We start from the raw sequence: 72,089 nt of genomic DNA on the forward strand, positions 1-72,089 counted from the left end.
AAGTTTTTCATGATCCAATAGATGATGTTTTGGAAGAGGTTTGCAGTCAAAGTCTTTCTCCATTGACTACATGTGAGCTTGAAACATGTGCTGACATGAACTTGATCTAGCAGCCAATTTCTTGGTCATTTTTAGCAGAGGTCTCGTCACAAGGCTCAGATCAAAGTTTGCATTCATGGTATGAGGAAAAGAGAAGTAATCCATTGGATGAGCTAAGTTCCAGTGTGCTTGAATTTCATGATCCTTATGCACTGTTTTTGGAGGCGGATAGAGAATTCATAACATTCAACGGATATGTTTCTAAGTTATCATGGGAGTTGCCTTTCAGTAGTTCTCTCTTGTTGGTCATAAGCGAGAACTTGTGGAGAATTCAAATAGCAGATGGGATGCTTACTTGGTTGCATTGGTTGTTTCATTTCACTTGATCAGGTGATGAATGAAATTGTTAGAGTAGGTTGTGATGAATAAGCTCCCCTTTGAGCATCATTTTCAGTTGGTCGATTGTGTTTAAGTATTGAGTCAGTTCTTAGTTGAGTCATGAGTCCTTTGTTAGTCCATTTTCAGTCTTGTTGTTAAGTTAGTTTGAGTCGGTTTTCAGTCATGCATTTCAGCTTGAGTTTTTGACTCCATTGCCCAATGGCTGAAAGCACTGGTCTGCTCTCCCAGAGGTCTAAGGTTCTTGGCACCTCCAAGGAGCTACCATCCCCATTGGAGCCAATGTTAGTTTCAGTCTTTCCAGCATTCCTCCAGTGATCAAATATGCTCTTACAAAGTGGTTTCAGAGTGTTAAGGTCAAATTTTGTCATTTCAAAGAGTTTTCAAGCAAAATTTGGTCACTAGGCATTAGGTCTAGGGTTTGCTTTCACTCCTTCTAAAGTTGTCCAAATGTCAGTCTATGTCACTATTCAGCTGAGTCTATCATCATTCATAGGGTTTTCATTATCATGTCAGTGTCTAATGAGTCATTTTACATCTTGTTCATGCTTCAGTTGTGCCTTGGCAAGGTCATTTCCCTCTCCTAGGGTTTTGAAAGCTAATTTCTCTTGGATGGTCAAATCATTGGAAAAACTTGTTTCCTGATGTTCATACACCTTCCCCTATCCTTAAAGTACCTTATCAAGTGCTTCCCATCCCTGAGATCCCCCAAAATCCTCATTTTTGCACAAACCCTAGTTTCTAGCTACAACTTGGCAATTTTCTAGGTTTGGCCTGTGTTTTGCCCTTTTGGACCCCTTCCCCTCACTCAATCTCTGAGATTCCACTTTCCCCTGCTTCCTAACATCCCTCCCTACTTCCAAAAATTTCCCCAAGAATTTAGAAGCCCCCTATCGCCTTCATTTCGCTCCATTTCGACAAAGTCCTTGTTTCACACATTGGGACAAGTCGCACTCAAATGATGTTCCAAAGCAATAAAAGATGAATTTGGGAAAACTGAGAGAGGTTTTTGTCCACAACATGCCAAAGAAGAAAATTCTCCTTCACTTTTTGCACAGGTGTCATGGTTTGAGAGAAATGTCAAAGAATACCGTTGCCTCAGGAGAATCAAAGGCACCTCTGCAGTGACCTTGGGAAAATCACGTTTTCTCCTAGCTTGGTTGGCCAAATGATTTTCTTGATGGGTAAAATGATAACTAGACACAAAGATCTTTCCAATGAGCTATCATGAGCTCAATTTGGGGTTGAGGAAGGCATTCAAAAGTTGACTTCAACAGCACTCTTCCTTGAGGCAGCCTCATTTGGCACTTTTTGACCAGTCTTGGGAGAGTTGATTTTTGATAGGGAAAATGAACTCCAAATTGAAAAATTCTAGTTGGGTTGGAAAGTAGACTTCAACACCTTTCGAACGAGCTATCCTACACCCGATTCCGACACCGGGAAGGCCTCAAAAAGCCTCCTGCAAAAGGGCGCGACCCATTAGAGGCGCGCGACCCGTCAGGGCACCTCCAACAGTGCAAAAATTACACTGGCGCGACCCGTTGAGGGCGCGCGACCCGTTGGGGATTTATCCACAGAAATTTTCCAGTGAGCCACAAATAAACTTCTTTCTCCTAAATTTCTTCATGTAGGCCTCTAAATCATGACGATTTTGCTTGGTAAAGGAAAAATGAGCATGGAAGATGTGTCAAATGCCATCAAGATGAAATGGGAAATTCATGTGTATTGTGCTTAAAAAGGTCAAAGTGCAAGTAAAGCTAGGGTTTTGTTTTGTTGTGCTCAAGGTCATCCTTTTCATCTCCACTTTTTCCCCACATCCCATTACCACCTCCCTTATCATTTTTACCCAATCTCCCTACCAAAAATACTAAAAGCCCTAAAACCCTACCCCTACCCCTAAAAATCACCCTAAAAATCAATAACATAACCCTAAACCCTACTTCCCATAAAACCCTTGCATATTATGATTATGTGATGTTGTATATGTCATAATTTCTTTCCTAAATTCCCTCTTACATATATTTTCCCTAAGTCCCCCTCCCTAACTTCTCCCTTGTGTTATTTGTCCCCTTGAAACAACATTTCAAAACAGTTAAAACAACAGATTTCAAAGCAGAAGCAGCAGTACATTTCAGTCACTTTGCCCTTGAAACCATGTCAGAAACCGAAACCGACTATGAGCAAAGTGATGATCGTGAGTCAACACCAGAAGTTGAGCCTGCGCCGGAACATGAAAAACCACTATTGGGCCCGAATGCACGTGTGTAAGGCAAAAATGAAGATGTTCCAAAGGCGGTTGGCCAAGGCACAAAAAAGGAGAAAGAGGCCCGATCCCCTTCATATCTTGGCCGAGGCTTCACTCAAGGACCAAGGCACTAAATAGCCTAGCCACAGCACAAATCCGAAGAAATTTTGAGCATTTTGGGTCAATTTTGGTTTTTTTAGGCAATTTACAGGTTTTCTCCATTAACGGGTCTCACCCCCCGCGCGACCCTTCATTTTGGCAACTCCATTTTGCAAAAAATCAGCATTTCTAGATTTTTCATGCAAAGTTACACATGCTCATCAATGGAAAAGAGATTTTATGAAGTTTTGGGCCTCCAGAAAGTCAAAAAACAAGCAAAAAATGACTTTCTGCCACATTTTTGAGACACATAAAGCAGTCTTAGGAGATTGCAATTTGGGAGGGGCAAATGACCACAAAATTCAAAAATTCTAGTTGGGTTGGAAAGTAGACTCACAGACCTTTCCAACAAGCCTACTCTTGCTCAATTTGGACACCTGGAAGTGCCCCAAAAGGGGTCCCAAAGGCGCGCGACTCGTCAGGCAAATTTCTCCAAATTTCAGTGTACAGTTCAGAAAAACGCAGTTTGACCCTGTTTGACTTTTTGGGGTGGATTATTATCCTCTTTGATGTAATTAATGTACTTTTATGACACTTTTACACTTATTTACCTTCTTTAGAAGATTCATTCATGAAATAGCATGCATTTAATGAATGAGTTGGTTTCCTAGCTTATAGAGGCAAGTTGTTTTGACTGCCTAGATTTTAGTGCTCAGTTTAGAATTGGTTGAAACAGCTCCTAGAAGGATGAGCTCGACCCCTAGAGGAAAGGGAAGAGGTTGGCTTGCCTATATTATGTATTTTCTTAATCATTTTCAGGGGTTGGAAGGTTGGACTCTTGAGGGAGAAGCTATCATTGTATTATTCACTGTATCTCTGCAATTTTTGGCTAAGGAAGACCAGGGTTTTGCAGTCCTCTTTGGGATTCTTGTGGACCCATGTGTTGATGGTGTGTTTCTCAATGTACTTGTAAGTGTGTTATGTGAATAATTTCCTTTCTTTTACTTCTGCACATTAAACAAACGAAGTGTTAAAGTAAGAATTCATGCCTGCCATGCTCTGCTTTTAAGTTTGTTTAATTTCAATGTTTTCTACTGTCTAAGGGGAATTCAAAGTTATTGTTTGCTCTCCTTGGCTCCTCACCTATCATTCTTGATCATCCACCTCAATCAAAGGCATCAATACTGTCTCCTACCTCACCCTAAAGAACCCCCTGCAGAAACTGTGTCCAATCCCCGCACCCAAAATTGCCCTCTCCTCAATTTGCCACCAAAAACCCTAAAAACTCCAAATCAATCTTTCTGATCAGTTTACTAGCCTAAAATCAGTGTTACCTTATTGGTCATCTCATCTATTGAAGATTTTACCGAGATAGACCGGAGAGAGCCCTCTCCTGCCCCGTAGGGCTAGCTACAAGGCTAAGTGGTTTGATGTAGCCTTGAGGTTTACCTTTCTCAGCCTGAGGTGAAATTTCAAGCGCTAACAACATGTTTCAATATCTGCTCGATCGTATGGAATCTTATGATGGGACTAGAAAGGAAGAGCATGAAGTTGTCATCGCCATTCTCAAACAACTACATTAATTTCAATGCCATGTAAGAGAAAGAATTATAATGGTTTGGTGGGGGAAAAAATTGCTTGCAGAAAATGTTGAGAAGCTGGAAACATGGCTGGCTCACTTCGAGCAACATGTCAACTACCCATATCGCCCTCCTCCCCCTCTAGGGACTGGGCTAGACAATCTAACATCAATTACTTCTAATGATTGAGTATGGTCACTAGTTTCTTATTGGTTCTGTGTGTCTTTTGGTGCTTTTGGCCTATTAGACTTTGGACTACTGATCTGCCTCTCTTTCTGTTTCTTTGTAATATGGTCATAGCAATGGTCAATAAACCTAGTCAGGGTGAGACCATTTTCATTTTGATATCTATGTACTGCTTTTTTGCTGAATGAATAGAAACTTGACTTACAAAAAAAAAATCTAAAAAAAATCATAAAATCATAAATATAAATATAAATAAATATATAGGAAAAAATATAACTCAAAACCAATAAAAATAAAAATAATAATAATAAGTCTCAATTTGACTATGCCTTGCTCAAATTGAGAAAATTCGAATTTCCACATCAGCAAGCAACTTGGATGATGTTAACTTATGTGACATGGCTCTTGTCACTCAGTTAGCTTAGTAAATTTGAGTTAGAGGGCTTTGACTTCAGTTAAGCATGTGTGATTGCTAAATTTTAGCAATCCAATTCAATTATATCCAGTTGAGTTCAGTTAAACTAGTCCTAACAGTTGGACGAACTAGTGGAAGGTCAGTTGTGCAGTGGGACAATGGTCTAACTCAATGATCATCTAGTTCACTGATCAATCAACCTAAAATAACTAGTGCATGCAAAGAATTTGAGTTCCCAGCTGTGGTGGAGATTCCAAGGCAGTGTAACAAACAATTGTAAACTAGTTTGAGCATACATGTAGTTATATGTTCAAACCTTGGGAATTTCACAATCAATTGGTGGAAAATTCCAAAAGAAAATGGGCTAATTCTCTAGGATTTGCGCAAGGAAACAAGGGCTTAAATAGAGGCAAACATTTACTAAGTCTGCATCAGATCTTCTCATTGAGCAGAGAGATAGGTTATTCACTTGCAGGTTGTGCTCAGTGCACTCAAGCAATTGTAATACATCTCTATTCATCTGATTAATGCAAAGAGGCTTGAGGGTTTTTCCCAGTTGGGTTCCCATAGAAAAATATAGTGCATGTGTGTTATTTCTAATTGCATGTCTGAGATTATCATTCTAAATTGTGAATTGAATTCCGGATATCAGTAGAGTAGAATTGTGTCTCTTGATTTTAGATTAAACTTCTTGAGAAGTTGCAATTCTATCACCATATTTCTACATAGTATCAAAGTAGGATTCGCATTAGAAAAACAATTTCTAAGTTGTTCCTCAGGAGGTTCAAATTTTCAGCTCCAATGTAGCAGGATCTCTTCAGAGTTGGGAGAATGACCTTCAATGGAGAGTATGCCTTGGAAGGAATCTCAAATTTCATTTCATGGAAGGATCGCATGGAGATGGTGCTTGATGACAATGACTTGCTAGAATACATCAAGATATTTTTTGCAAAACCAACAGCATCAGATGCCTCTAACCTAGCCTAATGGAAGAAAGATTTGGCCAAGGAGATGAGAATAATCATGGAGGGAGTGCAAGATCACATTATCTCAAATCTCCATGGGAAAGAAAATATTTTCAGAATTTGGAAGGCACTGACAGAGTTGTTCAATAATAGCAGTGATCATAGAAAAATAGCCCTCATAGACAAACTTTGAAATATCAAGATGCAGAAGAATGATATTACTCGAAGTATGTCAACAAATTTAGATAAGTTCGTGATGAGCTTGGAGGGGTTGGTGTGAATGTTGTAGAAGATGACTTGGTGATCCTATCTCTTGTAGACCTTCCCAAAAGATGGCACAACAACTAGGACTCGGTGATCAGGAGGCAGGAATTACTGAATTGGGAACGCTTGTGGTCTGATTTGATACAAGAAGAGATCAAGTGGAATACGAGAGATGAAACCTCATACAAGGTAGAGGGTGAAGAAAATTTTGAATTGGTTGGAAAGGGAAATAAGGGCAAAGGGGAAATATCAAACCAAACTAGAATCCAACCAAGGGGGCAAGAAGAAATACATATCCAAAATAAAATGCTTCATTTGTCATGAATTCAGGTAATATGCTACAAAGTGTCCACACAAAAAGTTTGGCAAGAAGAGCTCAGGAGGAGCATCAAGTGAGGCATAGGTTTCACAGTTTGAGCTAGACTTCACCCTTATCGCATGCATAGACAACACAATGATGGGGAGTGTGTGGTACTTGGACTCTGGTGCCTCATTCCACATGACATGGTGTAAAGAGTTTTTCAGTGACCTGGAGGAGAAAGGTACAATGCTACCGAGATTGGTACAATAAACTTTAAGAGGAGAAGGGATCGCATATTTGACTCAAAGATGTCATGTTTGTTCCAGGCATAAAGAAGAATCTTATCTTTGTAGCAGTTTTAGAAGACCATGGTTATGATGTGATCTTCACTAAAGGGAAAGCCTTTTTGAGACACATATCCATTGGATAGGTGAAGAAAATCGGGGTTCGACTGAAGAAACTCTACAAGTTGGATGTGGAATATTACGATTCATTAAGCAATAAGGTAGAGAAAATGCAGAGCATCGATGTCGGTGAACTTTGGCACAGGAGATTGGGCCATTTGCATCATGGTGCCCTGAAAATTATGCATCAAATAACCACTGGCCTCCCGAAATGAGCACTTGAGAAGTAGGATGTATGCAAAGGTTGTGCCTTTGGAAAGTATGTGAAATACACATTACATGAATGAGACAACAAAGCAGATGCAGTCTTGGAAAGAGTCCACTCAGATGTTTGTGGACCCTTCTGAACAACCTCCACTGCTAGGCATAAATGGTTTGTTATTTTTATTGATGATTTCTCAAGGAAGTGATGGATCTTCTTCATGCGGAAGAAGGATGAGACATTCTCGAAATTTGTAGAATTGAAGGAACTAGTTGAGAAGGAGACCGATAAGAAGGTGAAGGCTCTCAGGAGTGACGATGGAGGTGAGTATGTTTCAAATGACTTCAAGGAGTTATGTGCAAAAGGAGGCATTCAAAGAGAGCTGACAACACCCCACAACCCACAACAAAATTGGGTAGATGAGAGAAGGAACCAGAGGATTGTTGGAGCTACGAGAGCTATGCTACATGACCAAGGCATACCAATGCATTTGTGGGCAGAGGCATGCAACACAAAATATACTTTCATAACCAGAGTCCTCATCGGATTCTTGGTATGCTTACACTGAAGGAGGCCTTCTGAGGGAGAAAGTCGGATGTGTCTCACTTTAGGATTTTTGGAGCCTCTGTTTACTACCATGTCTCCAAATAATCGAGGAAGAAGCTTGAGCCAACAATAGAGTTGGGAGTTTTTGTGGGTTACACCAAAAATCCACACAATAACTGTTTGTACTTACCTTCCCTCAGGATGAGAATTGTGTGAAGGGATGTAAAGTTTGAAGAGGAGAAATAAATAAGATGTTCTCTTGAGAGGGAGCTTCAAATTGCATCAGAAGAGGAGATTTTATCTCTAAATGAGGAGCCTCATGAAGTTGTGGAGCAACCATAATTGGAGGAGTAAAGATGAGGAAGAGTGGAGACATCCACTCAAGTAGAACTATCCAGAGAAGGTAGAAAAAGAACCAAGGAAGCTGAAATATTGGTGCATGATGCGAGGGAGAATGTGGGATCTCCTTCAAATTTACATGGGAAAAGGAGGTCACCTGAGAGGTACACTGGCTACATGGATCTAATGGTTGAGATTGTAGAGACTGAGCCATCCTCTTTCGAGGAAGAAGTTGAGAAACCAGTTTGGGTTGATGCAATGATGGAAGAATAAAAATCCATCATGAAGAAATGTGTTTGGGAAGTGGTCCCAAGACCATCAGATAAATAAATTGTGGGTTCAAGATGGATCTTCAAGGTTAAGAATGCAACTGGCAGAATCATAGAGAAGTATAAGGCCAATTTTTTGGCCAAAGTATTCTCTCAAGTTGATGGAATTAAGTATGAGGAAACCTTTCCCGTAACAAGGTATTCATTTATTAGATCAATTCTTGCATTGGCCTCATAGATGGGGTGGAATATCCACTAGATAGATGTAAAAACAACATTCCTCAATGGTATTATTAAGGAGGAGGTGTACATTGAGCACCCAAAATGTTTTGAGACATTTGATCAAGAGTCTCATGTGTGCAAACTCGAGTGAGAATTGTATGGTCTCAAACATACACCACGTGCTTGGTACACTAGGATCGACAATTATCTCACTAGTTTGGGCTTCACCAAAGGTGAAGTAGATGCAAACCTCTATCATATTTTGGTAGAAGGTAAATTGATTATCATTGTTTTATATGTTGATTATTTAATATTGATAGGTGATGAGAAAATGATCAATTCTTGTAAGGAGGATCTTACAATTGAATTTGAAATGAAGGACATGGTTCTCATGCACTACTTCCTCAGGTTGGAAGTATGGAAATGCGATGGGGGATTATTTATATCTCAAGGCAAGTATGCCACCGAGATACTACAAAGATTCCACATGGAGAGTTGTAAGGCCATGGAGACACCTCTAGTGACCAACTAGAGGAAGGAGACTGCCACTTCAAGTGAAGAGGTGGATGCTACCATTTACCAACAGTTAGTGGGTTCACTGATGTATCTTGTGAACACATGACTAAATATGTGCTATGCAGTCAACCAATTGAGCCAAGATATGGTTAGGCTAACCAAATTACATTGGAATACAACTAAGCATGTTTTACAGTACCTTAGAGGCACTACCTGGTATGGATTATGGTACAAACAAAAAAAGGGAGTGAAGATGTGTGGCATCACATATGCAGATTAGGTATGTTGTCTATCTGACCGACATAGTACACCAGGTGGAGTTTTCAGTGTTGGGTCCACAACTGTTTCCTGGTACAACAGGAAGAAAAAATTTGTGGCGCTTAGCTCGACCGAAGCAGAATACATGCCTGAAAGTCAAGCAACACGTGAGGCGATCTAGATGAGAAAGATACTTGTGGGACTGTTTGGTCAGATGATGGATCCAACTGTGATCTATTGTGATAATCAGAGTTGCATTAAGCTCTCTGAGAATCTGGTATTTCACAATTGATCCAAGCATATAGATATTCAATATCATCATTTACGATACTGTGTGCAGAGGCAGATAATGTTGCTACTATACATTTTGACAAAGGAACAAGATGCTGACATCTTGAAAAAAGCCCTGTCAAGAGGGAAGTTCGAATTCCACATGTGCAGGATAGGGGTGGTTGATAATCCCTTTCTTGCTAAGAGGAAGTTTTGAGAAGTGCAACAAGAAAGTATCAATTTGACTTTGCCTTGGCCAAATTGAGAAAATTCAAATTTCCACATCAGTAGACAACTTCGATGTAGTTAACTTGTGTGAAATGACTCTTGTCAGTCAGTTAGCTCAATAAATTCGAGTTAGAGGGCTTGGAGTTTAGTTAAGCATGCGTGATTGCTAAATTTTAGTAATCTAGTTTAGTTATATCCAATTGAGTTCAATTAACCCTGTTCTAAGATTTGGAGGAACTAGGGGAAGGTTAGTTGTGCATTGGGACAATAGTCTAACTCAGTGATCATCCAATTAAATGATCAACCAACCTTTAATAACTAGTGTATGTAGAGAATTTGAGTTCCCAGTTGTGGTGGAGATTCTAAGGCAGTATAACAGGTAGTTGTAAACTAGTTTGCATGTACATGTGTTGCGTGCAATCAGATGATCAAACCTTGGGAATTGTGCAATCAATTGGAGGAAAATTCCTAAAAAGTAGGGGGTAATTCTCTAGGATTTTCACTAGGAAACAAGGGCCCAAGCAGAGGCAGAAATTGACTAAGTCTGAGACAGAGCTTCTTAAGCTTCTCACTGAGTAAAGATATAGGTTATTCACTTATAGGTTGTGCTCAGTGCAATCAAGCACTTGTAATACATCTCTATTCATCTGATTAATACAAAGAGGTTTGAGTGATTTTTCCGAGTTGGGTTCGCCTAGAAAAATACTGTGCATGTGTTTTATTTCTAATTGCATGTCTAAGATTATTGTTCTAAATTATGAATTGAATTCCGCAGATCAATAGAGTAGAATTGTGTCTCTTGATTTTAAACTAAATTTCTTGAGCAGTTGCAATTCTATCACCATATTTCTACAAGTACCCTTGCATGATGTGTTTGTACTGACTATTTTTGGTAGGAAAAAGATAAATTTCAATTAATAAAAATCATAGACCTATAAGGTTGTTTATAAAATATTATTTTCAAGATGTTGTTCTTTGGGTGGCTCATTTTCCAGATCTGGTCTATATTCATTGCTTGCATTGAGAATTTAGCTCTAAAATTTTTAGAACATTGGAAAGTATAATTATGAGATCATGAATATCACCATTCATATTGTTCTAGTGAAAGAATTCATAAAGAGGAGCTTTAAGGACATCATAGTGGAAGAGTGATAATATTCATGTCATAGCAAGAGGATGAAAGTTGGGCACCTAATGATTTCAATTCTATCTTGGGAAGGTTGACCTACTTATCTAGAAGACAAAATAAAATGAAATTGTACATAAGTTGTTTAATCATTATAATATCTTGGAAAATGTTAAATCACAAAACTATATGTAAATAACTAAACCAAACACAAATCCTTTTTAAGTTGGGAATTTTAAGTATAAAATCATAGGTGTGTTGAGAGTTGTAATAATTATAAGTCTAGGTTTTTTGCTATCCTCTATTTTTCTTTTTACCAAGTTAACTCTTACTTTATGTAATCCTAGTGAGTAGCGACAACTAGTGATGAGGAAGAATGCATCAAGTATGTTATCCATTTGAGGCAACTTACCCACCTAAGTTCCTAAAAATAATATAGTATAGGTCTATCTATAAGTATAATGATAGGACAAACAACTGAGAGTGAGGATATTAGAGATGACCTCATTCTCTGAGATCTTCATACTGATATGAATATAATTCTAAGCAAACATATTTTTTTAGAGGTATTGAAAGGTGAATACACATTATACTTAAAATGATTATGATTGCAGATATTGTTCTGCACAGTTACTAATAACATTATTATTAGGCATATTATCTATAGCAAACGAGAATGCAGGTGGGCAATGTTTATGGAAAATGTCATGTATTATTCAAAGCTAGAAAGAAGCCAATACAAGTTGCTTATCTCTATATTGTTGCGATGAAAGGAATGCCTTGTATAATAAGAGTAAATATCATGCATCATCCACCCAACAACTACAACAATTTTCTTGTACCTTCAACATATAACAAGCATGCCTAAGGGACTAAACTATATGCAACATTAAATCATCAGTACATGTGCCATCCAAATAAATTTCTTAGTAAATAGTGCTAGATTTAATAATTGCAAAAAAAACCAATATAATTATGCATATTTATTACATTATATAATTATATTGCATAACCTTTAATATCTCAAAAAAAACTCAAAAACTATTAAAAAAAAATAAATTAAAAATTTAAAAATTATATATACTTTTTATTCTATTTTAAAATCTACTCATAAATAATAATTTCACAAAATATATTAAGATATTTTAATCATATTACTTATAAATATATAAGTTAAAATTTATAAAAATATAAGAATAATATGAATTCAACCTACTTTGACCCATTCCAAAAAAACATTAGGCTTTGTCGAAGCAAGAGGCAAAAACAACCACTAAAAGACTAGCTTAAACCAAAATTTGTTTCAAGTCATTCCACACTAACAAGGGAAATAATCTACTTTTTAGTCCCACCAAATTAAGTCCCACCAAATGTGTGAAACACTTTTTTGTCCCACCAAATTAAGTCCCACCAAATGTGAGAGACACTTTTTAGTCCCACCAAATTAAGTCTAAGCTACTTTTTAAGCCCACCAAATTAGGTTGAAGGTGCTTTTTTAAACCCACCAGACCGGGCATCGTGCTTTCCCATATCGGGGACCTATCAAAGGAAAAGGTGAAAGCCCAACAACATTAACAGGGAATGGTGAAAGCACAACATGGAGAATATAAAAGGGGAACTATCAAAGGAAAAGGTGAAAGCATAACACTAGGAAATGGTGAAGGCCATAACCATGGAGAATATAAAAGGGATTTAACTCTCAAGGGCTATATGCTTAAATCAAACCAAAAAAGTATATAGAGTGACAATCAAAGTATATATGTGATGAGTATGCATGAAGAAGGTAAGCATGCACTATGATAAATTTAGGGTTCCATCTTATTTATGCATTCTTTGTGTGTACATGAAAAGTAACATATGTGCATTAATATTTAAAATTAAATGGACATTGTCTTTTTCAAATTATGTGCAGGAGAATTAATATTTAAAATTAAAGTGACAATGTATTTGGCAAATTCCAAAGGATGGTAAATGGTATCTAATCCAAAGATTTAAGACAAAAGGGTCATCGTCCCTTTCAAACTCTAAGGCATCAAATGGCATCAATGAGTAGGAAAGTTTATGATCATATAATATCTATAGCAACGTCTTCATCTTAAGGTACGAATGGAGATAAAGTTAAAGGCACGGTCTTCATTTTGTATGGTTGAAAAAGTTCCTTCGGTAAGAAGTTTTTGGATTTTTGTTTTTATTTGGTAAAATTGGTAGTCGTTTTTTCGGCTTCTAATGTTAGTAAGTTTTGATATGATGGATAAAGTTTACACATTGTTTCAAAGAATATTAGTTGTAATATGGTTTTATATTGAATGTAAACATAAATTATATATATATATATATATATATATATATATATATATATTATTTATTTTTATTTATTTATTTATTTATGGAAAACATGATTTTATGTGCTAGCCTTGACTTAAAATAATGTCTTTTCTATAAATTTTATTAAATTGAAAAGAATTTAAAATTCAATTCATTTCGACCATTTGTAAATTTAAATATTTATTATGTATTATAAAAATAAAAATATGTATGCTATATATTATAAATTTTTTTTTAAGTTTATATTTTATTATTAATTCATAAAATATTTATATGGTATATATAAAGAAAATGCTTTAGAGCACCTTGGTTTGCCAATTTGGAAACTAGATCAAAGGTGGAATTTGAGGTTCCAACATATGTCTATAAAAATTTATTGGTCATGTAAAATATGTTTGGTGATTACAAAAATTGGGCATTCTAGCCATAAACATAGATACTACATAGAGTAGAAAACACTTTAAACTAAAGTGAAAAGTAGATTGCTACCAATAGTGTAACAAGTAAGAACAACTATGCTAATTTTTTGGCACTGAAGGATCTGTATTAACTAGAGGATGCGAGTTGTGAAGGAGAATAACTTCCATGTGTTGCATGCGCTCGTACATAATTTGGTAGAGCAAGTGTAATTCCTCCATGTGAAGGAGGAGTTCATTCCGACTCTCATTACACTCAAATAATACATTTTCTAGTAATTCCTTGAGGTGCCAATAGAGATCAATTATAAGGACTTATTGATTGTGGTGACCTATATTCATGCTTATGTTAGGAACCCAATTCGAGATTGATGCAATGACTTCTTCATCAGAGACATATGCTCATTCCTCAGCCACTTCTTGCTCGATATCCTCCATTTCATGTTGCACCACTAAAGAAGTGTGTGCTTGGTTTTTGTCGGTTGAAGCATGCACTCTGGTTCGAGCTTGAGCATTGCCGAGGGTATTCAACCCCCATGCCCCTCTTGAAGAAGCTCTATGGTGGGGCATGAGGACCAAATAGGGAAAGCTATCAACTAAAAAAAAACATGGATAAGTTAGCTAAGAGAGGGGGGAAGGGAAAAACCATAGGGAAGGAGACAGGTGGCAAGAGACTTCAGATGCAAACCGCAAAAAAAAGCTCAAGAACCAAAGGAGCATAGGGAAGGTGGGGGGAAATCCAGGATGGAACAAGCTTAAACAATTTTTGGCCCAAGAAAGGAATAAATCAAAAGGAGGGTATAAAAGATACATGCAACTTTGAGTGGCGAGCTGCGAGGAAGGAAAGAAAATACTATGACATGTCTGTTCAAAGTGAGAAATCAACCAGGTCACCTTGCAGTGTGAGTGCCTGCAGGAGTATAGTGAGGGAGAACCACGAAATCATCTAACCCATCCAACACCAAGATTCCACGAATACTGGTTGCAACATGAGCACATTCAGGAGTAGAGGGGCTAACCGATGAGTATGTAGAAAAAAGAAAGAAGGAACTAGGCTAGGAGGGCCTGGTCCTTCCAATTGCTTTGTTTTAGTAGGATGGAGGGAAAAAGCTTGAAAATAATAAAAGTTATCAAAGGTCTACCTCTTTCCATAATGAACAATGCAAAACTTCACTAAAGGGAGAACCATTCCCATTTGATCTTTATAACAGTCAAATCCATCCTTGAAGTGTGCAATTCCTTCAATGGAAACCTCCAAATCAATAGGTGTACTCATGGAAAATTGAATGAGAGGTGGTGGGCAATAAATCAAGGCGTCTATCACTCAAACCAACAATGTTAATCAATGGTTATATAAATTTGATTTTACCTGATCTTTTTGGCACTTTGGTGCTTGGGATATTTAAGGCCTCAAGAACTCCCCTTATTTTTCGAGAAAAAGAAAGCCCCCCCCATATAAATTTTAAAAATATCACCTAGGTTTGCATTTTATTTCCTATTTTGAGTGATTCTTCAGTACATTCCCATCATGTTTTACTCTTGGAGAGCTTTCTAGTGATATAAAATTTTCCTCATTTTGAGTTCCAAATGAAAAGTTATGGTCCTATGAAGTTCAACATTTTTATCATGTTTTGATGATGTGTCATGTTGACATGGCTGGATGACTTGGCATGCTAAATAAGTAGATCTGTGTTCCCCTAGTCCACATGGTAGATAATCATGCTAAGTATGCTGACATGGAAGCTGATGTGGATTTATTTATTTATTATTATTATTATTATATGTATATTCATGTTTCATTGTTTGTTTTTATTATTTTATTTCGATTTATTATCTTTTTCCCAGAATCTGATGGCCTGAATTTGGTGGTTAAAATTACGGGGTTGTTGGAATCTTGGTCTACTGGAATGTTGGTCCTTGGGACCTCAAGACTTTTTTAGTATCTATTTTATTTACGAAATTTCGATCCCAAATTTATTAGATTACTTAACTTTTTTGAGTAGGAAAAACATTCCAATGTAGGTTCCTCCACCATCACTTCTTCATTATTTTCATACAAACTATGATAATCACAAAAGAAATATAAACTCTCCAAGCCTTTACTCCACCATGCATGTAGACAATATTTTTTGTGTCTAAATAAGAGCCACAATTGACCCAAGAATTTGATCAACAATGGCTAAGTGTTGACTTACCAAGGCAATATCTTGAGCTCTAGAGCACCAAATTAGGCATAAGATAGCTCTTTGGAAAGATGGAAAGGAGGAGAAAAATTTGGGAATGCTAATGTTTTCAAGTTTGTAAGTTAAATGCTTGAAAAATGAAAAGGAAAAAAATCCAAGAATTTAGCATGAATTGGTTTGCCGATTAAATACAATCATGAAAGATATTTTTAGGGGATTAATGTTGGTTAAATTTAGGAGGAAATATTTTGAAAAAAAATTTAAAAGACATGTGTGTGATTTCTGTTGATATTTCTTGGTTGTCAATCGGTTAATTCTTTTTGCTAACTAGAACCTTCTTGTTGGATGCAGATACAATTGGTCGCTTATGAATCGAGGATTGAAGTAGCAGGCTTGAGGATTTGATTCTCTACCTCACTGAAGAGTAACAACCCTGGTTAAAATTCCATGTAACAAAAGTAAATAAAGGCAAAAATAAGACCATAGGTAAGGGACACGTATTCCAAGCTGAATGTTGGGTAGAACATCTTGGTGTGGGTGTTTATTCAATTTATTATGGTTAAGGAAATTGGCAAAGGAAATGGATAAGGCTTTGGAAAGGCAAAATGGCGTTTTTGGCACATTTATTTATGAAAATCAAGGAAATTAGGATAAAAGTAAGGTGAAAGGTCAAAGGTTGCATGTGAGGAGGAAATTGAAGGAAAATAATGGAAAATGAAGAAAATAGAGGCATCATTAATAAAAAGGCTTCTGAGGATTAGTTGGAAGCTTCTTGCAACCTCTTGGATCAAGTTTTTGCTTAGTTTTTGGAGCAAGGAAGGGAAAAGCAAGCAAAGGGAAAGGAAGGAAAGAAAGGATCAAGGAAGGAAAAGCAGGATCAGGTAGATTCAACAATAATATTTGTAGGTAACATATTGCATGTGTGATTTCCTCGCTGGTTTGGATATGCATGGCTTTGTATGTTGGTGAATGGTTCTCTTGTTGTCGGTGGCATGGCTTTTCTGAGTTATGATAGTGGTTTTTTGATGTAGGAGCATGAGGCTTGAAGACAAAAGACTTTGATTTTATTCCAAAAATACAAAAAAAATTTACAAGCAAAGGAGTGGGATCCTTTAGCTGTCACTTTACAAGCTTTCTAGATAGGATTTAGGCTAGAATTTAGGGGTTTGGATTACCTTGTAGTAAATTTAAGTAGTTAGATTTAGTTGAGATTCTTGAGGAGAATATCATGCAGATTAGATAGGATTAGATAGTTTCGATCCTTTGATTTAGGATCTGGTTGTTGTATGTAAAGGTATTTATGTAAGCTTTGAAGTAATGAAAAAGGATTTGGCTGTGGAAGATTAAACTGCAAAATTTGTAATCTCTCTATGTTTCGGTGTATTTTGTGCACGAATGGTCAATCCGAGAGGTTTGAATTTCCTTCGAAATCTCTTTGAATGTCGTTGTTTTCCAGTTTGGCTTGTAGAATTAGAGTTCTATATGATCTTGTGTTATCGTGTTTAAATCCTCATTCACTGTGTATTAAGATAAATCAAATGTATTTCGAACCCACATAGCTTTAGTTAGCAAAATTCTGAGTTCAATAGAAAAGGGCTAAACCTGGCGAAAGCGCTAAAATCCTAGCAGAATGAGAAAAGTCTGATAAATTCGCGAGAAAACCCGAAGAAGCCTAGGACTGTCCGATCGACAGAACTGTTAGATCTACGGTCATCACGTGCAAATAAGCGTCGAGGATTAACCCAGACACGAACACAATATTTTATTAAACTGGGTTAATAGTGCAGTTGATCTGGGCCGTCCGATTAAAGGATTGAGATCTGATGGATATCGTGCGAAAAAGTGAACATATTTTAATATAATTTTCGGAACCGATGAATTATCATCTGTGGTTTAATTCCGTTGAAGTCTGGTTGATCGTAATCGTTCATTGTGGAGGACGCGATCCAATGGTGATCGCGTGGTAAAGGTGCGTGTGGGTTATTTCAAAGTTCGGACCCGAGAAGTTTATATAGTGCATTTTTATTTCTTTAGATTCCGCATTGTTTTAGGTTTTGGCCATATTTTAGTTAATTTAACAGTTCAACTATTTTTAGCAGAATAGATATATTTAGTGGCAGATGACTGAAACTCTAGGGGAGATCCGAGAAGAACTTCCACCTGAATTAGAAATGATAGTCACTCGTTTGAACGGTTATCCCTTACACCTGTAACCACCCCACCATTAGTGGTATTAGAGTAACTTATTGACACTGATCAGGATCTCCAAGATCAAAGAAAGAAATCCAACATGGCTTTCAGATTTGGAGGAAGACATGGTGGTGGTCGAAGAAGAGGAAGACCAGTTGCAAATGCTGAAGTGTTGGAAGCTATGCAATAGATGCAAGCTAGATTAGAAGCAGTAGAAATGGGAAGAGATGCAGATGCTGGAGATGTCAGTGAGCCTGAAGTTGAAGTTGCAGAAGAAGAGGAACCTGCAGATGTTACTCCTGAAATGAGATTCTTTAGGTCAGTGTTGAGATCCACATCTAAACCCAGACTTGAGGTTTCAATTTACACAGGAGGTTTAAATCCTGAGGAGTTGATAGACTGGATTAATGACATGGAGAAATTCTTTGATTATGAAGAAACAGAAGAAGGAAAGAGAGTGAAATTTGCTGTCACAAAATTGAAAGGACATGCAACACTTTGGTGGGATGGAGTGCAGGCAGAAAGAAGGAGACTTGGTAAACAACCAATTAAAAATTGGAACAAGATGGTGGCAAAGTTGAGAGGTAAGTTTTTTCCAAGTGATTATCAACAGACATTATTTAGATAGATGCAGAACCTTAGACAAAGGTCTATGACAGTGAAGGAATACACAGAGGAATTTTACAAAGTGAGCATAAGAGCTGGACAAATTCAAGATACAGATGAGAAGGTTGCAAGATATGTAAATGGTCTCAGAATGGAGATTCAAGATGAGATAAGTGTGTTGTCTCCTAAAGCAGTAGAAGAAGCTTACCAGATGGTATTGAAGGCAGAGGAAAAACTCCTAAGGAAGAAATCTACAAGAAATAGAGGTACTTTCCGAGGTAGGGGAAGTCAATGTGGTAGAGGAAGGTCTACAACACCTAGAGATGGAGCTATCAGCAACTCAAGTCAGCATACACCCACAGGAGGTGATGCAAGTGGCATAAGGAGTTTTTCTAGGGGAGGAGGCAGAGGCAGAGGAAGAGAAATAATATGTTACATATGTAACAAGCTGGGAAATAGAGCCTATGAGTGCCCAAAAAATGCAGGAAAAAATAAGAGGAATGCAATTGTTGCTCAGACTGAAGAAGAAGTAGAAAAGGTGCCAGAAGAAGAAAATGTACCAGAGAGAGGGGAAACTTTGGTAGTTAACAAAGTTTTGGTAAAGCCAACAAAGGAAGTTGTTGAACCAGCACAGAGGAAGACTTTGTTTAGGACTATGTGCAAGGTTCAAGGAAAATGCTGCCAAATGATAATTGATAGTGGTAGCACTGATAATTTGGTCTCTACAGAAGTGGTGGAGAAGTTGAAATTGAAGACCAAGAAACATCCAACACCTTACAAGGTGTCATGGCTTCAAAAAGGACATTGGTTGTTAGTGAATGAATATTGTGAAGTGGAGTTACAGTTGGGAAAATACAAAGACAAAATTCTGTGTGATATGATGCCTATGGATGTGTATCACATATTGCTGGGAAGACCTTGGCAATATGACAGAGGAGCTATGCATGATGGGAAAAAGAACACATATAAATTTGGTAAAGATGGTATTAATCATACATTGTTGCATATGGAAGAGGAGGATGCATCAAGAAAGTCTGATCCAAAGACCATGTTGCTAAGTGGAAAAGAATACCTGCAACAAATTGAAGAGGATGAGGTAAATTTTGCATTGATTTGCAAACCCAAGGTAATAATTACTTCCACTAAGATTTCTGAATTGCCAATTGAAATTCAAGAGATGTTGGACAATTATTGTGATATCATTGTAGATGATTTTCCTAATGAGTTACCACCCATTAGAAAAATCAGTCATCATATAGATTTGATCCCATGGGAAAACCTACCAAATAAAGCAACTTATAAGATGACTCCCACAAAAAATGAAGAAATCAGAAACTACGTACATGAACTGTTAGATAAAGGATTGATTAGAGAGATTTTGAGTCCTTGTGCAGTGCCAACAATGTTGAGTCCAAAGAAAGATGGAGGCTAGAGAATGTGCACTGATTCAAGAGAAATCAACAAGATAACAATCAGGTACATATTTCCTTTACCTAGAATTGAAGATTTGATGGATTGTTTGAGTGGAGAAAGATATTTTACAAAGCTGTATTTAATATGTGGGCATCATCAAATAAGAATTAGAGAAGGAGACGAGTGGAAAACTGATTTTAAAACAAATGGAGGATTGTATGAATGGATGGTAATGCCTTTTGGGTTATCAAATGTTCCTAGTACATTTATGAGGTTAATGAGTGAAGTGTTGAAAGAATTTATTGGTAAATTTGTAATAGTATATTTGGATGATATATTAGTTTACAATAGATCTAAAGAGGAACATGTGAGACATCTGAATTATGTCTTATAGAGGCTACAACAATAAAAGTTACTGTTAAATCTAAAGAAATGTTCATTCATGAAGGAAGAGTTGGTATATTTGGGTTTTGTTGTTTTTGCTGATGGATTGAAGATGGATCCAGAGAAGATCAAGGTAATCATAGAGTGGCCTTCACCAAAAAGTGTTTTTGAGGTAAGAAGTTTTCATGGTCTTGCTAGTTTTTATAGGAAATTCATAAATAATTTTAGTAAGATCAATGCTTCTATTATTGACACTATAAAGAAGGATAAACAACCATTTAAATGGACTGCTGAAGTAGAAAGGAACTTCCAGCTGTTGAAAAGAAAGATCACTGAGAAACCTATTTTGATTTTGCCTAATTTTAATAAACCTTTCCAAGTGAAGTGTGATGCCAGTGGAGAAGCTATTGGAGTGGTTTTAAGTCAAGAGGATAGACCTGTAGCTTATTTCAGTGAAACAATGAATGAATCGAAGAAGAAATTTTCTTCTTATGATAAGGAGTTTTATGCAGTTGTGCAGTCGTGGAGACATTACTTGATGTCTAAAGAGTTTATACTTTATTCAGACAATCATGCATTGCAGTACATTATGCAACAACCAAAGCTTAGTCAGAAACATGCAAAATGGGTAGAATATCTTCAAAGATCTAATTATCAAACAAGGTAGCAGATGCCTTAAGTAGAAAAATCATTTTAGTTCAGGAATGTCAAATTCAAGTGTTGGGTTTTGATTTTCTTAAGGAATTATATGAAAAATATTTAAACTTTAAAGAGGCATTTGAAGCTTGTAAAAATCATGTTTTGTTAGACAGAAGTAAGTGGCTAGATTTTTTCTTGCAAGAAGAGTTGTTGTTTAAAAGAAATCAGTTGTGCATACCAAATTGTTTTATGACATAGAATTTGATCAAGGAGAAACATAGTGGTGGACTTGGAGGACATTTTGGTGTAGACAAGACTTATGAGCAGTTGAATAGGTTTTATTTCTGGCTGAAGATGAGATATGAAGTGGAGAAGTATGTGAAGAATTGTAAAGTCTTCCCGTATGCAAAGGGAAGGAGCCAAAACACAGGTTTGTATGTACCATTACCTATTCCAGATAGACCTTGGGATATGGTAAGTATGGACTTTGTTTTGGGTTTACCAAAAACACAAAGGGGAAATGATTCAATTTATGTTGTAGTTGACAAATTTTATAAAATGACACATTTTATTCCATGTTATAAAACTAGTGATGCTACTCACATTACTAATTTGTTTTCAAAGAGATTGTAAGGTTGCATGGGTTACCTAAGAGTATTTTTTCAGACAGGGACACTAAATTTGTTGGTCATTTCTGGAGGACCTTGTGGAAGAAACATGGTACTAAACTGAGTTTCAATTCAACTTATCATCCTTAGACTGATGGACAGATTGAGGTTGTAAATAGAAGCTTGGGTAATATTTTGAGGAGTCTTACAGGTGAACATCCAAAATAGTGGGATCAAGTTTTGGCACAAGTTTATATTCTTATAATGATTCTCCTAACAGGAATATAGGGCAGAGTCCATTCCATATAGTTTATGGAATGCACCCAAGAGGAGTGTTTGAATTAAGAGACTTGGGTAAAGATGAAATGAGAAGTGCGAAAGGAGAAGATTTTTCTTTTGAGATTCAAGCAATACATGAACAGGTAAAACAACAATTACAGGACAACAACATAAAATACAAGAGTAGAGCATATTTGAAGAAGAGGGAAGTTAATTTTGAGGTTGGAGATTTGGTTTTGGCACACCTGAGGAAAGAAAGATTTCCAAAAAGGGAGTATAACAAGTTAAAACTTAAGAAAATTGGACCATGCAGAGTCTTGAGGAAATTTTCTGCAAATGCATATGAAATTGAATTACCCCCTAATATTGGAATATCTCCAATTTTCAATGTTGCTGACTTGTACAGGTATGAAAGTGGAAATGCAGAAGATACAACAGAAGACAAGGAAGAACAAGAAATTGACTGGGTAAAATAGTTACCTACAACAAAGGCATTGCAACTAGAGAAGGTATTGGATAAGAGAGTGTTTAAAAGGACAAGGGGACAGGAGTAATTTTAGTATTTGGTTAAATGGAAGGATCAACCAATTGTTGATGCTACCTGGGTGACAGAAGACATGCTACAGAAGTTGGGCAGTTCTGTAGAAGAACTCATGGACAAGAGTCCATGAATAATTTTGTCTTCAGGAGTCTGATGTAGGAGCATGAGGCTTGAAGACAAAAGACTTTGATTTTATTTAAAAAATACAAAAAAAGTTTACAAGCAAAGGAGTGGGATCCTTTAGCTGTCACTTTACAAGCTTTCTAGATAGGATTTAGGCTAGAATTTAGGGGTTTGGATTACCTTGTAATACATTTAAGTAGTTAGATTTAGTTGAGATTCTCGAGGATAATATCATTTAGATTAGATAAGATTAGACAGTTTCGATCCTTTGATTTAGGATCTAGTTGTTGTATGTAAAGGTATTTATCTAAGCTTTGAAGTAATGAAAAAGGATTTGTCTGTGGAAGATTAAACTGCAAAATTCATAATCTCTCTGTGTTTCAGTGTATTTTGTGCACGAATGGTCAATCCCGGAGGTTTGAATTTCCTTCGAAATCTCTTTGAATGTCGTTGTTTTCCAGTTTGGCCTGTAGAATTAGAGTTTTATGATCTTGTGTTATCACGTTTAAATCCTCATTCACTATGTATTAAGATAAATCGAATGTATTTCTATCTCACAAAGCTTTAGTTATCGAAATTCTGAGTTCAATAGAAAAGAGCAAAACCTGGCGGAAGTGCTAAAATCCAAGCAGAATGAGAAAAGTCTGATAAATTCATGAGAAAACCCGAAGAATCCTAGGACCATCTGATCGATAGAATAGCTAGATCTACGGTCATCGCGTGCAAATAAGCATCAAGGATTAACCCAAAAATGAACGCAATATTTTATTAAACTGGGTTAATAATGTAGTTGATCTGGGCCATTCGATTAAAGGATCGAGATCCGACGGATATCGTGCGGAAAAGTGAACAGAGTTTAATATAATTTTCGGACTCGATGAATTATCGATTGTGTTTTAATTCTGTTGAAGTCTGGTTGATCATAACCATTCATTGTGGAGGGCGCGATCTAACGGTGATATCGTGGTAAAGGTGTGTGTGGGTTATTTCAAAGTTCGGACTCGAGAAGTTTATAAAATGTATTTTTGTTTCTTTTGGTTCCACGTTGTTTTGGGTTTTGACCATATTTCGGTTAATTTAACAGTTCAACTATTTTTATCATAATAGATATATTTAGTGGCGGATGACTGAAACTACATGGGAGATCTGAGAAGAACTTCCACCTAAATTAGAAACGATAGTCACTCGTTTTGAATGGTTATCCCTTAAACCTATAGCCACCCCACCATTTTTATCCTAGCCTTTCCTTTTATTGGATGCCATGGTGTGTTGGGATGTTTATTTCGGTTTTGAGCTTTCGTTTGCCGAATGGATTTTAGAATACGGGTCAGAGGTGGTTTCAAGGTTCATTCCCAAAGGCATAGGAATCCCTTGACCAATTTTGGTAGGATACACAGTAAACACTGAGGGAGGAGTCTCGGTTTAGGGCCTAGTGATCTGGGTTTGGATTGCGGTAAATCCTAAGAGACTGGTCTTGGTTTAGGGCCTAGTGATCCGAGATTGGATTGCGGTAAATCCTGAGAGACAAGGAGATAGAAAATTCTTCGGTTTTTTTTGGATTCCCTTGGTTGTTTTTGGATTTTTTTTTTTTCCATGAGATCCCAGATTCATGCTTGGAATATGGAACAGGAGTGACTGGCTGAAAGAAATATTTGGTTTAGCCATGTCTATGGTCGGGTGGTACGTGGAAGTCCTGAACCTGGTTAGATTTTCCTATGATTAATGAAATCTAAGTTCTCTTACTTTTTCAATTGTTTATATATGGATTTGATGGCTGTCATATCTATGATATTTATGGTTTTTTGCTGGTTATAAGCATAGTTAATTGACTGGTTCATGTCATGGTTATTTCATGTATTTACTTTTGAATGTTAAGGTCATGGATGCGAGACCTGATTAATGTTATAACAGTTCAATGGAGGAGGTGGTGATCCTTCTTGTTATGTTTCATAAGTGATTTCAGTCATTCATGCTCTGTCTTGTATCCTAGGCTTGTAGGTTGCATTGATGCCAAGTGTTTGACAGAATGTCAATCCCGGTTGGGGATGCTCAGGCCTAGTCCCAAGGTTGATTTTGATTTGTTAGTCTTGTCATCACGTCTTCGATGGATTTTGGAAGTTTTAACAAGTTTTGGGAAGTGGCCGAATTCTGGATTAAAAAAGTGCCTTGAATTTCATGGACACTGGAACATGTCTGTTGGGAAAAGTCCTTGGATGCTAGCACACAGGCCTGTGAGAGTGAATGGGGGTTAAGTTGTCAAAAAGCTCAGTGGGACTCAGGGTCAAGTTTCCTGAGGTGTTGGCATGGTTCCCATGGGTTGTGAAGCTAATGTTGAATGTTTGTATGGTGTGTTTCCATCAGTTCCACTTCCTTAACGTGACTTAGGAGGTCAAATCATATCATAGTGGCCTCTCGTCGCATGTTTACCCAACTGGCCGGTTGCTTGGGTAGGTGTGGGAGGAGGGTGTTGTAGAGTTGTTTCAGAGTGTGGTTGCACTCTTCTTGGGTTGTGTGTCGGTCATGCATTCATGTCAGTTGCATGTGTGTCTCTTGTGTTGTAATCCATGTGCTTGTTGCATTTGCATGGTGTCAGTCATGGTTGTGGTGATGTCGCCATGTGAACGTTGAAGGTGTTTTCGCAGAGTATGTCTTCATGTGTGTATGGTTGATTATGCATTGTTATGGATGTCAATGTTCACATGTGATGAAATGCACATGATGTGGTTGTTGTCGTCATGCATTAATGATTGGGATCTAGCTATAATGATGTGTATATGGTTTTGTACTCATATGTTATATGTCTATATGTAGTTGTTATGCATGTATGGTCTTGGTTATAGTTATGCATGAATAGTAGGTCAACATGCCTTGTGAGTTCATTGTATGCAATTAGGTCATCATGATGCTAATGTGTTGGCTGAGGTAGAGTAGGAGATGCAGATCATCAAAGTGAAGTTGCATCATTGGACCTCAAGGTAAGAGCATGCCATCATACAAGGTTGGATGTTGATCATGCAAGTATGTAGGTTAATGGATTGTTATATGCATTAGTTTTATATACATTAGGTTTATGTACATGTCTTTATGTTATGGTTACATACATGATAGATGATAGTTGATTAGTATAGTCATATGCACATGTGTCAGATAGTAAAGGATGATAGTAACCCATGGTTGTATGAATTTCTATTGTTGTTTTAGGTTAGATAACTTGATGATTATGTTGTTGATGTGTATGTTATAGGTTAGCTTGTTTTTTTTGTATGATAATTAGCTTGATGATTAAGTCATATGTCTTTGACGAGCATGATATATAACTTGTTGTTATTATATGTTAGTTAACTCGATGATTAGGGTTATATCATTAATATCTTGATGTTATATGTATCATACTAATTTGGATTGGACTATGCAGATGGTTAGGGTTATGGCATTCAAATATGAGTTAGCATGTTGTGATATTATGTCATAGTAATCTAGGTTGATCATACTTAAGCGATTGTTATGCATGAACAAAAAAATGTTTATGAGTTTATGATGTGAACATGTTAGCTAGTGACTATTATGGATATCATGATCTTATTTACGTTTAGTTGATATGTTGTGAAGTTATATCATACTAACCTAGCTTGATTGTACAGACAAGATAACCTCGCTTGAGATACATTAAGGTATGATTTTGCTTATGTCGTATACTTTGTGCTTCATTATGGATTATGTCGTCTATTTGGTGTTTGAATGTTTGGTGTCTATTATGTCGTCTAGTTGATTTATCTAACATGGTGTGTTTATAGCTTCCTTTAATGTTTGATTAATTACATGATATGAGTATGTGTCTGTAATATTTCCAGAATGAACGATCTTGTTTTAAGATGATTGTACTAATAAATATGTGTTGAGATAGTTGATATGTACATTAGTGCAGTAGGTGACAATTGTAGCATTATGTCTAATGAATATGAGTTGATTATGGATTATGACATGATTGTTAGTCTTGGTAAAGGTTGATTTCAAATTGATAGATATGATTGTCAAGATATTTGCGATATGTGTTTGACATGTGTAAAGAGTTGCAGGAAACATGCTTCATATTAGCATGAAAAGGTAATAATTGATGTATTTATATAACTAATAGTTGGTGATGTGACATTACATAGTAAGACTCTATTGTAGCAAGGTAAATGGTAAAAGAAAAGGGATTGGGAAAGAATTCATTTGGATATGTTTGGAAACCCTAATTCCAAACGAATGAGTGCTTTGCATACATGAAGTCTTCTTGACCGTAATTTGTTTGAAATTATGTGGATATGTGCTAGATTCATGAACAGGTACTTGACATGTATATTCTCTAGTCTCTAGTTATAGGTGGATCTATCAAGGGAATTGGAGTCCCTTGAGAGATGGCGTGGATGTGTTCGAATACAAGGCAGTGTGCTTGGCACATCAAGATAAGGTAACTCGTGTATTGTTATGTTTATTTATGCATTGATAGTTATGTGCTGATGGAAGTATGATGCAAGGGATTGCATGGCAAAGAGAATGCATGAAATTCTGAAGAAGGCTCAAGTTGAGATTTCCTTTGGAAGCACTGGGAACCATGGGGATTGAGTTATGGTGTTTGTTTCTAGTCTTATGCTTTTGGTGTTTTTTGATTTTCTTGCACTTGATTCAAAGTTTTGTTATGTCTAGTGCATGATAATGCCACTTTTTTGTGGTGTCATATTGTTATTGGTTTTTATGGTTTGTTACTTTTGCTTGCCTTTTAAGTTTTGAGAGTCTTGGGAATTGGTTGGTGAAGGAGGAAAATTGATGGAGCTTGGCAGGGAAAATTTTAAGGATGGAAAAGTTCTTGAAGTTTTAAAACATTGGTGAATCTCACTACTCTCTAATATGCAAACTATAAAATGTTTTTTGATGTATTTTTAAAATTATTCAATTTTATCATGATTTTATATATACTCTATAGATTTTTGGTGATTTTTAAGGTAAAATAGTTTTATATTGTAAAATTTGGGTGAATTAGTTTTATAAAAAATGGAAATTGGCTAATATTTTTTTTGAAAAAATCATGGAAACTTAGCCCACTTGCAAATATTAGCTCCTAAAAATTTCCATGGAGCTCGGGGAGAGCTGTGTGGTACCCAACAAGTAATGTAATGCACAGATGAATATCAGTGCATGAGTAAGTGCAACAGAAAGCACGTGTATGAAAACCAATTGAACTGGTTGGGTCCATTGTGGTAAATGGATGGTGGTAGTACAAACATGAGAAAGGTAGCCATAAAAGGTAAAGTAAATGGATATGAGCTATCAGATGCCTTGGCTAAGTTTGGAATTGTCGTTCTCAATTTTGTGCATGTTGTGCACAAATAAGGAAGTTATTTTAACCTAGACCTTATGTTATTTGGTAATTATGTTATGATCATGATGATGTTGATGTTTATATATGTATACATGAACGTATGTATGTATGTATGTATGTTGTGCTTGACAAGGTCATATGGAATCATGATTGCTTTATGTTGATGTTTATATGTATATATGTCTGTATGTATGTTGTTGTCTGACATGCTTGTCAGGGATCATTCTTGTGGAGGAATGATTGCTTATACAAGTGAATGTCATGAAGAAGTTACTGGTTTATGAGGAGTCAAGTGGGAGGAGTAGACATGATAGATATATGAGGTTAGTATCATGTGGATATGAATTGAGATTGTATGCTTGTATTATGCCTATGTTTATGATATGACAGGTAACGCTGAAGGATACATTAGTGGAATGAAAAAAAATGCTTGCGGCATGCTAGGTGGGGAAACACTAGAAGCAAGGTTGCTTGGTAAAGACAATGTGGTTTTGGATGTGTGGTACTATTGTTGTGCATAGGTTGTATATGTTGTACATGTTGCATCTGTGATGTTTTGTGCATGTAGTGTTGTGTGTATACGTGTACATGCTGTTTATGCAATGTTATGCACAGGGTGGTACCAATAGTGTTGTTGCATATGCAGTGATGGTTATAGATGGTTCTATGTACATGTTAGATATGCAATATTGTGTACATAGGTGTTGAAAAGTGTGCAACAAGAAATGTTAAATTTAGAATGTGCTAAAAATAAACCTGCTAAAAATAACATGTCTAAAAATAATAGTTTTGCCAATGAGGTCATTGGCCACATTGGGTGAGAGGTGAAACTGCTAAAAATAGAAAGTTCTAAAAATAGCATTTCTGGGTTCCTTCCTATTTATAACAGTCCCTAGTCTATCTATAGGAAGTAAAATTAATTTTGGTCTTAACAACAGTTGGAAATATTAATTAATTAATTCAGTTAAGTTAATTAGTTAAGGAAATTCGAATTTGAAGTCTTTGTGAGCATGCACATGAGTTGTCTCACTGATTGAGGAACTTATCCTTAATTTCCTCCACTGATTGAGGGAATATGTATGAGTTCTATAATGAGAGAATCAATTGACTTAGTTCTAACTAGTCAAGTCTAGTTAGATTATTTTAACAAGTTGTTAAAATAATAAAATATAGTTTGTTAATGCTTGCATGCATGTGACAACTATTATTTTAGATAACTGAGGATTCACTCATGGATAACTGTTGCATGTCAGTTTTGTCAGAGACCCAGTTGAGATCAGATGTGGGACAATGTACTATCAGATGCTTGGATATTTCTAGTAAGTATTCCTTGCATGGAGAAGGATCTATTATAGGAGATTGGAGGACTTGTGGCCTATATATTGAGGCCTAGGTAGTCCATGATTTTCATCTTCTGATTGAAGATCATCAGAGTACAGAGAGAGCAGGATAGCTATTGAGCTAATTCTTTTTGTATTGTGAAGAGGATTTCCACTTGATTGATAATACATGGTTGGGGTTTTATGTTGGTGCTTTCCCCTGGATATATCTTGTGTTATGTGTGATTATTTCTCTTGATCAGTTATGCATGTTTCTACTTGATGTTGCTCATGAATTCGATTATGCTTCTGCTTAATGTTTTTTAGAAGTAGAACAAGTATTATGCTTTAGGACATTGCACATATCGGTTTGTTCTACAAGTGAAATTTCTACATGGTATCAGAGCACAAGTGATCAAGTAAGAACAACATACTGAGAGGATATTTCAAAGTTTTGAGTTTTGGGCCGAGAGTTTGCAGAGAAGATATGAAAATTTCTATACAAATTTTTTAGAAATAAATAGCAGATTTGGATTCCTTGCAGAAAATACCCAAAAAAAAAAAAATAAAAAAAAAATTAAAAATCGGCTGAATCGAAGTTCGGATGAGGGAGATATCGCTGATTTAAAATTAGCTCCTTTTCTAGAAAATTTCGTGATGGTGGGAAAGTGGAAATAGATTGGTGTGCTAGCCAAGAACATGTATGCACTTAAGGTACAAGATGCATGCAAAACCTTGAGGAGCAAGGCAAAGGTTAGAGACTTGGTGGTTGAGAGGGAGGGTATATTACCTCTCAACATGCAGAGCCAAAACAAGTCTCAGACGATTGGGGAGGAGCCACAATTGGTGCGACAGCTTCAGGAGGTCGTGGAGTAGCCACAACAGGGGATGCTGAGTGGAGATTGAGTAGAGACATCCACTCATGTAGAGACCTCTAGTAGGGGGCCATACCTTCAGGTAGGAGGTGGGGCAATATAGAGTGATCGTCCCAAGGAGGAAGGGTAGGATCCTTGAGGTACCCAACCTCTTGGATGAGACCTTGCCAAGGGAGCCCCGATGTGGAGTAGCAGGAACTGATTGATTGGGTAGAGACAGATGTGGATGGAGCGGCAGAGAGAGCGACAGTGCAGGGAATCCCAGGACAGCGCATAGTTAGCAGGCTATAGCAATGCGAGAGGCACAATTGTTTTGCACAGTGCTAGGTGGCACAACGAGGTGTGCAATGGTGCGAGATGCATGGAGATGTTGCAGTAGCGTAGATGTCAGAGAGGGAGCACTTGTCAGCAGCAGGTAGAGATTCAGCATTAGAGTATGTTCCTAGCCCAACGGAGTGGTCAGTTGGGAGTGTTTTTGTTCCAAGTGTTGTTGGAGCAAGTGGACCAGATAGATGTGTTGCATGCAGTACATTCCAGAGTTACAAGATCGAGTTCAAGATGAAGCCATTCTTGTTGAGAGGGAGTGTTGAAAAGTATGCAACAAAAATGTTAAATTTAGAATGTGCTAAAAATAGACCTGCTAAAAATATCATGTCTAAAAATAGCAGTTTGGCTAGTGAGGTCATTGGCCACATTGGGTGAGAGGTGAAACTGCTAAAAATAGAAAGTTCTAAAAATAACATTTTTGGGTCCCTTCCTATTTATAGCAGTCCCTAGTCTATCTATAGGAAGTAAAATTAATTTTGGTCTTAATAGCAGTTGGAAATATTAATTAATTAATTCAGCTACATTAATTAGTTAAGGAAATTTGAATTTGAAGTCTTTGTGAGCATGCACATGAGTTGTCCCACTGATTGAGGAATTTATCCTTAATTTTCTCCACTGATTGAGGGAATAAGTATGAGCTATATAATGAGAGAATCAGTTGACTTAGTTCTAACTAGTCAAGTCTAGTTAGATTATTTTAACAAGTTGTTAAAATAATAAAATATAGTTTGTTAATGCTTGCATGCATGTGACAACTATTATTTTAGATAATTGAGGATTCACTCATGGATAACTGTTGCATGTCACTTCTATCAGAGACCCAGTTGAGATCAGATGTGGGACAATGTACTATCAGATGCTTGGATATTTCTAGTAAGTATTCCTTGCATGGAGAAGGATCTATTATAGGAGATCGGAGGACTTGTGGCCTATATATTGAGGCCTAGGTAGTCCATTATTTTCATCTTCTGATTGAAGATCACCTAAGTACAGAGAGAGCAGGATAGCTATTGAGCTGATTCTTTTTGTATTATGAAGAGGATTTCCACTTGATAATACATGGTTGGGGTTTTATGTTGGTGCTTTCCCCTCGATATATCTTGTGTTATGTGTGATTATTTCTCTTGATCAGTTATGCATGTTTCTACTTGATGTTGCTCATGAATTCGATTATGCTTCCGCTTAATGTTTTGTAGAAGTAGAACAAGTATTATGCTTTAGGACATTGCATATATCGGTTTGTTCTACAGGTGAAATTTCTACACTATGCAGATGTTGTATATGAAGTGATATGTACATATGGTGTTGTGTGCATGTTGTACATATGATGCTATGTACATATGTTGTTGTGTTCATGATTGTACGAGTGGTGTTGTAAGCATGTGGTGCCGTGTACATGTTGTACATTTGGTTCTATGCACATGTCGTGAAAGTGATGTTGTGTACATGTGGTGTTGTGTACATGCCATGCATGTGGTATTATGTACACGTTGTACAGGTGGTGCAGTGTACATGTGGCGTTGTGTACATGTTGTGCAAGTGGTGCTATGTACATGTGATGTTGTGCACACGTTGTGTAGGTGGTGCTATATACATGTGATGTTGTGCACACATTGTGAAGGTGGTGCAGTGTAGATGTGGTAATGTGTACATGTTATACATATGGTACTAGTCTATGTGTGGTATTATGTGTATGTCATACATGCAGTGTTGCGGGTATGCAGCACTATGTACATGTACTGTGTATTTGTGGTATCGTAACATGTGTATTCATTGTGTTTTACTCTATGAACATATATGTATTGTGTTGCGTTGTACACTGGGTGTAGGTGTATGTGTTGCGTGTTAGGTGTAGGTGCATGTATTGCATGGTGTGTATGTCATGTGTGGTTGTATGTGTGTGATGCACACTATGTGTATGTGCACATGGTTGAGGAGAAGACATTGGATTTTTGTCGGGTGTGGCAACTGATCCAGTGTGTGTATGGAATAAAGAAAAATATAGAAGCTAAGGATTGATTAAAGGATAAGTATCAACATTATATTTCAATTTTATTATGCAGGTGATTTATGATTCTAGTATATGATGATTACATGTGATGTATGTTTATGGTTTATTATGGTTACATGTGATTTATGATTTTGATGGTTGTGTTTTGAGCTAACCTGATGTGATATATTTATACATGATGATTTGGTCAAAGATGCTAGTTTGAATTGTTGTGATAAGAAGTAAACACGATTGCAAGTGTACCTTATTGATGAGATACCAATGTGGTATGATTTGAAGTTATTTCAATTTATTTTGAATCTAATTAAAATTATGTACTTGGAAAAGGAATGCATGAACATGCCCCATTGAGTGGCCGAAATCAATAGCAAGAATTAGCAACAACAATGAAAGAAATTAAAACATGCAACAATATGTTGGTAAAGCACTTTAGGAGCAGGGCCATTATGGGGCACTGGTATCCAGTATTGTCCATTGATTTCCATGAGCATGCTATGACCAATATGATGGTGTTGAGGCAGGTACATGCCTTGGTTTTGTATCTTCTGATGCAAGGAAACCTTATCAAGGGATGGATCTCTCGGGATAGGGGATACCGGGGAACTTGGAAGGAGAGTGACTGCATGGAAGGGGGTGACCGGATTACCCGAGGGACTGTGTAGCAGAGAAGGGAAGGTCACAGATATATTTGTTTGTTCATTAGCATTGCTAGATGGAATCAGATGCACGTTGGGAGTACGCCCTAGAACAATGAGTTGGTAATTGTTCACTGAGTGGACAAGTTGCGCATAATTGTAGTGCTGGAAAATGGATGCAGTTTGATTGTGGTAGTGGATTCAGGACTTCCTAGGAAGGAGGTGAATCCTGGTGTTATTTTGAGGGTGGAGGTTTGAGCCTATGGATTCCCTTGTTGATTGATGCTAGCATTGTATCCTTTTATTTACTGGTTGAGAAAATGTCAATGTGTATATGTGGTTATTGTAAATACCATAATGAGCTATGTTATAAAGCTCTAGTAAGCGGTATGGTTGTTATCTGGTCATGTTATCATGATGTTTTTATTTTGAGCTGGTCATTCATTGTAAATACTGGAACCAACTAAGTTATAAAGCTCCATGGGCAGTATATTTTGTTTTCAGTGGTTTTGCTGAGGTCTTGGAGTGGTTTAACACCGAGTACGGTGTTACCCAAGGGGGATGGTTCTGTAATAGCCCTGGTTAAAATTCCACGTAACAAAAGTAAATAAAGGAAAAAATAAGACCATGGGTAAGGGACACGTATTCCAAGCTGAATGTTGGGCAGGTGTTAAAATTGGGAACTATGCCAAACTCCATGTGGGTCATCTTATTAATGGCATCTGAAATTTTTCTTGGATCCCTCTCATAGAGAGGTGTAGGATTGATCTAAAGATCATCCAATTATGATAAGTATTCATGGAGTTATGAATTTATTTGTGTTATTGGTGGGCTCTAGTATTGTAGCAATGATGTTGCAACTCCTGGGACTCCCTTCTTTACTTTTATCAACCTGGTAGTTTGTAACAAACTTGGAAGCGACGATGCTGTATGCACAAGTACTAGCTCTTACTGCAAGTTGTCACTTGATCAGCTGGCACAAGTTCACTAGGAGCTCAAGCCAACTTCTATGAGTTGTCAGAAGAAGCTTTTAATTGTGATGGAAGAAAGCTAACTCAAAAGAGGCTATTCTACTTGTAGAAAGAGCATAAAAGTTGAAAGGAAATGCAAACCTTAGCAAACCCTAGTTTTACCCACTAACCCTACTTTTGCAAGAAAAAGAGATGAAACTACGAAAATGGATGCCATGGACTACTATCAAGGTGAAATTAATGTACTTAAGCTACTTATAAAGGAAAATGTGGAAGACCCATATTTTTGTACTTTTGAGCAATTGTATGCAGAATTATTATGGTTGTGTTTTAACTACTTGACTGTGCAGAGGGTTGGTGGCAAAAGGAGATGGATTTGGCTGTTGCAGATGATGAGGAAGGTGTGGAGAGGACCTAAGGAATCCCTAGCACCATTTTGGAGAATTCCATTGCGATCATATTTCGAAAAATCACTCGCATGAACTTCTACAGGAAGTCTGCAGGGGATCTACAAGAAGTTCTACAGGAGCAGGCCGAAAGTGATTTTTGAAGGTTTGGAGGAGTAAAAATGGTGGTAAAATGAAAGTGAACGTTGAATGAGGGTGTTAGAGGGTCTAGGAATCTGTCAATGAAGTTCAAACATGAAGGTGATGGATGGATTGGTTCAAAGGATAAGAAAGTGATTTTGCACAAAAATGTAGAAATTAGGGTTGTTTAGGAAAGTGTGGCGAATGACTGGAGAAAATCTTGAGAAACGGACTGGAGCAGATTGGGTGATGAAAGGATGATAAGCAGGGATGGTATTCAAGTAATTTGCACACCTGCTTCTGAAAACTGATTCAAGAAGAATTAAAAAAACATAGTTTTACCTATTTTAACCTAATTCTGACCTAAAAACAGAAAAGTGCTGAACATAATTTTATGGACAGGAAATGATGCAAGAAAGCTATGAAAACTGAACAAGGAAACATCCAAGCATGTAAATACAACTGATATCAACTTCTCCAACTTGAATTCACACACTAGCAATTGCATTGGAAAGCAAAAACAATGTTTTGGTGGCAACAAGAGTGCTTTGGTCTCAATTCATGGTCCCAAAGAGGGAGAAAGGAGATCAAAGCCTACTTGGTAGCCTTTTTGTGGATATTTTCTATTATTGCAGCAAACTAACTAATCAACCTAAAGCAAGAACAACTATTCTAATCATCAAAAACAACCTAAGTAATAAAGCAAGATTTAATCTAAATAACAGAAATTATTTCATGAATGCAAGAAAAACACATATAAATACAAGAAGGAGGTACTGGGAACTTGGGTTGGGCCCAACCCCAAGAGCTACAACCCCTTTAGAAAGATTAGTGCTGGTTCAAGGCTGAATTCATCTTCATTGATAAAAAAATAATAGTCATGTCACAAAACTGTCTACAGAAAGAGCTCGAAAATGAGCTGAATGTAGAGCTGCACTAAAGTGAAAAAATAGACTGTTCAATAGCTAAAATATAACTCCAAACTGAGCACCTAAGCCCTGCTATTTATACAACTTGAGCCTCCAATAGCTCTCCTAAAATCAAGGGGCTCAACTTCCCAAAACTGCAGATAAACAATAGTCCTTCTTTACTTGCTCGGCTGCCCCTTAGATGCACTCATGTGGCTACTTGTGCTCCGAGTTTCTGATGGAGAATTCGAGGTAGGGGTTCATAAATTAAGGGGACACCTTCCTACAAATCCTCTCCCTTGTTCTTCCTCAAATTTGGCTGCCAAATGCTCATTAAACCTTTGATTTTGTCTCAAAATTGACCAAAAATCTGCATAAAGCACACATTAGACTTTTTGGCATAATGACTAACCCAATTCGCTCTATTAGCATAAATATAATAAAAAAAATGCAATAAAATAATGAGAATGGTGGATTCAGTTGAGTTAGGAGGCTAAATGAGCCCATATAATTACCCATTTCTGGGGCTCATCAGTTATAAGACAATTCGTCAAGGTCGGCCAGTAACCAAATAAACCCCTCATGTGCTCAATGTTTTAGTATAAATAGAGGTGCCTTGAAATTCATTTGGACACACTCACAACTCTCTTGTGATCTCTTCCTCTCCATTCATTTAGGTTTTAATGGAAGGAAGAATCCCTAAGAGAATACACTAATCTAGGAGGTTTTCCCTAGCCCTAGACGAAGAGATCTATACGTTTCCCTTATCTACATTCATGGAGAAGAATCTTCGTTTCACTATGGAGAAGCCCTAATGTTTCCCTATGGAGAAGCCCTAATGCAATCATGGTGAAGAGACCTATGATGTCCTTACAATCCCTAACGCTGCCCTATCTAATGCAGCCATGGTAGAAGCCTAAGTACCCTACGTGGAGGAGAAAGAGTCCACCTACAACAGCCCTAATTCCTAGCTGCAATAAGAAAGGGAGGCTTTAAGACAACGTGAAGGAGGCTGAGTTCATTAATGGAGGTCGAGATGACTGTTGGAGCAGTGGTGACACATTGGTGGAGGCCGAGAGACTGTAATGACCACATTGTGAAGGATGTCCTAAATGCAACCAACAATAGCATGATATGATATGATGTGGCGACATGTTGAAGTTGATGTGTGAAGGCTGGTTGGACTGTCATGACCACATTGTGAAGGTTGTCCTAAATGTAGCAAACGACAACATGATATGATATGACGTGGCAACATGTTGTAGCTGATGTGTGAAGGCTAGTTGGACTGTCATGACCACATTGTGAAGGCTGTCCTAAATGCAACAAACAACAATATGATATGATATGGCAACATTATGGCGAATGCTGTAGCATGATGATGGGTATAGTGATGAAGTGTATCACAACACAATGGTGAGGTACAACAGTATGATATATTGCAACAGTATGATATATTGCAGCAACATGATGTTGCAACCGCAAGGTCATGGTGCTGCAATAGTATAGCACATTGGTACAACAGTATGGTACTTGGTGCAGAAAGTACACAAAGTAGCTATGGTGCAGCAAGCACATGGGCAACAACATGATGCAGTAGTGGCACAAGGTACAACAGTGCCAAACACTGGGACAATAGTGCAACATAAAGTGCAGCAATATGATGTGTACAACATGGTCATAAGGTCCAACATTGTGATGATGGGTGCAACACGGTGAGGTGCAACATGTTGATGAGATGCATCACGATGATAGGTGAAGGAGTCACCTTGGAGAATCAATTGAAGCAGCATGTCTTCAAATGATCTCATATATGATCTTCTTAGAGATGATCTATTCTCTTATCTAGATAAGTCAAAGTGTTGACTTCTATTGTAAATGTACTATCTTTCTCACTCTCTCTCTCTCTTTGCTGAACTATTGAATAACATATAAGAAGAATTGATCAAGGGTTTCCCCACATTGGGCTTTGTACCTGGCTAGTGCCACATCTTGTGTCCTCCTATCTTGGCTTGTCTTTTGCGATTTATGTTAATGTTCTATCTACAGTTTACTTTAATGTTGATGTGATTGCTAATTTGGAAAAGATATTGAGCTAACTATGAAAATTGAAATAAATTGCTTAGCATAGAACATACCTAAAATTAACATGGTATCAGAGCTGAGGATGAAAACAATCTCCAAGCAAGAGTGAAAGAGCAATCACCGAAGATAGTTGGGTAATGATGTAAGGATCAATGGATTCCTCATCCCCCTTAAAATTCACCAAGGGTGAAGTCAAAGCAGAGAATATAATCAGAATGGCGCAGTGGAAGGTTCTGATCTAATACCTAAATATCACTTCAATGGGAAGTTCAGATTTAAGGGTGAAAGGAAAGGTAGATGCCTTGGTTGCAATAAGTTCAGCCATTATGCGAAGGAGTGTTTGAATGGCAGTGACACATCACTTGGTGGTGATAACAATCATTCCAGGGACATCTTCAATGATCAAAGGAATGACAGGTAATGTTGGTAATGACCGAATATTAAAAGAAAGCAAGGAATCCCAGGTATGAAGAATCAAATGTTGTTTCTAATAAGATAAAGAAGCGTTATCTTGTATTGATCCTCTCCTTCAGATTCTTTGGGAATCTAGCTTATTGATTGTAGTGCTCCAAAGCACTTCAACGGATAGAAGGGTGCTCTCTCTAATTTGGCAGAGATGGAAGCAATCGTGGGATTATACTTGGAGTCGATGCCACCTATCCTGGAAAGGGTGTAGGAAATGTTACCCCTCAATTGAACGACGGTAAACTGATTCATTTACAGAATCTCTTTTATGCACCTGATCGCAAGAAGAACTTGGTGTCCATTTCGGCAATGGAAGTCAAAGGCTACAGGGTGGAATTCATTGATGGAAAGGTATGTGTTTGAAAATAGAATTTTCAAAGCTGCTTTTTCTCATGGGTTTAGGGTTGGAAATTTGTATCAAGTTGCAGGATGGTCCATTGGGGATCATGTCAATTAACATATCTCATCTATAACATCAGAGGTTTATATGGGGCCCTATCCGATGTGAGTCAGATGGTGACAGGGATGCCTGAATTCAAGAAGAGCATGAGATGTACTGAATGAAAATCTTACAAGGGGACCATTCTCCTTATGTAGCAGGGCCACATGTTTGGAACAACCCAAGGAGTTTGAGATTCATGATTGGTAATCTCATGTATACAGGTGGAAGAAAGCCCTCTATGGCTTGAAGCAAAACACCCCAGGCATAGTATGAGAGGATTGATAGTTGTCCGATGAAGCTGAGATTCACTAAGAGTGAAACCAATCCAAACCATTGCTCGAGGGTTGTGGATGATAGACCTCTCATACCGACACCTTCTAAGGACGACCTATTTCTGACAGGTGTAGACCCTCTCATTTGCAGAAGTAAGAGGGACTTGGATTCCAGATGTGGGACAATAAAATGAAAGCCCATGACTACCTCGAGGATTTTAACTTTCAAGAAGTTATATGGTAGTAATGCCGGACCAGATTTGGTAAATGCCTCTGAGTTTCATAAACTCATTCACATTGATGTTCTTGGTGAACTTTTGTCCAGACATATGTTTTGCAGTTAGCATGATGAGCTCATATATGGTTGAGCCTCACTAGATTGGTGCCAAGAATCTTCTGAGATATCTTCAGGGCATAATCTCATGAATTGAGATACACTGCCGTAAATGTGAAGCTGCATGATTATTCGAATGCTGACTAGGCATGCATTGTAGAGGATTGCAAGAGCACTTATGAGTGTTGGTTCTCTTTGGATTCTGCTTTAATATCATGGATGAACAGGAAGCAAAAGTCAGTTGCTATAAGCACCGCCGAGACCGAATACATAGCTACGAGTATGATCTCGTATGAAGCTGCCTGGTTGTGGAAGCTCTTTAGTGATCCGTTTCTACACATGATGGATACCATCGTGATCTTTTGTGTCAACCAAGGGGGATTAGATTGTTGAGGAATCCCGTATTCTATGATTGCTCCAGTAGATAGACATCAGATACTACCTTATCAGGGATATGGTATGTCGATGAGTGAGGAGGCTCCATCGCATTGAGACTGATGTACAGGTCGCAAAAAGTCTATCAAAGCCCCAGGGAAAGGTCAAATTTGTGACTTTCCTAAATGAATTGGAGTCATTGAGAGATCCTCTTATGAGGGTCCTGCATGTTGCATGCATTGAGCTCTGGGAGCTTTGGGGGGCTTCGGTACTATTGGAGCAACATGCGCATAGGGCGACTCACCCTCCCCTAATGGTGCGTTGTGTAAAGGGTGAATGGCTCAGACTTCCCCTGTGATACCCTAAGGTGACTTAGGGACATGATGATTAATTCTCCTGTCGAGGCATCCTTCCCATGCAGCCTGGGACTCATGGGAAGTACCTCTCATTTGATCAATGAGCAGGGAAATGGGGTTAGGGACCATAATAGTACTATCGATGGACGCATCGTTGTATCTACCCTACTCCCTATGCTAGGATGGCCTCCATTGATCTGGGATCAATGAAACTGATCTGGGATCAATATGAGTGGTTTGAGACACTCTCTTGTGATATTGATCTGGGATTAATAAAACTGACTTCGGGTCAATAGAGCATGGTATGAGACATTCTCAATCAATTCTTCTTCTTCATGGTTCAATAGAGTAGAGCTTAGCAGAGCAGTGCAAGGTAATGATGGCAAAGATAGTATAGTTTGGCAGATGGATCAGCGGATGGAGTTCTCCCTAGTTGAGAGGGAGTGTTAAAATTGGAAACTAGGGCCAAAATCCATGTGGGTCATCTTATTAATGGAATTTGATATTTTTCTTGGATCCCTTTCATAGAGAGGTGTAGGATTCATCTAAAGATCATCTGATTCTGATAAGTATTCATGGAGTTATGAATTTATTTGTGTTATAAGACAATTCATCAAGGTTGTCTAGCAACCAAATAAACCCCTCATGTGCTCAATGTTTTAGTATAAATAGAGGTGCCTTGAAAGTCATTTGGACAAACTCACAAATCTCTTGTGATCTCTTCCTCTCCATTCATTTAGGTTTTAATGGAAGGAAGAATCCCTAAGAGAATATGCTGATCTAGGAGGTTTTCCCTAGCGCTAGACGAAGAGATCTATACGCTGCCCTTATCTACATTCATGGAGAAGAATCTTTGTTGCCCTATGAAGAAGCCTTAACGTTTCCCTATGGAGAAGCCCTAACGCAATCATGGTGAAGAGACCTATGCTGTCCTTACAATCCCTAACGCTGCCCTATGTAATGGAACCATGGTAGAAGCCTAAGTAACCTATGTGGAGGAGAAAGAGTCCACCTACAACAACCCTAATTCCTAGCCGCAAAAAGAAAGGGAGGCTTTAAGATAGCGTGAACGATGCTGAGTTCATTAATGGAGGTCGAGATGACTGTTGGAGTAGTGATGACACATTGGTGGAGGCCGAGAGACTGTAATGACCACATTGTGAAGGATGTCCTAAATGCAGCCAACAATAGCATGATATTGTAGAGTTGAGGCTTCTGTGATCCATAACAAGTTTAAGATAGATTTTTCGGCGAAAATCACATGAGAAATCATTTGTCGACGCGTTTCGAACCAACCATAGTGGTTCATCGTCAGGACAAGTTGAAAAACAGATCCAGCATAGCCTGTGTAAATAGCTAGAGCAGAGACACCAACGGTTACCTGTGAAAAAAAGCTGACTTAAGGAGCAAGGTCAAGTTTAGTTATATTAGGTATAAAAAATAATAATAATTAAATAAAAAATAAATAAATTTAGTTATATTAGGTGTAAGAATAATAATAAATTATTTATTTATTTATTAAATAAGTAAATAAATATATAAATAAATGAAATATAATTTAATAAATATAATAGTAAATATGTAAATAAATTATTTATTAAAATAAAAATAAAAATAAATGGTATCAATAGTGGGTTAAATATATATATATATATATATATATATATATATATATATATATATATATATATATATATATATATATATATAATATATATATATATATATATAGTTATAGTTATATTAAGTGAAATATAAATAAAGAATTATAAATTAATAATAAATTATTTATTAAATATATAAGTGAAGAATTTACAAATAAATTATTACTTATTTATTAGATAAATTAATGAATATATATGAAAAATATAATAGTAAATAAATAAATAAACTGTTTATTTAATTTATATAAATAAAAATGCAATGGTTAAAATGTAAACGAATTAATGTGTAATTTAGTTAGATTAATAAATAAGTAAACTAGAACAGAAGAATAAATAAATTAAAATCCAAAAAAGGAAATCAAAATAAAATAATTATAGTTAGTTATAGGTATTAAAAACTAAAAGGAAAGGGGATCAATAAATACAAAAAAATTAAAATTAAATAATAAAATAAAATAAAATAAAAATGTAAGAATAATTAAAATTGAAATTGAAATTATTAGTTTAAACATATAAATGTGTTAATTGATATGAAAGAAAATAAAAATAATAACCATAATAATAAAAGAATACGTAGTAATAATAATAATAATAATAATAATAATAATAATAATAATAATAATAATAATAATAATAATAATAATAGAATAAAGTTATAAAAATAAATAAATAATTAATAATTAAAAATAAATAACTAAATAAATAATAATTAAGTTATTAAATAAATAAATACTAACAACAACAACAACAACAATAATAATAATAATAATAATAATAGAATTACGTTATTAAAATAAATAAATAAATAAATAATAAAATATAAATAAATTAAGAGACAAGAAAAACGATTACCAGATAATAGAATTTAGTAATAATACTAACTGTATAATAAAAAGTAATTTGTTTAATAGTTTCTTAATCGTTTAATAAATAATAGTAAATAAAAATATAAATAATAACAAGAGACAAGAAAAACGACTAAGAGAGCGCTGGGACCCAGCACCTACTGATTTTCCAGCCATCATCTCTATTGAGATTGTTGGGTCTCTTCTCAATCTCAATAGCTTCCCTAAATTTCCGATGATGGAAATGCGAAACCTTAGCGATAACACTAGCTTCCTCAATGCAAACATGATGATTGGTTTTCTCCACATGTTCAGCTAAAGCGGAAGACTTAGCTCTCCTATGTTTAAGGTCAGCAGCGTGCTCACTGATCCTTTGATTAATGGAGCGACCGGTTTCACCAATATAAGGCATGATATGATATGATATGATGTGGCAACATGTTGTAGTTGATGTGTGAAGGCTGGTTGGACTGTCATGACCACATTGTGAAGGCTGTCCTAAATCAAACAAACAACAACATGATATGATATGATGTAGCAGTGTGCTGCAGCTGATGTGTGAAGGCTAGTTGGATAGTCATGACCACATTGTGAAGGCTGTCCTAAATGCAGCAAACAACAACATGATATGATATGATATGATATGGCAGCATTATGGCGAACGCTGTAGCATGATGATGGGTATAGTGATGAAGTGTATCACAACACAATGGTGAGGTACAACAGTATGATATATTGCAGCAACATGATGTTGCAACCACAAGGTCATGGTGCTGCAATAGTATAGCACATTGGTACAATAGTATGGTACTTGGTGCAACAAGTACACAAAGTAGCTATGGTGCAGCAAGAACATGGGCATCAACATGATGCAGCAGTGGCACAAGGTACAACAGTGCCAAATGCTGGGACAATAGTGCAACATAAGGTGCATCAGTATGATGTGTACAACATGGTCATAAGGTCCAACATTGTGATGATGGGTGCAACACGGTGAGGTGCAACATGTTGACGAGATGCAACATGATGATAGGTGAAGGAGTCACCTTGGAGAATCAATTGAAGCAACATGTCTTCAACTAATCTCATATATCATCTTCTTAGAGATGATCTATGCTCTTATCTAGATAGGTCAAAGTGTTGACTTCTGTTGTAAATGTACTCTCTCTCTCTCTCTCTCTCTCTTTCTTTCTCTCTCTCTCTCTTTGCTGAACTATTGAAGAACATATAAGAAGAATTGATCAAGGGTTTTCCCACATTGGGCTTTGTACCTGGCTAGCGCCACATATTGTGTCCTCTTGTCTTGGCTTGTCTTCTGCAATTTATGTTTATGTTCTATCTGCAGTTTACTTTAATGCTGATGTGATTTCTAATCTGGAAAAGATATTGAGCTAACTATGAAAATTGAAATAAATTTCTCAGCACAGAACAGACCTAATATTAATAGCAGGAAAACCTGGTGTGGGTGTTCATTCGGTGTATTATGGACAAGGAAATTTGCAAAGGCAATGGCTAAGGATTTGAAAAGGAAAAATGACATTTTTGGCACATTTATTTGTGAAAATAAAGGAAATTAGGAGAAAAGTAAGGTGTAAGGTCACAGGTTTCATGTGAGGAGGAAATTGAAGGAAAATAATGGAAAATGAAGAAAATAGAGGCCTATGGTACAGGTAATTTCTCGATGCAGACAAAGACAATTCCTCTAGCCCGAGAGAGTAGGTCTAGTCACAAACAAACAACCTAGTGAAAAGTTCCTTAAGCTAGAATCAAATAAGAGGGCCTAACTCTTAGAACGCTATTCCGCTTGGTGATGATCCTGCTTCCTTACTCCAGCTACCTTTCGTTTCTTTCTTTCGAATACCCGAAACAAGCAAACAAACAACAACAACAAACATGATAGCGTACAAATTTCATTCAGCCTACTTAACAGGTCAAGGAACATTAAACCATCAAATGTAAGATAACACTTTAATGTAGGACATCAATCAATAGTTGTATTCATATAAGTTCAGAAAGAGATTACAAGCAATGCTTTTACGTTGTTGGTCTCCTCCGACGTATCCAGATTCCCACACTTCTGCTAGCATCTCATGGATAGCCCCAACAACGGAAGTTTTATGGCTTCTTCCATTTAGTCTCAAACAAACCAAAAACACTATTCTCCCTCCACAAACATAAACTAGAGAGTTACAAGCTATATATGTCTTGCTGATTATTCAAGCTCCAAAAATACTAAGACTGAAAACTAGTTTAGCTTGTAAAAGGAGGGGTTTATATAGCTTGGATGGAGGGGAGATGGCTCCTCTTATCATGGGAGAATGCCTCATCTCTTGGATTTGTTCCATCGTAATAGGGGAAAGGAGCCCAAACTAACTTCCTCGGCTCCATCTAGCCCAACCATTTACCAGACTTCCGTTACGAAGCTTCTAGACCTGGAAGCTTCGATTCCATATTTAAAAAAATTGCCAAAAGAGGATCGGCATGACTGAGAAAAGTCTTAGTAGCACTGTACGATGTTAGTCCTGGTTTTAATCTTTGCAAAATAGTGCGAGGAGGAAATAGGTCATTAGCACCGATCTTGTAAACTGGGGTAAAAGGAAGATTCTTGGGAAATGATGCAAAAGGGATTTTCTCTGCTCATGAAGAGGGACATAATGGGAGTTTCTTCATGACGGGAAAGCATGTAGGGTTTGCTGTAGAGGTCGGACCTCCAGGATTGTGGAACAGGGAGTACAAGGACAATGACAAAATGATGTATAACAAGGCCTCATTAATAAAAAGGCTTATGAGGATCAGTTGGAAGCTTCTTGCAAGCTCTTGGTCAGTGTAAGCTCTTGGATCAAGTTTTTGCTCAGGTTTTGGAGCAAGGAAGGGAAAAGCAAGAAAATGGAAAGGAAGGAAAGCAAGGATTAAGGACATGCATGTGTGATTTCCTAGTTGTTTTGGACATGCATGGATTTTCATGTTGGTGTATGGTTCTCTTGTTGTCAGTGGCATGGTTTTTCCAAGTTATGAGAGTGGTTTTCAACCTAGCCTTGCCTTTTTCCAGATGCCATGATGTGTTGGGATGTTTATTTTGGTTTTGAGCTTTGGTTTACCGGATAGATTTCGGAATCCAGGGCGAAGGTGGTCTCAAGTTTCATTCCCAAAAGCCTAGGAATTCCTTAACTGGTTTTGGCGGGATACATGGTAAAGCATGAGAGACAAGGAGACGTAAAATTACTCAAGGATAATGATGGATTCTGGATGGCATTCCAAGTTTGGTTTGGTTATGATCGGAGCACCGATTTTGGTGTGATCATGGTTTGGTGAGGGTGGAGGTGGTTTAACCTTTGGATTCCTTTGGTTTTTGGATTGGTTTTTCCATGAGATCCCTAATTCAAGCTTGGAATATGGCACGGGGGTGACTGATTGAAAGAAAGATTTGGTTCAACCATGTCTACGGTTGGGTGGTACATGGAAGTTCCAAACCTAGTCGGATTTTCCTATGATTAATGAAAGATAGGTTCTATTTATTTTTCACTTGTTTATATATGGATTTAATGGTTTTTATATCTTTGATATTTATATGGTTTTATGCTGGTTATGTATGTGTTTTACGACAACAACTATGTAGGGATCTCATCATGTTTTCACTCGTAATTGATTGATCAATGTATCTATGACCTAATGGATGGAATGATAGTTAATGTGTTGAGGCATCAATGCTTCATGGAGAATCTTAGATAAGTATGAGATCGCTATGCTCAGATATGTTATTTCCACTTGTAGATTACATATTCGTGATATGTTTGGTGAAATGTCTGTCAGGGCTAGTAGGGATCTAGTGAAGGTCTTATTAAAATAATTGCATTAGTACTGCTATTTCCATGTTATATTATTGAATTGAAGGGGTCATTCAATTTTGGGTAGTGAACTGGGCTTTGGGCCTAAAAAAGTGGCTAAAATCCTGGGGGTGCTGCAAGGCCAACTGATATGAGAGAACCCCAACACGAACCTATGGTAGAAATTGGCAAGACCTAAAAAGATGCGGAGCTTTGTTATAGTGGTTGGGGATGTCCAATCCTGAATGACTTGTATCTTGGTAAGGTCCATATGCACACCCTACTCATCAATGATGAACCTTAGATATTGAACCTGGGTCATGCCAAAAGTGCATTTCTCCAAATTCTCACACAACTTGTGTTGTCGCAGGGTTTGAAGGACCTGTCAAATATGGTGGAGTTGCACTTCCCAAATCTAAAAAAAGATTAAGATGTCATCTAAATACACCACCACGAATGCATTGGTGAAGGGTTGTAATATGCCATCCATCAATGTCATGAACTTTGTGGGGGAATTTGTAAACTCGAAAGGCATAGACAACCATTCAAAAAGGCCCTCCTTGGATTTGAGGGTTCGATAGGCCCTTAGTGATAGCTAGACTTCAAGTCAATCTTGCTAAAATATTTGGCCCCCTTGAGTTAGTCCAGAAAGTCATCAATCTGTGGATTGGGTACCTATTCTAGATAATGATCTTGTTCAGTGCCCGATAGTCAATACAGAGTCTCCAGGTCGCATCCTTCTTCTGTACCAATACTATTGGGCTCCCATAGGGTGATCAAATTGGCCTGATGTGCCCTTTATGTAATAGCTCCTGAATCTGCCTCTTGATCTCATTGTTCTCCAAAATAGAGCGTCGATAGATCGATCCATTGGGTAGTGGAGCGTTTGGGGTCAGATCGATGGAGTGCTTGACCTACCAGTGTAGAGGTACCCATGTAGGTGAGGTGAAAATGTCCATATACTCCTCCAAAACCTTGTCCATCTATTGCTGTTGTGTGGAGGAACCTTGTCTGGAAGTCGTGGCCACAACCTTCTTCTTACCCTGAGGGAAAATAATAAGGAAAACAAATTTTCTGGTCTAGGAAATGATCTTACTACATTTCTTTGCAGTGATCAAAGATATGGAAGTTGGCGGGGCTACCTCAGGTATCTTGTACAACTTATTAACCAAAATAATAATCACAGAGCGAGGTCTAGACTCGTATACATCATGTCTGTTACAGGGAAAAGTGTCTATGCAGAACTACTAATCCCACTAAGGCTGGTAGCTACCTTAGAAACAAACAAAGTAAAACTACTTTCATTTTCCTTTATGAAAGATAGATGAGAGAAGAATAAAGGAGACCAACCTCTGTCTTGCGCTTGGTTCCTTGCTCGATTCCTCTCTCTTCTGATAGTCCTTTGCTGCTTGCCTTTCTTGTATACCCAACTTCATCCTCTTAGCAAGTGAGCCCTTCTTGACCTCATGAAAAGCTTAGATCACCCAACACTATGATGTTGTCTCAAGAAACCAACAGAAATTCCTTACAAGATGCAAAATTCCAGCCTCTGGATCTCTGGGATGAGGGATCCATATATAGATGTCTGCAAGGGAGGTGAGTCAGCTTTTGAGATTTGATTGGTGTCTTCCCTCTGATAGTTCTTGCTTCCACTTGGAGATTGATGATCTCTTACTCATCCCTGGTCGAATTCAGAGAGGCAAGTGTCGCAGGAGAAGTTTCTGGAAGATTCCATGCTTCTCCACCTCGTGGATTGACACTGCCATTTGTCCCTTCTCGCCCATCGCACCCCATAGAAGGGATTTTTTAAATGCAATGCACCTACTGTGTGTATTTAGGTGGGATGCAATGCACTTTGCCTATGGAGGAGGTTAACTGGTCCAGTTTTGACCAGTTCTGAGTGTTTTTTCATGGAGAACTTCTGGGAGAAGCTGTAATCAGTTGACCTTGTTCTTTTAGGGGTTGGAACAACACTTTTAGGGACTTAAGAGCCCTTGGTTTATGGACATTTATGCTTGGGGTTGCAGTGCCCAAAAATTTCTATAACAGTTGCCCCCTAAAGCATGAGGTCATTAATCTTTTTGATGTTGGGTGAAATGCTTTATCATGAGGATCTGAAGTTCTTTCAAGCTAGAAGGAGACCTGTAATAAGATACAATACAATAAATTATCTTCATAATATTTTCATGATCTGGCTGAGGCGGGCATTCCCATGCTCAGCTTTATAAATTCATTTTCATGTACATAGGACAAACAATCGTCTGAGTGTAGACTGATGATTCTAGTAGAGCCATCATCCCTTAGATTGGATGATTATCTGTGCAACAATGATGTACATTTGATGTCTTTATTTTCCTGAATATATATTGCAGCTTGGATGGATGAAAATAGATCCGAGGTCTTCAATCTCGTTCGATCTTCACTCAAAGTACAAGTCGATCCATGTGAGAGATGTTCTGGAGTCGAACATGGAAAGACATCGCCTGATTACCAGCCAATGATATAAGCTGTTAACAGGCACGAGAGGAATCACCGATAATGATAATGATCCTCAAGGTACTGCAGTACAATTCACGTGGTGTGAATAAGGGACTTGGCGTCAAACACCACGCAAAATCTTCCGGTCGAAGGCCATTGATGTAAACTTGTCGCCGGAAGTGAGAAACTTGCCATTGAGGCATGCAAGCTTCAAAGTACTGAAATGGGTGTTCCTAGATCGACTTCTTGGATAATGAGTTGATGTCGACCAGAAGCGATCCGTCATAGGAGGGCCTTAATGAATCCCAGATCAATGACATGGAACGGAGCAAATGATTTTAATGGAGGTGAAAACGATCTGGTGATATAAGGTTCAGGGTGGCGGTCATGAAAGAATGGAGCGTAAATGTATTTCAACGGGTTAGACACAGGTGAATTCTCTGAGTGACTTCTCTTGAACATATCGGCGACACTCGCTTGATGGATTGGTAGCATTAACCCCAAATGTGGATGGTGTGATGTGACCATGGTGATGTGACCGGTGAATGAAACAACCTAACCTGACTTGGATGCGGAGTGAAAGTGTCATGTTCAAGAGCGACTTGCTACCAACAAAGTTTCTTCAAGTTTTCTTCCCAATTTTTCCCCAGTCATTGCTGACCAGTACCTCTTTATTTTTGTCAAGATTGAGGAGGATAACATATGCTTGTTCTATAATTTTCCCTTCGGGCAAACCCATCGCTATGTTTTAACGAGCCTAGAGATAGTGAAACTCGTTCTTGTCTGTTATGGACAAGTTTGTCGCTATTAGGTTTTAAAGAGTTTAATGACAAAGATAACTCGATCCTTTTCAATTTTAGAGAGTCTGAAAAGGGACGTAAAGGAAACTCCAAAAATCCTTTTTTCATCATCTAATCCCTTAGGTTCGAAAAAGTATAAAACAATACAGAAGGGATGAATTTTCGATAATTTTAACGAGCCGAAAAAAACAAGCGCTCAATCGTTTTGTGTAATAATCCCTCAGGTCCAAAAAGATTAAAATCTAAAGGAGGGATAGCACTTCCGGTCACTTTAACGAGCTGGAGAGGCCAATGGCTCGGCAATCTTTTCATATTTTACGAGTTAGCTGAAAAGAGCTTAAAGGAGACTCGTTTTTTTAGGAACGAGTGATAAATTCGGGTAGCAGCTGATTCCAGGTAAGGTTTGGAATTTCCAAATCACGACAGTGTTACAAGGATGGCTAATAGAATCACTCTTCGTAGCTGTTCCTCAAAAGGGGTAAACAATCAAGTGGAGGTGAATGATCGGCTAATACAAAGTGCAGGTGATCATGAGAACACGACCAAGGCTTCAAAGGCTGAAGTACTACATTCACGATGGTTATTTACCGGAAATTGGTTCATTTTTTAATGAGCTTAAACGCTGGGGGAAACATTTGCTCATTGCTTATGTTTATTTTTTAACGAGCATGAAGCCCGCGTTAAAACTGCTCGATTAATCCAGTCGTATAATAAGAATGTCTCATATATAAAAGCGACATTATTTCAAAGCTTTGCCCCACATCCTTTCTTTATGAAAGTTAGGAAACAACCAATCCTACGAGTTTAAATGGTTAGAGGACCCACAAATTTAGAAAATAAATGGTCGCTCTTCGCTTGCATGCCAAAAGGTTTGCATGCCCCCAGGTATAGAGACATAGAGTTTCAAGGTTACCCCACAATTTCGTAGACAAAACATTTGTTTTTCCAAAAAGGCCTACCTCTTTTAGGTTACCAAAGATTGTTGTATTTGTACCACAAACAAAACACTTCTTCAGAAATGTCTACCTAAATAGACAAAGGTGAATGGCGCAGACGCCTCCACTCACATAACTTTGATGAGGGAATCTTGTTCCAGTCCAAACCCCTTTTCCAATTCCGGACGGGAGTGTCAGACTAGTCATATATCTCTCGCGGAAACCTATGCTATACCTGAAGTTTTCATGCCGAAGCAGACCAGGGTGCATGCCCCCTGGGTTTCAGTCATGTCCCCCGAATTACTCGCGCTCATCAGGTGGACGGACTGGGGATTGATGAGACATTTCTTGCGTGAAAAGACCATTCAGGGATGGTATATGACTATTTGCTATGCGTGAACTGGGGAATGAAAGCTGGTCTACGAGCTTGACCACTCTTCCTTTGTGCGGAAAACACATTACTCTAAAGAGTGATGAGACAATGGCTCTCATGCAATAAATATAGTCTCGCCCAAGGAGTAGATTATAATCCAGGGGTCCTTGGACTACCATTACGTTCATGTGAACGGTTTTCCCTCTCAATGTTATGGGCACATTGGGAAGGATCCCTAACGGTCGACTGGTTCCTTTGTCAAAGCCTGTTAGATTTCTCATCTCAGGCAAAATCGATGGCGAACCAAGCGCTTTCCAAGCAGTCGAGGAAAGGATGCTCACAAAAGCCTCTTCATCTATGATGGTACTGGCCATAACCATTCTATATATTTGGGAAATGATTCGGAATGGTATACTAGCTGGTAAATAGGGTCTGCCTAGTAGATTCTAGTCAAAGGAAACAACTAGGTTGCTTGGAGGTGGGACCGAATAGACGGCCGGGTACGACTCTGACGAACTTCCTTCATGCGGTAAAGGAATGGGTAAATTTCCCCTATGTTCATCGGAGTTTGTGCTTACAAAAAGAATTTGGACGGTGTCATCCTTGTTCTCTTCGGTGACTGTATCATCTGAAGATGGGACCTCTGAAGGCAAGACCGGGTCAACTGCTGCCTCGACCTTTTGACTTTTGTCTGGTATGGATTCAGATGGTTTTTCTTCAGTGATAGATACTTCGGCCGACCACCTGGGCAAGTCAGCCAAATTTTCAACTAGTGACAGACTTGGCAAGAGTTTCTTATATCCAGGAGGGAGCCGTAACGGTGAAACTGGACGGTCGTCCAAAACTCTTTTAGCCTCGTCTAAGAAGGGACAATGGTGGACGGCGTGATCGCCTTCACACAGTTTACAGGGAAATTTTCATTTTCCTTTTTGTCTAAGGGCTTCACTTTCACTAGTTGACGGTGTATTTTCAACATGATCATCGAGGTTGACGACACCGGGTTGTGCAAACGAGGAGACCAGTCCCTTAAGATCCGAGGGATGGAAGGAAAATCTCTATGAAAGTGGTCTCCCTTGCAAATGACACATGGTGATTTAGGACTGATTGGTGCAGTGTGTGGATTTTCGCTAGACGACGCTTGGTTACCCCTTTTCGCCTTTGGCTCCTTCTTGTTCTTCTCTTTCTTCTTCTTTTCCTTCTTCTTCTCAAGTACTTGATTTCCATCAAGCGAAGAGGAAGGAGGAGAGGAAGAATTGGATGAAGTAGAGGGTTGAGGGGTAACTCTGGAATTTTCTAGTTGCTGACTTGATTGTTCAGGAATCACGGTGTTCTGAATGACGGTGGTTGAGAAAAGCCATAAGGGCAAGCCGATTTTCAATCTTGGAAGCGACAATGTGGCTATATGGGGTGCACCAAAATCTCCCCAAGAGGAGAAGGGACTAGGATTTTCTCCAAGGGGAACGCCTTGGTTGGTGGAATCCATTTTCCTCAACCTAAGACCAACGTAGGAAAGGTGACAATTATTCCGTTTAAAATAAATTTTAGACGCTTTGACACAACTTGTTTTTTCAATTTTTAAGAGTCGAGAAAAAACAAAAGATGACTCTAGTCGCCTTCGATTTTTAATGAGACTGAAGTGACAAGTGCTTAGATGGACCTTTTCTGTTAAGGAGTTTGAAAAGGAACGAAAGGGACTGCTCTGGAAATCTAGACAGAGGGATTACCAAACCAATCGCAAAACTGCAGAATACTTTTTATGGTACGACAATCAATCTTTCCGAATGCTGTGTTCAATGCATTGCGATCGATAGGGCGGAAGACATGACTTCCTATGGATAAAGGATTAAGCCTATTGTGGTCTCCCAAAATATACTCGACGGTACGTGGGAGTACAAGTCCGTACTGGCACTTATCGTCTCAAAGTGGAGGAATCACCCAACCAACAGTGAAAACAACAGTTACCAGGCTTTACGACGTCGGAATAAGTCTCTAGCCTAGACTTCTAGATGTTGTGTGTTAGGTTCCAAAGCGTTGTTAGATTCATTAAATTTATTTTATAGTTGATCTTGCTTAAGAAATTTTCCTTTCAGGTTCACCGCGTGATGTAGATGTACAATTCCTAAAATGCAATCTAAGATGATAAAAAGTCGTTTTATCTTCTTTGTGCAATGAAAATCCTAGCTACTAAGGAAAGATAAATGGCGTTCTTTCAGCAAAGAGCATAGAGCACACACTATATGCACTGTCCTAAATCAAACCAATCAAATAGTCTAAATGCAAATGCACATGCATGTGTTTGTTTTCAGCCTTCTCAATATGTGAATGATAAAAAGAAAGCTAATGCGCAAATCTGAATTATTTTTCAAAGCGACAATTGCTAACAAGTTTATTTTCAAAATCAAAATGAAGACAATGATAACACTTTGCGATTTGGAAATGAAAACTTGCTTTCGACACTAGAAAAACTACTAATTCAGATTGAATACAATAGTAACAGGGTAATCGACCATCAAGAACAATCAGATTCTCTTCTATGACTTAAAACGACACTTGCGACACTTTCAAATCAAGAAACGATAGTACAATTACATTACTTCTTTGTAAAGGAGAACTGAAAATGACTCAAAAAATACATAAAAACATTTACATTTCTTTGCACAATGGAGGCGGAATAACAACAAGGAAAGGGGTTTCAAACAAAGGTGTACTGACTATAGGCAAAAAAACCCTTGAATAGATCTGAAAAGAGTGAACACAGAAACCAAAATTTAGGAACAATGCCTAGTCTGATCACCGCACTTGTAACACAGTGAAACTGAAATGCAACGCACCTACTACACTCGGGAAGTGCGCTAAATTTGAGATTCATAGAACAGACAGTGCGCTGGACCAGGGACGAGACTTTGATTGGGTTCCGGGTCACAGTTTTCAGTTCACTTCAGGGATTTTGGCCGAGCAAGTGGTAATCAGTAAATCAATCACAGGGGTAGATATAAGGAGGTTACTAGAGCCACCACGAGGGAAATTAGAAAGCTTGTAAATCAATTGTTTAATTCATAAACAAAACCTGGAGATTGACTGAAGCATCGTTGATCTACTTTGCACTTGCATAGAAAATGCAGTTCGAAGGCTAGCTGGCTTGACTTCAGGCTCCATTTGTAAGTTTATAAAGTAAAAAAATGTAGATAAACAATCAATCTATTCTCTCCCCAGTGGAGTCACCATTTTGTTACAGGGAAAAGTGTCTATGCAGAACTACTGATCCCACTAAGGCTGGTAGCTACCTTAGAAACAAACAAAGTAAAACTACTTTCGTTTTCCTTTATGAAAGATAGATGAGAGAAGAATAAAGGAGACCAACCTCTGTCTTGCGCTTGGTTCCTTGCTCGATTCCTCTCTCTTTTGATAGTCCTTTGCTGCTTGCCTTTCTTGTATACCCAACTTCATCCTCTCAGCAAGTGAGCCCTTCTTCACCTGATGAAAATCTTAGATCACCCAACACTATGATGTTGCCTCAAGAAACCAACAACAATTCCTTACAAGATGCAAATATTCCAGCCTCTGGATCTCTGGGATGAGGGATCCATATATAGATGTCTACAAGGGAGGTGAGTCATCTTTTGAGATTTGATTAGTTTCTTCCCTCTGATATTTCTTGCTTCCACTTGGAGATTGATGATCTCTTACTCATCCTTGGTCAAATTCAGAGAGGCAAGTGTCACAGGAGAAGTTTCTGGAAGATTCCATGCTTCTCCACCTCACAGATTGACACTGCCATTTGTCCCTTCTCGCCCATCGCACCCCATAGAATGGATTTTTGAAATGCAACGCACCTAGTATGTGTATTTAAGTGGGATGCAACGCACTTTGCCTATGGAGCAGGTGAAATGGTCTAGTTTTGACCAGTTCTGAGTGTTTTTTCATGGAGAACTTCTGGGAGAAGCTGTAATCAATTGACCTTGTTCTTTTAGGGGTTGGAACAACAATTTTAGGGACTTAAGAGCCCTTGATTTATGGACATTTATGCTTGGGGTTACAGTGCCCAAAAATTTCTATAACAATGTCGCTTCCACAAGTATGGTTGTCCCAATAATACATCACAAAATTAAAGAGGAGCAACATCAAACAATACCTTATCCATGAAGGGTTTGATGTTGTAGGGAAGACGACACTACTGGCTGACACGAGACCTCATCCTTGGTGAAGCCACCTGATGGTGTACGGTTGCAGACGTGTTGTCGATGGTAGGCCCAACCACTTCACAACCTTTTCTGAAATTAGGTTCTTTTGGATCCTGCTATCGACAATTAACTGAAATGGATAACCTTTCACTCACATTTGTGAGTGGAAGAGACATTCCCCCTCCTCTAGATCTTCAAGATCATTCTTCTGGTCCTTGGTGGTGGCCACAGTGGCACTGGGATTTGCATCAATGATTTGATTACCTTTGTTATTCCCCTTGTCAGGTTCTGACTTAGAGTTGGAAAATGCATCTGATTTGGAAGCCTTAAGCTCGTCCACTAGTGACTTCTTGGCCCGACACTCACTTGTGTTGTGAGTGGAGCTCTTATGGAACTCACACCATTTTCTTGTGTCCTTCTTTGTCTTCCTGGTATTTTTCTTTTCTTGCGGCTTCGCCGGAGTGTCTTGGCTCACCCTACCTTGGCTTTGGCCTTTGCTCTGTGGTTTGGAGGCGCCTTTTCCTTGCTTCGGATTTGCAAATCCAGTCTCGCTTCTTCTATTTAAACTTCTGCTTAATCTTGACAGTGTATCGGTAATGTCGTGCCGAGCGAGGAGATGTCTAGGAATTCCATCTCATCCTGGATGTACTTGTGTAAATAGCCTCGGTACTTGAGTACCAAATTCCCCTCATAATCCTTTATACTCAACTTCATGTGAAGGGTATGGAAAACATTTGTGAACTCTAGCACATCTTGTCCCCTTCCTTGTCATAGCATGGTCCACTTTATGTATTTATCTTCATAGCTCCTGACAGGGTACTATTGTTCCTTGATAGCGTCTAAGAAAGAATCCCAAGTGGGTGTGGCTGAAATAGTGAGGATTCCCTCTCATCCTTTTGTTCAAAGTAGGTTTCCCACCGATCCTTGACATGTGGGGTGGCTTTGAGAAGTGAAAAATTAATCTTTTCCCGATTGGAAAGTCATGAATTGAAAAATATCCTTCCAACATATTCAACCATTTATTTACGGTGCCTGCATCTATCTGGCCCAAAAATATGAGAATATCAAATTTAACTTGTACCTTAAAAGGAGTGGCACCTCTAGAGTGGCTTCTGGATGAATATACGTCACCTGTGGGTAGTCGTCGAAAGATCTGGGCAATTTTATCCATCATCACATTCCTATATCACTCGAGGGCTTCCTTGAGCAATATTTTGAAAGGATATTATGCCCCCTCATCTTTCTTTTTTCTGCCATGGAAGGTCATCGGGATTTGCGAGGCTGGTCTTGCAAAGGTTCTACTAGATTGAGCCCTAACTCCTTATACCCTGACCTCGTTGGGGAGATGCAAAGAAAAATAGAGAAAGAGCAGACTGCTCAGATACCACTGATCCGAACTTAAACATGAATGCAACAAACTTAAATATAGAAATGTAGCATAAATAACAATTCATTTCATTAATATCAAAATACTGAAATATGCTTACAAATAGAATGGAAATAAACTAGCTCGGGCGATGATGGCTTATCTCTGAGAAGAGATGTGGCAGCTAGATGCCTCTGAACCATGTTACAATGAGGCTCAAATGCCTATTTATTATTGAGAAACAATGGAAAACCTTAAACATCCAAAATCCTAACCGTAGGAGATGAAGCGGCAAAACTGTGGGCCCCGTTTGGTTAAATTGGTACATCAACTTCCTGGGGTCATAACTTTGGCATACAATCTCTGTTTGGCTATCATAATACCTCGTTTCAAATATCTTGAAGAGAAAGCTAAAAATAGACTAGCATGTTGTTTTGGGACATTTTTGGTCTTTCTGATATCCCTAAAAACGTCGTTTAGGGCCTCAAAACGACTCCATAAGTTGAGGACCTGAAAAACTGCTAAAAATAGTAAATTTTGCTACAATTAAGGAAATCAAAAAATGAAAGAGATAGTGTTGGGGGTCCAAGTGGAATAGGTGGGTGGCCACCAATATCCATCTGGATCATTCCTCCCCCCTTAGGAAGCAATGGTCCCCATTGCATTGAGTGTCTCCATGAGATGGGGAAACTTTAGCTGAACTTGGTCCCTAGTGAGCCACTTGCCTTGGTGAAGGAGTTGGCCAGCTTTGACAACTCGATATAGTTGGATCTTCTACTGGCAAGTATTCTTGATATGTGTGTCCATGATTTGAATAGTTGTGGCTTGTTCCATGTAGTCTGGGTTTAGCTTTGTTGGTGTGAGTTGTTCTACAACATTGGATGTGTCCAACAATGGTGGAAGGTATGGTCGAAGGCTATCTACATTGAATTATTGGATGCATACCAAGGAACGATGGAATGCCAAGCCTGAAGGAATTGTCCCCTATAGTCTTGGTGATGGTGTATGGCCCATATTAGAGTAGGCAAAGCTTGCAGTGGAGTCCAGTGAGGTGCTCCTTCTGCAAATATAGCCAAACTTTGTTGCCCACCTGGAACTTGTGCGACACCCAATTTTGAGCATGGCATTGCTTGTACTTAGCATTAGATCTGTCCAATATATCATGGACCTACTGAATAATGTGTTGAATGTGCTCAATGAAGTTGTTAGCCTTGCTGGCTTTGGACTGGACATGAGTCGAACCTGCCTGAGTAGCTGCAAATGGTATGGCCACATGAAAGGGACATAATGGTTGAAATCCCAGCCCTGCCTGAAAGGGGTTGTGGCCCGTTGAGATTTGGAGAGCTCTATTATCACTATGTTGGACATAGGGGAGGCTTTCATCCCATGTGTGTGGATGCTTCAAGTTTTACATGTGTAGAATGTGTACGATCATCCTGTTGACGACTTCAGGTTGGCCATCAGTTTGGGGATGGAAAGTAGCGGACTTAGTGATTTTGGTATCTATCATCGACCAAATACTTGACCAAAATGCACTTAGGAATTTGTTGTCCCAATCAAAGACAATGAACTGTGGGATCCCAAAGTGTAGCCACACTAGCTTAAAGAAGTGCTTAGCAGTGGCCTCTACTATGATACTCTTCTTGTAGGTCGCCATAATGGCCATCTTAGAGAATCTATCGATGACCACGAAAAAACAATCATTGTCATGCTTAGTAGAATGAAGGCCTAACATGTAATCCATGGAGATGGACTCCCAAGGTTGACTAGGAATCGACAGAGGAGTATACAGGCCTTGCTTCTTGATGGTTTGTTTGGAAATGGCACAGGCAGTGCAAGATTTGATGTACCTCCCAACACCCCGACAAAGGTTCAAAAAATAAAAATACTTCTGCAGTATTGCCACTGTTTTCTCTACTCCGAAATGTCCTACGAATCTACTGTAGTGCACCTCCCAATCATCTTGGCATGCTTGCTTGAAGGAATACATATGTGTCTCAAATGGCATGATAGTGCATCCTGGAGGTGAAAATTTTGAACTTTCTTACCTTCGAGGAGTCTCTGGTATGTGTTGCCAAATTTTGGATTGCTCTCGTAAAGATGTGGCCACCCCAAAGTCTCGTGTCCACAAGATTCGAGCACAGTGATCAGCACCATGACTGGTGGTCAGCAGAGGCAGTCTGCAACATTATTGGTGATGTCCTTCCTATACTTAATGTTAAAATGGAATTATTGTAGGTATCTGGACTATTTTTGATGGCGATCGATCTGCATTTTCCCTTGTGTCTGTATGAACTGCAAGGGTCGGTGATATGTGTGCATGACCATTTCATTCCCCAGAATGTACTGCTTCCATTGACAACATGCCTACAAAATGGAATACATTTCTTTGTCGTAAGTGAGATACTTTTGGACTATGTCTGAAAGTGTCTCACTGTGGTAAGTGGTAAGCCTCGGTATTGCAACAAGAATGTTGCAACTCCCAAGGCTACCAAATTTAATTATCAACCCGGGGTTCATAAAAAATTAAGAGTTATCAGAACTATATGTGCAGCATACAATGTGTCCTTCCTTTGCTATCATGATGTAATGGAGTACATGTAATGAAATCAAATCCTAAACTAATTGCAGAAAATGAAATGTTCGAAATGGAAACCTTAACCTATTGCAAGAAAGAAAGAACAAGGAAAGAAACCTATTCTAATTGCATATATTAAATATCATGAAATAAATGTCAACCATTACATTTCAAAGAGTTTAGATCCATTAACAAATTTCATTGGATGTCGAAATCAAGAAAATCATCATTGTATTATACAATCCATAAACCTGTCCATTCACCCAAATCGTTGAAATGTTTTGCATGGGTAAAGAGGAAAGTCCTAAGTGGTCTTTAGTATTCCCTAATAATTTATTTAGAGCTTAGGAGTCTTGGTTCAACCCTAAGGGATCATAACCAAGATTATTGAGCAAATTTGGGGAAGCATATACACGCTGGAAGGTTGCTACAGGGTTTCATGTAGTTTAATACAAGAAATAGTAGATTTCTATAGGGAGTTATAATTCACCGAATGACTAACCAAATCGAATCCAAATTGGATGGGACAATTTTTTATTATTGAATATGATGTATTAGGTCTCCATTCCAAGTGGAATGACTCAAAAATACCTCTGTTAACCCACACTAAAAAATGGCAGAAAATTACTAGTCTAAAATCTAGGAATTCTAGAACTAGTGAGCTAATAAATCTATCAAATGCCTAACCTAATCAAGTTAAAATTCAATGGGGTAATTTTTGTTATTAACTAGAATTCTTTTGTGATCTAATAGAATTGTAATCAACTTGATTGAAGCACATTAGCATGCTTTAAAAAATAGCATAAATTTACTGTTATTTTCCACAAAGGACTTCTAGGAATCTAGATTTGGGAATAAGCAAACTAATCCAAGTAACCCAATGATTACTATGACCTTTCAAAGTTGTTCAAATGATGAAATGGTGCTTGTGGTCCTGAAAAATAAATTACTTCAACCATTTAACCCAATCCGACAACAAGAAATCATTAATACTAAATGCAGAAATAGAAAAAAATAAGAACAAGAGATGCATGTGAATAAGAAGTGAAAAGAAGAAAAGTAAATGATAAAAAAGGGCTCTGAGTCTCTTGGGATGGAAAATCCCAAGGAAAATCATAGTCCTATGGAGGATACCAAGATTTATAAGCTGAACATGGCACCAATCTTCATTATTTCTATCAATACAATTACATCCCTGCAATAAATGACAATGGAGCTGCAAAAATACGAGTTCTCTCCACAAGAAGACTAATAAAAATCAACCTCTAGAGGAAAATTCGACTTGGTACTTATAAAAAATGATTAGGAATCATTCCCCATGAAAGGAGGAAGTTTTCCCCACCAAAATCCCTTGATTAGTGAATTTGGTTCCCAATACTAGGAATCTGCATTAAATGGTAGGGAACACATTCCTATATTTTATCAATCATTGGAGCTCCACAATCTGTGTCATAATTCCAGAATATCTTGTTGATTTATTATTTAATATTGATCCTCCTGTAGTAGGGAGAAAGTCCCTAAATTATCTCCTCCAAATCTTCATAATCTGCCCAATATTCTCACAATATTCCACAAAAATAAATAATATTAGGCACAAATATGAAATTATCCATAAACCTTCCTAATGAACATATTAAAGTTAAAAATACATTATATAATGCAAAAAGATAGGTTTAATGTGCTGAAGGATGGTCATATGGGCCTTAATTTATGTCTAATTTAGAGGCCCATCATACCCCCTATTGAAAGTGTTGCTCATCCTCTGAGCAACTTAGTGACCTCATTGTGCCTCATTCATGGCCCTGGTGGCCTCTCTCTTGTGCATTCCTCAGTCCTTTCTCTTAAGAATCTTGGTTGTAAGTTCTGCAAGGACAAGCACAAAAATGTAGTTGTTCTTTTCATGATTGTTTAACAGTCTTTCAAGCAAAAAACATAACTTTCCTCTTTGCAAGTGAACTCTGTTGGCTTGTAGATCCATTTCATTCATATCCTCTACCTCACTCATTTTTCCAAAACTGTTTGTGCATAGAAAAAATCACAGTGTTTCTTGAGACCATTAGCCTGCCTTCTTTCCCTTATTCAAGATGGGTTCTTGAATATTTTTCAGTTTGGCAAGGTCTTCCACATCCTTTTCCAACCTTCTACTACCTTTTTCCACCATTTGGACACCTCTGAAACCTTCAAAACGCCTTTAGATGACAACTAGGACATTCTATAGTAAATATGTGTTTCCTGTAGTAAATTATAGGAAACCCTATAGCAGTTCTTGTATAGGAAACCCTGTAGAAATTCCTGTAGTATTACAAGAAACTCTGTTTAACCCTGTTCTAAGCAGAAATGATAGTCTGAGCCTAGGAGAGGCCCTCAACTTGAATTTCATGCCTTTCTCCCATTTCTATAACATCTTTTAGGCCTTGGACAAAAGCTAGAAAGAGATTAGAGATCTCTTGGAAAGCCTCTTTTCATCAATGCAGTTTTAGTTCTATTTTGATTGTGAATGCCTTCTTTCCTTTTGTTTCCTTCTTCTTCTCTTTTGTGGCTTAGATGATTTCCTAATGTCCTTGGAGTTCTCTGTTTTGATTAGGTCTCTCTTAGGCACTACCATTTTGGGTTTTAACACAATTTTATCCTTTCTTCCTTCTTGAAGCATCATTTTGCTTTCCTGTAGTAATCATTCCTCCTCTTTCATGGTCTTCTGACGGTATGGGAGTGATGAAAATGATGTAGAGGGTTTGGAGGATGATGTTAGGGCTTATAGGGAGTAGTGTAGGTTTGTGAAAATGGAGAGGATGTGCCCTATGTGTTTTTTCTAGAAATTTTTAGGGTGAGACAGAGTGTAGGGTTTTTTCTTGAAAAATATTAATTTTTTCTTATGAAATGGGATGGATAAATGATGATAGATAGTGGATATGAAGTGGATGGAGGGCTTGGAGTGCTGTGGTGACTTGGCCTTTGCAGAAATTTCTTCTTTTAACTGTTGTCCCAATTCCTCAAAATCATCACCCTTCTTAATTTGGCTTTTCCACATTGCTGAGTGGAGTGAGCTGCAATTAACTAGTTGAAGGAGACCGAGATTGCTGACCCATCCTTAGCTTATAAAACCTCATCTCTCATGCATTGACAACAAATTTCTAACTATAATATGCTTAAGAGAAGAGGTCAAGAATATTGCATACATGTACCTACCTAATGGTTTTTGGAGAGGCATGCATGCTGCTACCGAGTTGATGATTGATCCATGCTCCTATTGAGGTGATAATTTCCTTTATTTGCTTCCACACAGGTTTTCATAGCTTGGTGATTATAAACCTTTGTCTTCCAGTTACCATGAGCAAGCTATCTTAGTCAAATATGGCCTTCTTGGAGTGTTGGGCTTGGCCATGGGTGATGTTCACCTTCCCTATAGCTTATTCCACCATTAGACACATTTCCCACACTTTATTTCACCTTTTGTACCTTCTTATAGCTTTCAGTCTATTTCTTGTAGTAAACTAAGACATAGTACTACAGGAAACCTTGTAATAGCCTTGTTTTGTCCATATCTCGCAAACGGTAGAATGGATTGAACTGAAATTTTTTGAACATGTTGCCATAATCCTTATGCAAATCCCCATTAAAAAATTTTGGCCAATGGATGTTGAATATCGAGAAAAATTAAAAATGGTTGAAGTTGATGGAGGCTGATTTCTTGGAAATCATGCACTGTAAGTTTCTAAAATTTCTTGGTACTTTTACCATCATCCATATGCATCTCCCCATGAAACAACTTTTTAAATAGATGCATGAGTATCGAGAAAATTCAAAAATGGTTGTAGGTGATGGAGGTCAATTTTTCGAAAACTGTGCACTAGAATTTACTAAAATCGCTTGAGCATGTTACCATCATCCATATGCATCTCCACTTGAAACAACTTGGAAAATTGATGCATGGTTTTCAAGATATGACAAAATAAATTTTTGCTCTATGTATTTCTGTTTCTTGTAGTAAAACAAAGCTTTCTTGTAGTATTTTAGGAAAGTAAGGAAAATGAATAGGAAAAACTTGGGAACGATGGGTGGATGGTGGAAATAGATGAGGGTAATGGATCGGCATGGCCTTGGTTCTTCTAGAGATTCTGAGAAAAGGAGGAGAAAGTCCAAGTTTTACTTCCTTTGACTAGAATTCTGACCATTTTTTTTTTTTTGGTGCCAACTTGTTTTTGCTGCTTGCAGATGTTGGAGAGCACCTGCATTCATCAAAGAGATACATGGAGCAAAGATTTTTATTTTTCCCTTTTTTTTCTTCTAAACCTATTAGCCCTCAATGAGGTTTTCAACTAGTAGGTCTTCCTAGGCACCTCAAAGGAGGTTTTCACCTAGGACATTTTATTTTTCTCTTTTTTCCAACCCATTGACCACCTCATGGAGGTTTTGAATCAATGAGCCAATATCATGAGCCCCAAAGGAGGTTTTCACTTGATATTTTATTTTTTCTCTTATTTTTAATTTTCCTATTCTACTCTACTTGAAAAAACAAAATCATTTTCAAGTGTAGGAATACTTGCAATGGAGCCACTTGCATAACTAGATGACAGATAAAATCATGTGTAGGCTCGAAACATATTCTTTGACATGTACCTGAATGTAAGAGATTAAATGCTTTGACTTTGATGATATCAAGAACAATTGAAGAAGAGAGTATTTTTGAAACTTAGTGGCTGTTTGGAACCAAACCTCAATATAACTTGGACACCCTTTGTTTGATTTCTATTATGGATCATTCTTCATGTCTTCTTCCACTATGACCTTCAAATCCTCCTCTCTTTGCTGATTGTTCTCTTGAATACATGGAGGATTTGATGGTAACCATGAGGGAGATTTCTCAATCTCTGATTTTGATATCTTCTCTTCATCAAGTGTAGCCCATGATTCTTTGGTCCTCTTTTGAATCTTCTTTTTTCTGCATGTCGTCCTTCAATGGAATCAAGATAATCTCTTTTTTTGTAATATTATTCCTGAGATGAGATAAATACCATTGAGATAAAGAGGAGATACTTGGAATTGTTGTACCTCATGAACATTGTAAGTAGGCTGAGCTACTTCATTGTGTGGGTTCAAACATGGTGGTACAAGTAGTTGAGTGAAAGTGGATATTTGAGATGAATATGGTTGGGGTTATGGTTGTGGTGGAGGTGAATGGTAGGGATAACATGGAGTTGGGAATGGAAGATATTGAGAAAAATATTGAGGATATTGTGGATGGCTCCCATAAGTTCCTTGCCAACCTTGTTGCCAAGATTGGTTTTGGGGTTGAGATGGCCAAGGTTGCCAAGGAAAGGGTGTGCTCCAATTAATTTGAGATGGATGTTCATATGCTTGAAATTTTGAATTAGACTCTTGCCTCAAATCAGGTTGAAAAGGCTGCCATGGTCCTCTTGGAGCTACATAACATAGTTGCTTGACAATTGACTTGCTCAATTGTCCTCTTGGTAAACTTCCTTCAACCTTGGTAATGAGGGGAAATATTTAACATCATGTGATTCTGTATGGAAAACCAAAATGTCGACATCTTCTTTTTGTTCATTTTGTATTCTTAACGTTTCTACTTGTTCGCTTAGATTGCTAAGAATTTATGTTTTAAAGTCATCAAACAAATTTCCAAGTTTAGCTTGACTTAATGATCTTGATGTTGATTTACTTACTCTTGCCCTTCCTCTTGATATGTGTTTGCATATTTCACAAATTTCTTCAAATGATAATTGGTACACATCTCCTCTACTCATAAGATCAAGGAGATCAATCCACTCATCCCTAATCATTCTAAGTAAGAGGGTTTTTAGCGTGCCAGATCCTAAATGATGTAGTTTTGCCCTTTTAACATTATACATGAACCTCTCTATTAGATCCTCAAGCCTATCATATTCTTTTTGATTCATTCTAAAGATTTGTTCTTTAAGATCATGATCTTTATATTTTTCTAGAAATATCTTTTGCATATCATTCCAGGATCTTATTGAATTAGTCCCTAAACTCATGAACCATTTAAGAGCTCTATCCTTCAATGTTGCCAAAAACAATCTAAACTTTTGAGTGTTTAATAAGTAACCACAAGATCTACAAAAAATATCAAATTCAAAGAGAAAGGTTTCTGAATCCTATGACCTTAGACCATGAAATTTTGGAAAAAAATATGGAGGGATGTTCTCCATGTGCACACTAACATCATTATATTGAATGGGAAATTTGAGAGGATCTTCCTCATTATCATCATCTCCATCTATTTATTCTACATTATTGTCCATATCTTCTTCTTATACCTACAAAAGTGGATGGTGATGTGGCTCTTCCTGCACCACGTGATCAAATGGGCGGGTGGGTTGGTGTTGGAGAATTTTTTTGTTTCTATGATTGAATGAAAACACTAATGCAATGCACTTTTTTGTTTTTGAAATAAAATATGTCTAATGAAAATCTTTTTTGTTTTTGCAAAAAGTAAAAAGAAATGAATCAATTAGGGAATAAAACAATGCATACTTTGACACCTCCCCAGAAACGATGTCAAAAAGTGATGAGCCTCAGTATTGCAACAAGAATGTTGCAACTCCCAAGGCTACCAACTTTATTTATCAACCTGGGGTTCATACAAATTTAAGAGGTATCAACACTATATGTGTGACATACAATATGTCCTTCCCATGCTATCATGAACTAAATGTCAACCATTACATTTCAAAGAGTTTAGATCCATCAAAAAAGTTCATTGGATGTGACAATCAAGAAAATCATCACTGTATTATCCAATCCATAAATTTGTCCATTAGCCCAAATCGCTGAAATGTTTTGCATGGGTAAGGAGGTAAGTCCTAAGTGGTCTTTAGTCTTCCCTAATAATTGATTTAGAGCCTAAGGGTCTTGATTCAACCCTAAGGGATAGTAACCAATCTTATTGAGTGAATCTAGGAAAGTATATACATGCTCGAAGGCCACTATAGGGTTTCTTGTAGTTTACTATAGGAAACACCAGATTTTCAATAGGGAGTTATAATTCACCAAATGGCCAACCAAATCAAATCCAAATTGGATGGGAATTTTTATTTATTGACTAGTTTGTATCAGGTCTCCATGCCAAGCAGAATCACTCAAAAAAACCTCTATTAACCCACACTAAAAAAATGACAGAAAATTACTAGTCTAAAATCTAGAAATTTGAGAACTAGTGAGCTAGAATATCTATCAAATGCCTAACATAATCAAGTGAAAATGAAATGGGGTAATTTTTGTTATTAACTAGATTTTTTTTTGATATAATTAAATTAGAATCAACTTGATTGAATCTCATTAGCATGCTCTAAAAAATAGCATAAATTTACTGTTATTTGCCATAAAGGACTGCCAAAAATCTAGATTTGGGAATAGAAAACTAATCCAAGTAACTCAATGATTATTATGACCTTCCAAAGTTGTTCCAATGATGAAATGATGCTCGTGATCCTGCAAAATAAATTACTTCAACTATTTAACCCAATCCTACAACAAGAAATCATTAATACTAAATGCAAAAATAGAAAAAAACAAGAACAAGAGATGCATGCGAATAAGAAGTGAAAAGAAGAAAAGTAATTGATAAAAAAGGGATATGAGACTCCTGGGATGGGAAAGCCCAAGGAAAATTAGAGTCCTACGGAGGAGACCAAGATTTAAAAGTTGAACATGACACCAATATTCATTATTTCCATCAATACAATTACATCCCTGCAAGAAATGGCAATGGGAATGCAAAAATACGAGTTCTATCCACAAGAAGACTAAAAAAATCAACCCCTAGAGGAAAATTAAACTTGGTACTTATACAAAATTATTAGAAATAATTTCCCATGAAAGGAGGAATCTTTCCCCACCAAAATCCATTGATTAGTGGATCTAGTTCCTAATACTAGGCAGCTGCATTAAATGACAGGGAACACATTCCTATATTTTCTCAATTGTTGGAGCTCCACAATATGTGCCATAATCCTAGAATATATTGTATATTTATTATTTAATATTGATCCTCTTGTAGTAGGGAACAATTCCCTAAATTGTCTCCTCCTCCAAATCTTCATAATCTACCCAATATTCTCACAATATTCCACAAAAATAAATAATATTAGGCACAAATATGCAATTATCCATAAACCTTCCTAATGAACATATTAAAGTTAAAAATACATTATCTAATGAAAAAAGAGAGGTTTAATGTGATGAAGGATGGCCAGATGGACCTTAATTTATGTCTAATTTAGAGGCCCATCTGTAAGCTAATGGATGCCCATGTTGAGTAAGAACTACACCAATAGCATAATCGGAGGCATCCGTCTCAATCTCAAATGGTTGCTGCAGGTCTAGTAATGTGAGGCTTGGTGCAAAGTAGAGGTGATGCTTCAACTCAGAAAATTCCTTTTGTTGGGTTTCAGACCAAAAAAACTTTGCTTTTGGTCTGCCCTTGGTGACTTGATTTAAATGCCAAGCGATATGAGAGAACCCAACGTGAACCTGTGGTAGAAATTGGAAAGAACGTGAAAGCTGTAGAGATTTGTTAGAGTGGTTGGGGCTGGCCAATCCCAAATTACTTGTATCTTGGCTGGGTCCACATCCACACCCTACTCACCAATGATGTACCCCAAATATTGAACTTGGGTCATGCCAAAATTGCATTTCTCCAAATTGGCACACAACTTGTGTTGTCGTAGGGTTTGAAGGACCTATCGAATATGGCTGAGGTGTTCTTCCCAACTCTGGCTGAAGATCAATATGTCATCTAAATACACCACCAAAAATGCATTGGTGGAGGGTCGTAAGATATCATCCATCAATCTCATGAAGATTTTGGGGGAATTCGTTAATCTAAAAGGCATGACCAACCATTCGAAAAGGCCCTCCTTGGATTTGAATGCTGTCTTCCATACATTAGAGGGTTCAATAGGCACCTAGTGATAACTGGACTTCAAGTCAATCTTTCTAAAATATTTGGCCCCCTTGAGTTGGTCTATAAGGTCATCAATCTGTGGATTGGATACCTATTCCAGACAATGATCTTGTTCAGTGCCCGATAGTCAGTATAGAGTCTCCAGGTCTCGTCCTTCTTTTGTACCAATACAACCGAGCTCCCATAGGGTGATGAGCTTGGGCTGATGTGCCCTTTATGAAAAAAATCTTGAATCTGCCTCTTGATCTCATCATTCTCCATAATAAAGTGTCAATAGATTGATCCATTGGGTAGCGGTGCACCTGAGGTTAGATCGATGGAGTGCTTGACCTGATAGTGTAGAGGTACCCTTGTAGGTGAGGAAAAAATGTCCCTGTACTCCTCCACGACCTTGTCCATTTGCTGTTGCTATGTGGAGGAGCCCTGTTTGGATGTTGTGGCCACAAACTTCTTCTTTCCTTGAGGGCGAATCATAAGGAAAACAAATTTCCTAGTCTGGGAAATGACCTTACTACATTGCTTTGCAGTGGTCAAAGAGATGGCAGTAGGTGGGGCTACCTTCGTTATCCTATACAACTTATTTCCCAAAGTAATAATCAGAAAGTGAGGTCTAGACTCATATAAAGCATGACACTTCCACAAGTATGGTTTTCCTAATAATACATCACAAAAATTCAAGAGAATCAACATCACACAGTACTACATTTGTGAAGGGCTTGATGCTGTCGGGAAGGCATCACTGCTGGCTAACGTGGATATCTCATCCTTGGTGAGGCCACTCGATGGTGTACACCTGCAGATGTGTTGTCATCGATAGGCCCAACCACTTCATGACCTTTATTGAAATGAGGTTCTTTTGGCTACTGTTGTCGACAATGAACTATAGCGGAGAACCTTTCACCCATATCTATGTGGAAGAGGCATCCCCCCTCCTTTGGATCTTCAAATTCATTCTTCTGGATCTTGGTGGTGGTCACGGTGGCACTGGGATCCGCGTTAATGATCTGCTTCCCTTTTTCATTCCCCTTGTTGGGTTTTAACTCGGTCAGAACATGCGTCTAATTCGGAAGCCTTCATCTCAGCCATCAGTGACTGTTTGGCCTTACACTAACTTGTGTTGTGAGTGGATCTCTTATGGAACTCACACCATTTTCCCGTGTCCTTCTTTGCCTTCGTGGTGTTGTTCTTTTCTTTTGGCTTCGACAGATTGTCCTAGGTTGCCATGCCTTGGCTTTGGCCTTTGATCTGTGGTTTGCAAGCACCTTTTCCTTGCTTCAGATTCATAGATCCAAAGTATCACTTCTTCTATTTAAAATTCTGCTCAATCTTGACAGTGTATCGTATTTCATTTTGAGTGAGGAGATGTCCAGGAACTCCTTCTCATCCTCAATGTAATTGTGTAGACAGCTGCGGTACTTAAGTACCAAATTTCGTTAGAATCTTTGATACCCAACTTCATTCAGAGGGTATGGAAAACATTTGTGAACTCCGACACATCTTGGTCCCTTTCCTATCGTAGCGTGGTCCACTTTATGTATTTTTCTTCATATCTCCCGACAGGGTAACATTGTTCCTTGATAGCATCTTAGAAAGAATCCCAAGTGGGTGCGGCTAAAAATAGTGAGGATTCCCTCTTGTCCTTTTGTCCATAGTACGTTTCCCACCAGTCCTTGACATGTGGGGTGGCTTTGAGAAGGGAAAAAGTAATCTTTTCCCGATTGGAAAAGTCATGAACTAAAAATATCCTTCCAACAAATTCAACCATTTATCTATGACATCTACATCTATCTAGCCTTCAAACACGGGAATATCAAAGTTAACTTGTACCTTAAAATGAGCGGTGCCTCTAGAGTGGTTGCTAGATGAAGATGTGTCACCTATGGGTAGTTGTCAAAGGATCTGGGAAAAGTTATCCATCATTGCGTTCCTCTGTCGCTCCAGGGATTCCTTGAGCAATATTTTGAAAGTATCTCCTAACCCCTCGTCTTTATTTTCTTCCGCCATGGGAGTCCGTTGGGGTTTGCGAGGTTTGTCTTGCAGAGGTTCAACCAGATTGAGCACTAACTTTATACCTTGACCTTGTTGGGGACATGCAAAGAAAAATAGAGAAAGAGAAGACCGCTCTGATACCACTGATCCAAACTTAAACATGAACGCAACAAATTATACATATAACCATAAATACAACATAAATAACACTTCTTTTCATTAATATCAGAATACTGAAATATGCTTAAAAACATAATGAAAATAAACTAGCTTAGGCGATGGTAGCTTATCTCTGAGAAGACATGTGGCAGCTACATGCCTATGAATTATGTTACATTGAGGTTCAAAGGCCTATTTATTATTTAGAAACAATGGAAAACCCTAAACATCCAAAAATCTAACTCTAGGAGATGAAGCGCCAAAACTGTGGGCCCCGTTTGGTTAAATTGGTACATCAACTTCCCAGGGTCGTAACTTTGGCATACGATCTCCATTTGGCTATTATAATACCTATTTTTGAAGATATCAAATAGGAGGTGCCAAACAAGCTAACGCACTTGATTGGGACGTTTTAGTGTCTTCGTTTTCCCTAAAAACGTTGTTTAGGGTCTGGAAACAGCTCCGAAAGTTGAGGACCCAAAAAACTACCAAAAATAGTAAATTGTGCTACAATCAAGGAAACTGAAAAATTGAAAGAGACAGTGTTGGGGTCCAAGTGGAGTAGGTGGGTGGCCACGAATATCCACCTAGATCAAATAAGGTAGAAGAAATGGATGGAGATGATGACAATGAAGAAGATCCTCTTGGATTTCCCATTCAAGATACTGAGGTCAGAGGATCTGTAAACCTTTCTCTTTGAATTTGAAATCCTCTTTAGATCTTATGGTTACTTACGAAACACTCAAAAGTTGAGATTATTTTGAGAAATATTGAATCATGGAATGATATGCATAAGACATTTATAGAAAAATATAAGTATTATGATCTTAAAGAAGAAAAATTTAGAATGGCTCAACAATAAGATGAGAACCTTGATGATTTAATAGAGAGATTCATGTATAATGTTAAGAGGGAAAAATTACATCATTTAGGATTTGACACACTAAAAACCCTCTTACTTAGAGCAATTAGAGGGAGTTTATTGATCTTCTTTATCTTATGAGAAGAGGTGATGTATACCAATTATAATTTAAAGAAATTTGTGAAACATGCAAGCACATATCAAGAGGAAGGGAAAGAGTAAGTAAATCAGCATTAAGATCGGATAGTCAAGCTAGACTTGAAAATTCGTTTGATGACTTTAAAACAAAAATTATTAGCAATCTAAGTGAACAAGTAGAAATGTTAAGAATGCAATATTATAAAAAATAAGATGTTGATATTTGTGTTGTCCATGCAGAATCACATGCTGTTAAATATTTCCCATCATTATCAAGGTTGAAGGAAGTTTACCAAGAGGACAATGGAGTAAGTCAATCACCAAAGCAACTATGTTATGTAGCTCCAAGAAGACCATGGTAGCATAGTCAACCTAGTATGATGCAAGAACCTAATTCATAATTTCAAGGTTATGCACATCCATCTCAAAGTATTTGGAACACACCCTTTCCTTGGCAACATTGGCCATCTCAACCCCAAAACCAATCTAGGAAACTACATTCACATGTCCTTGGGGTGCTTTTTCTTATAGGGTCCTTCCTTTCACTTTATTTAATGCTCCTACACTTTTCAAAGGGAAGTTCTTAGCATCTTTTCTGAGCTGGTCCATGAATCTGTGGAGATCTACATGGATGATTTTACTCCCTATGGGTGTGAATTCTTGGAATATCTCTCTAAGTTGGGCAAATTCCTAAAGAAGTGCATTGAAATGAACCTCTCGCTTAGTCCTGATAAGTGTGAATTCTTAATGAATACAGGGACTATCCTTGGCCATTCAATATCTTAGGAGGGAATACAAGTGGACCTAAACAAAATTGCCATGATAGAAAGGGTCCCTACTCCTCGAAAGAAGAGGAATGTTAGGATTTTCTTGGGCTTAGATAGATACTATAGGAGGCTTATCAAGGACTTTAGCAAAGTAGCCTCATCATTGTTTGGATTGCTAGCCAAGGGCTCAAAATTATGTTGGATAGATTGCTGCTAAGAGGCTCTCGAGATCTTGAAAGATAAATTATCCACTGCACCCATACTTAGGGGCCCAAATTGGGCTCTGCCTTCCATATCCATGCTGATGCATATGACAAAGTTGTGGGGGAAAATTTAGGAAAAACA

Source organism: Pinus tabuliformis, chromosome 5_2 (assembly GCF_031772625.1).
Source record: "Pinus tabuliformis cultivar Carrire ecotype Pingquan chromosome 5_2, CPIR1, whole genome shotgun sequence".
NCBI classification, from domain to species: Eukaryota; Viridiplantae; Streptophyta; class Pinopsida; order Pinales; family Pinaceae; genus Pinus; species Pinus tabuliformis.